Source organism: Alnus glutinosa, chromosome 14 (assembly GCF_958979055.1).
Source record: "Alnus glutinosa chromosome 14, dhAlnGlut1.1, whole genome shotgun sequence".
Classification (NCBI taxonomy): Eukaryota; Viridiplantae; Streptophyta; class Magnoliopsida; order Fagales; family Betulaceae; genus Alnus; species Alnus glutinosa.
In genome coordinates, this window is record NC_084899.1 from 15,140,565 (window position 1) to 15,206,231 (window position 65,667).

The 65,667-nt window shown below is 35.6% G+C and overlaps 2 protein-coding genes, 1 long non-coding RNA gene and 1 pseudogene across 6 annotated transcripts; 2 read left to right on the forward strand and 2 right to left on the reverse strand.

Moving 5' to 3' along the window:
- Positions 1-12,905: 12,905 nt before the first annotated feature.
- Positions 12,906-13,913, reverse strand: LOC133856733 (uncharacterized). Its single transcript, XM_062291783.1, has one exon. The coding sequence runs from the start codon at positions 13,911-13,913 to the stop codon at positions 12,906-12,908; it is 1,008 nt and encodes a 335-aa protein (XP_062147767.1).
- Positions 13,914-22,541: 8,628 nt separating this feature from the next.
- On the reverse strand, positions 22,542-23,097 carry LOC133856734 (zinc finger A20 and AN1 domain-containing stress-associated protein 1-like; annotated as a pseudogene).
- An 8,454-nt stretch (positions 23,098-31,551) lies between these two features.
- On the forward strand, positions 31,552-47,096 carry LOC133857779 (rho GTPase-activating protein 7-like). Of its 4 annotated transcripts, none has more exons than XR_009898376.1 (6): positions 31,552-31,782; positions 32,692-32,752; positions 32,835-32,918; positions 43,535-43,606; positions 44,094-46,082; positions 46,905-47,096. XR_009898376.1 is itself a non-coding variant. In XM_062293127.1 (6 exons), exons 1-5 carry the CDS (start codon positions 31,655-31,657, stop codon positions 46,068-46,070), a joined length of 372 nt encoding a protein of 123 aa, XP_062149111.1. In that variant the 5' UTR covers positions 31,556-31,654; the 3' UTR covers positions 46,071-46,082; positions 46,905-47,096. The 4 variants fall into 4 exon arrangements, 3 of the variants coding, with proteins under 3 accessions (XP_062149108.1, XP_062149111.1, XP_062149110.1); XM_062293127.1 differs by having other exon boundaries at positions 31,556-31,782; positions 32,689-32,752; positions 46,047-46,082; XM_062293124.1 differs by lacking the exon at positions 44,094-46,082 and having other exon boundaries at positions 31,555-31,782; positions 32,689-32,752.
- Positions 47,097-51,586: 4,490 nt separating this feature from the next.
- On the forward strand, positions 51,587-54,180 carry LOC133857602 (uncharacterized). Its single transcript, XR_009898356.1, has 2 exons — positions 51,587-51,897; positions 52,936-54,180. It is a non-coding gene; the product is annotated as an uncharacterized LOC133857602 (long non-coding RNA).
- Positions 54,181-65,667: the final 11,487 nt, after the last annotated feature.

Below are 65,667 nucleotides of genomic sequence, written 5' to 3' on the forward strand. Positions count from 1 at the left end.
ACCGCCTTCTCAAAGTTCTTCAACGGTTGCACTTCCATCTAAGCAACGGTACCGAGCTTAAACCTCTGTCAATCTCTATGAATATCTCTGGGGCCAAAAATAATCTCCTCCACACACATGCCCGCCCTTATCTCATAAAACTTTTCTCATTCTTTTCACTTTTCTTGTACATCTTGAGGCAACGTGTGGGAGGGTTTTTACATTTATACACTTCTCTTTTTCATCACTTTCTAAAGGTAGTGAATTCCCCATCTCAGGGACAAAAAAAAAAAAAAAAAAAAAAAAAAACAATTTACTATAGTTAGAAAGTCTTTCATAATTAAAGCTTTTCTCAAAAACTTCTGATTTCAAGAATATAATTTCCACCAACAACTTTCATTTCAAAACTATTTAAAAATCTTCCATGCAAGCGCTATAAATTTGAAATACATAATGAGGACAATTATTCACAAATATGCAAGAAATAATGGATAAAATCATATGACATAGAACAATTTTAGAAGGGATAGAGGATCTACTTACCTCTCTAAATGCAGCTAAGACAAATTTCTTGACAGCTAGCTAGTCACCTGAGTATAGGTTCCAATAAATTAATACTACATACTCGTCACTAGACAAATACTAACACTACTATTCGGTTTGCTAACCTATTGAGAATAGATTCCTAAGATATGTTTAACGACATTAACCAAATAATAATTAAACCATGAAATAAGCAACAATATTTCATGTGGTTGATTTAATAGAAAAGAGGCTATATGTGCTGTGAAGACAGGCCTTATTATATATATATATATACACACATATAAGTTACCTAAATATTATAGGTTGTTAAAGTAACTCCATAAAACATATAATAGGACTTATCAATATCAGTCCCTTTACTCTTTGTATACACGTGTCAACATATATTAAAATAAAGTATTCTAGTAACTGTAATTTTGATAAACTTAGGTATCACAAAATTATACGTATACTCAAAATAACGTATTAAAAGTTTCGTGATTTTAAGCAATTTATAGGAAAGCTTGAAACACTTGAATTAAAACTATTTTGTTTCTGTACGAAACAGATTTAAAACATACAAAATTTAATACAAGCATGCAATGAAAAGACTTGTTACGGGTAACAATCAGGAAAAAGAATAAAAGATTCAAATCAGACGGACTGGCTTCTAGGGTTGGCAATTTTTGATACGATCCGCGAACCTGACACGAAAAAACAGAGTTTGGGTTTGTTATAATCGGGTTCGGGTCATAATCGAGTCGACCCGATTATAATCGTGTTTGGGTTGACCTGTCAACACGATTATAACCCATTAAAAAAAAAAAAAAAAAAAAGAGTTGGAAACTTCAGGAAAGAAGTTGAACACTTGAACCCTAGCCACACACTTTTATTTTTCACTGTTTTTTGCTCTTTCTTTCACTCGTTTAGTTCGACTCTCCGAGACTCCGAATCAGTCGTTCACCTGCCGGTCACGCAACCACGCCCACGAGCCCATGATGGCGACGACGCCTCGCAGAGTCACACACAGCCACGGCACCTCACAGTCACGGTTTGTGGTTCAGCCGGTCTTCAGGCCCTTTACAGTTCACAGTTCCGTGACTTCGGTAATTCAGTTCACAGTTTGTTGATTTTGGGTTCAAATTGTTGTGAGTTGTAACTGTGATTTAAGGTGGTTGGTCCTTTGTTGTGGGTTGAGAATGGGTGGAGAATTTTTTGAGTTTTTTCTTCTTGTTTTCGGTTGGGGAACCGGGAATTGAATGGGTTGAAGGGATTTTTGTTACTGTTTTGCTTAGAAATTTCCTTGGGTTATTCCTCATTCATAATGGCCGAATGAGAATTTTTTTTTTGAGTTCTCTTATTTTTCGGTTGAGTTGATCGGGTTGCTTCTCTTTTGGTTTCAGATTCAGTGCCTTTTTGGAGAGATTATGGAAAATTTTGGTACACAACCATACACGTTGGTAAACTGCTGTAAAAGGTGAAAGGAAAGGGGATTAATGTTACCTACTAGGCTGCTTGGGCTACAGTGAAGAGGGAATATAATGGTCTCAGGTCTCGGTTGTAGTAGGTAAAAGAAAGAAGAGACAAAAAAAAATAAAAATAAAAACAAAGACAACCACAGTACTTGGCTGTATCAAGAAAAGGAAAAAGACACATAAAGAAAAAGCAAGTCATGGAGACCTGCTACGTACGGCTGGTACAAAATAGAAGGAAAAAAAAAAAAAAAAAAAAAAAAAAAAAAAAAAAAAAAAAAAAAAAAAAGCCACTACTATACATGCATTATTATACACATAAGGAGAAGCAGTTGAAGTGTAAGGAAAAAATGGGGCATACCTCCTTTCACGCACAGTGAGAGGGGGAGACGGCTTGTAAAATTTTTTGAGGTGGGAAAAGGGTGATGGCTAATGGTATATTTATAAGGCTATGGTTTTGATTATTAGAGTTTTACATATAAGACTAAAAATTGGGTGTTAAACAATAATAAAAAATATTAAATATAAAAGCGGGTATTCAATAAAATATAAAAGCGGGTATTTAATAAAATATTAAATGTAAAAGCAGGTATTTAATATGAAAAATAACATATTAAATATAAACTCAGGTGTTTAATATTTAAAAATATCAAATCGGGTTTTTAATATTCCTGCTCAATCAGTGATTCATTCTCATTGTTAAGTCAAACTTACTAACACTTAGGTTCTTAATTAAGAGTAAATTATCATTCTATCTTCGAAAGAGATAAAATCAGGGTTATTACATGGTGTGTGCCTGCTTCTTGGGTTGAATCTTTGGAAGTTAATCTCAATCCAAAGAATATAATCAACGCTTCAAATCTTCCATGTGAAAATTGCCAGTAAATTTAGGTTAAGTTTTTCAAACAGCAATTAATCCATTAATAGGGCCTATATATGAGAAATAAATCCCAAGTTTTTCTTGACTGGCAGATCGACCATGAGAAATAAATTAAGGGGAGACGTAACAATGGGTTTGGAATTTTTTCTTGACTGACTAACGATAAATCCAAAAAAAGGTAGACCATGAAAAATAAATGTAGTTTATCTCATGCATGATCAATACGAAAGACTTCTCCATCGCTTGCTTCAAGTCTTCCTGCCACGTGCAAATTGCTTGTTAAATATATTCCACATGCATGGGCCCATGATGTCAATTATTTGCACGTACGTGATACTCAATCAACCATGGGTTAACGTTAATTGGTCCCATTGTAGCACTAGAGCGAAATATATTGAAAAAAGAGCCATGTTTACGTGGGCAGTCAGTTCAGCAGTGGACTATTAATGGCACCTCTCACAAATTATATATATATATATTTCAATTTTTTTTATAGAAGTCAAACTAACAACATTCACGTCAATCATTTTTTTTTTATTATTTAAACAAAAAGTGCATAAAAATTTATACACAAATAATTAAAGTTGCACAGATGTGCTCTTCTGGCCACTCCTATCCTTTATCTTTTTATCTTTTTTTTGGTTTTATAAATATATATTTTTAATATATATATATTTGTTTTTAGTAAGAGTGATATATATCACCATTTTATTGATGCTAACATATATATATATATATATTCATTTTCTAAGAATATAATAAAAAAAAATGGCATTTTTGATACACTTTAATAGTTTGATGTATTACTTTAACACACTTGGCACTTTATGAAATTATTTAAAAAACAATTGTTAGTTTCACCAAGCTTTTTTATAATTTTTTTTTCAAAATGAAATAAGCTAATAAGTTGGTACACGCCAGCTGTTTGGGGTTCAAGTCAGGTGAGGTGGGCCATACATGCTCCATATATAGTTGTAGTTAAGTAATGTTTCATTTTCACGTCAACATTGTACAAAGTATGTACATTTGTTGTGTAGAAAACATTACTCTTTAGAGTTATCCTCTATTCAATTAGGGATTTGATTCTTACACTACACCATCACAACAACTGCACAACAACCCCTCACATGAGAGTGGGTCCCAGTGTGTGGGTCCCACCCTCATGTGAGGAGTTGTTGTGCAGTTGTTGTATTGGTGTTGTAAATATAACATTTTCCATTCAATTATACCCAAAAATATCTCATCTAATTCTTTAGTCTTTGTTGGGAGAAAAGTTAACATTGGTGCCACTTAAGACCCAAGCTTCACACGGCCCGAGTTGTCCATGCACAAATATGACCGTGACTCACCAATCGGAGAAGGAGAGAGAGATTATATGATGGAGATTAAGCTGACAATTTTTAACTTAATTTCACAAATTCATCTCAATGCAAAAAATAATAAAAACTTAATAAAATATTGGAACATCTCTGTACTTCTCTTTCGAGAGATTGGCCTTAGAGCACTCCCAATAACTTACGCATTTTTATATACAAAATGGTTAATCAAAATCTACTTTATCTATATTAGTTAATGTATTTCAAAAGGTACCATACATGCGATTATCTATTATTTCTCTATACCAACTAAATATTCTTTGACAGTCCCAATGGCTTATGCATTTTTATATGCATAATGACTAACCAAAACCTACTTTATCTATTTTAGCTAATGGGTTTTAAATTGTACCATACATCTGATTATCTATTCTTTCTCTATATTCTCTTTTTATTATTAATTTCTTTATTGATTTTTTAAAGATAATATTTTTTTTACTGTCCTTTTTTCCAAGCATTTTTTTTTTCATACATACATTTTTCAAATGATCATATTTTACAATGGCTCTTTCGTGAAAATGATCATTTTTCTAAAGCAATAATTTTTCAACGGTCATTTTTCTAACTATCATTAAAGTTCATTTCTATTCAACACACTGCTATAGAAAGAATTGCAATCCTTAAACTGTTTATATTGTAGTGACCAAGTTCGATTAAAACTAATATCACCAATTAAACTTGAAAAAGCTGTAAATGCCACTAAGAGTTTTTCTTTTCTTTTTTTTTCTTTTTTTTTGTGAAGAAGTAAAAAATAACAACTAATTAATTATAATCACAAGCAACCGTGAAAAAAAAAAAAGAAAAAAAGAAAGGACAGTGGGGAAAGAGAGAGAGGGAGAGTTGCCCAAGTGAAATATTAAAAAAAATATATATATGCATTCACTACAAATATATATATATATATATTGTTTAGTGTTGTTTAGGTTAGTATCGCTTGTACAAAACGGTGTTAAATAACGTCGTTTGAACATAAACGCCGCTATTTAGCGCTGTTTACTATTCTAACGACATTAATTCTAAATTAGTGTCGTTTGAAGAGTATGTGACATTAAAAAATTGAATTTAGTTAAAATTCTTCCTATATATTTATTGGCTTGTTAAAATTCATTAAAGACATTGTTGGACGACACTGTTAGACTTGCGAAGGTATTGATCTTCCAAGTTTTTTTTTTTTTTTTTTTTCTTTATTAATGGTGGTGATCATGATGCTTTTATGGTAGGAATTGTTGGGAGGAAGCTACTGATTTTATGGTATATTATTCTCTTTCATTCTTCTTGATTTGTTGTTGGAGTCTTTTGCAGATCGAGAAGAATCTGTCCAGCTAGCGCAGGACTCTTCTGCGCTGGACAGTTGGATCGATTCTAATTTTTTTTTTATTCAAATTAGCGTCGTTTAGGAGTTCAAGTGACAAACAGTTAGTGTCGTTTACTATTCAAGCGACTCTAATTATTCAGTGTCACTTGAACAGAAGCGACTCTAATTAATGTCACTTGAACAATAAAGCGACTGTAATATGGAGTCTTAACCCTATGTTTAGCAAAGCTTCAAAAGCAACATTATTTAAGCAGTACTAAATAAATAATGTCGTTTTTTTTTTCCTAAAAATGAGACTATTCAAGCGACAATAAACAATTTTTATTTTTTTATTTTTTATTTTTTGTAGTGATTTGTGAATAGTTTAACTCCACATGTGGAGTTACACTATTTACAAATGCAAGACAAATCTATTTTGCATTTTTAGTAGAAAATGGGATGGAAGAGCTTTTTTATGATTTTGCATAGCTATTCTAGCTAAACATGAGAGATGCATAATCCATTGGGAATTATGCTTATTAGTTATGCGGCTTATGCCAAAGACACCAAAGGTACGGCCGGGTCTGGTAAATAATTTTTTTAACAGTAATAAAATGTGATTGATGTGATTTAAAGTAGAAAGAAATTTATAATTTTTTATATGAAAAAGTTTTGTTTTGAAGTTAGTTTTTTTATTTGAATAGTAATAAAAAATTATTGATGTGATATAAAAAGTGAAGAAAAAAAAAAAAAAAAAAAAAAAAAAAAAAAAAAAAAAAGGTTAAAATGTTTTGAGGTTAACAATTTTTTTTTTTTTTTAGAGAAGTTTAAAAAAGTGAGGGGAGTTGAGTTGTTTATCAAATGGTACATCTCTAGCTTTCTCTCTCTCGGCCATAAAAAAATTTGAAAGTGACACAAATACCAACTCATCCCATCCCTACATGATCAAGAAAGGTAAAAATGACATAGATAAAGACAATACGTGTATAAATATTATTAGCCAAACGAAAATCCATTACGTTTGCATGATGGCATGCACATGCATACACATATGAACAATTTTTTCAAAACACATACAGAATATTGAAAATTACTTTCATATTTATGTTATATTATAACACTTTTTTTAAAAAAATAAAAATAAAAATAAAAATAAAAATAAAAATAAAAATTACATTCTTAAAAGCATTAACAACAAATTAGGATCTCCATCAATTTGGACAACAATTTTGTTATTAAGCGACACATGTAACACATATGTTAATGCTTTGTGTGTAATTATTATGTAAGAACACGTTGGTTATAACACCCCATATTTTAAAATATAAAATATAATATTTTAAAATAGAATTTAAAGCTTAAAAATATAAATAAAATAAATATGAATATTTATTAGATAAATATTCATCAATTGTAACATAAATATTCATTGATTGTTAGCAAAGGAAGCTCTAATTCGTATGAAAGACCAGGAATGGATTGAAGATATACCTAGCTGTATTTTTCAGATTGTTGTTAGGGAAATTGTATCTCCCTAGATCCCCTCTCTGTAGGGATCAAGATGTTTACCTGTTTCTGTAGCTTTGTCTACTTAATGAAGTTTTGAGGTGTGTTTTCCGTTCAAAAATAAAATAAAATATTCATCGATTAATTAAGAAGCTTTTATAGTTTTAATTTAATAAAAATTCAAACGGACCTTAAACTTTGAAAAGATGGAAACATGGTCAAATGAACTCCATTTTAGTTAATTTAAAAACTGGGAAACTCTTTTCAAAGTCTTCTAGCTACCCTTATAATTACGAATTTCGAGGACGAAATTTTGTTAAGGGGGGAGGGATGTAACACTCTAGATTTTAAGATATTAATATAATATCTTGAAATAGAATTTAGCACCTAATAATAAGGCAATATATATGAAAATAAATATTCATTGATTAATTAAGAAGCATTTATAATTTCAATTTGATAAAAGCACAAACGGACCATAAACTTTGGAATGACATAAATAGGGCAAATGAACTCTATTTTAGTTGATTTAAAAACTAGGAAACTTTATTTGAAGCCCCCTAGCTACTCACCGAATTTCATAATTTTTTGACTCTATTTTTATTTTTATTTTTAAGTAACTTATATATTAAGCACTTTATTTGTTTCTATTTATTTCAATAATGAGATGCAATTAAGTGCATCACCAGACCCCTCATCGCTGAATCCCAATCAAAGGGTGGTTCTGAGAAGGTATGAGAAAGAATGGTCCATAAATGGATAAGGTTGAGACCAACACGTAACCTTTTCTGCTTCTTTGTGAATTGTCGTGTATATATATATATGGTCTGCCAGCTGAAAGCCTTGCTCAATACACTTCCTTCACGCGTCAAATGCAAACCCAAATGGCAAAGGAAAATGATAAAATTATAGCCCCATCACAACTCTCTCACAACCCCCACTCACAATGGTGAGGGGAGAGCCCCACACTATTGTGAATAGGATTGTGAGAGAGTTGTGCAAAAGGGTTGTGAGCCAATCATGTCCCAATGGCAAAAGGCAAGCAAAAAATAGAAGAGATCATGCCAAGAAAGAATGGCCAAACTTCTCTATCAATGCCAATATCAATCATTGGTAGGGATGTAAACGAAGCAAAGCTACCCGTGAGCTCGCTAGGGCTCGGCTCGTACGCGACTCGGTTATTAAATGAGTTATTCGTAGATACAAAACTATACTCGATTATTAAACGATACATACCCGTATAAAACCCGACTCGCTCGTTTGAAGTTCGTGAACATACTCGTAAAAAGGCTCGGCTCGCTTATTAGCTCGACTCGTATATATTTATTAATATACATATTTATTAATAAATGCATATTTATATTGATAAAAATAACTTATTTAGTATATCACTTATTAATTAACAATAATTAATTATTGTTATACAATATATAATTATTAGTTATATCTATAAGTATCTATATAATATATAATTTAATTATAAAAGAAAATTAATATAATTATATCTTATATGATTTAAGAGACTAAGACTCTAAGTCTAGTAATTAAATATCTAATGATTGTTGAATTAACAATAAATTGTTAATCATATGATTTAATGAAAATCTTGATACTTAATCATATTATTCAAATAATCATATCATATACAATGACAATGTAATTGGTATAATCCAAAATCAATTGATTAGTATTAAAATCAACAATGTGTTTCTTATAATCACAAATTAAGTATAATTATTTTAATTCATATCATTAGATTATATATATATTTTTTTTTGTTTGAGAAATCATAGATTTTTTATAAAATCATCTAGAAAAGTTACATATGATCATATGTATTATCATCAGAATTTATATGAAATGCATATAATTTAACCATTTATATGATATTAAATCTTATGTGATATAGTATATTATATCTTTATTATATAATGTAATAATGATATTAACAATATTTATTTTGTATCATTGTATAATTAAGTGTGATTTAAGTTCTAACAATGTACTATGATCTAACAACAATAGCTAGGTGATATGATCTAACAATTCATTTGATTAAATTTAAGTATGATTTAACAATTTATATGATATTAAATCTCATGTCATATGGCACAATGTATAATGTAATAACGATATTAACAATACTTATTTTGCATCATTGTATAATTAAGTGTAATCAAAGTTCTAATAATATCTAACAACAATAGGTAGGTGATATGATCTAACAATTCATTTGAGTTTAAGTATGATCTAACAATTTATATGATATTAAATCTCATTTTATATGGCACAATGTATAATGTAATAATGATATCAACAATACTTATTTTGTATCATTATATAAATAAGTGTGATATAAATTCTAACAAAGTACTATGATCTAACAACAATAGTTAGGTCATATGATCTAACAATTCATTTGATTAAATTTAAGTATGATCTAACAATTTATATGATATTAAATCTTATGTCATATGACACAATGTATAATGTAATAATCATATTAACAATACTTATTTTGTATTATTGTATAATTAAGTGTGATCTAAATTCTAACAATGTATTATGATCTAATAACAATAGATGATATGATATAGCAATTCATTTGATTAAATTTAAATTTAATCTAACAATTTGTATGATATTAAATCTCATGTCATATGGTACAATGTATATTTATTACAAAATCTATAATCCTATGGTCCAATGTCCTATGTATCTTAATTATAATGGTAATGCTTATCTACTTATATTATATCATATAAATGTTATTATTAGATAGTAATGAAGTTAGGATAAGTAATTAAGCATGATTTATATAATTTTCATATCATATTATAAATAATCTCATATCATAAAATATAATTCATAATTCATAACTATATATAATTAAAAATTAGCTATAACAATAAATTATTATAACCACGTAATGACATAGTCACATAACTTGTAACTACATCATAAGTCATAATAACATAGTCACATAACTTTTAAAATCATCATTGTGTGATTGAGAGTAATTCTAGAAATCACTTTTTTTTGTCACTCTCGTGTCCATTGTTGTGGCTTTTAAAATTACCACTTGGTCAAAATTTATTAGTGATTAATCACAAGCTCAATGAGGGACACAAGAGTGACACAAGAGTGACAAAAGAGTGACAAAAGCATTACTCGTGTGATTGATCGTTATTGAATTATGATCAAATTGTGATTTTAAAAACCACATCATTATTAGAAAGATACAAGATGGACATAGGTATGACATATAGAATTACTCAAAAAATGACACCAAACACATTTCATTTAAATTTTTTTTCTCAATAATGTTGTATAAAAATTACAAAAGATCTTGATCATATTACAAATAAATAAAACAAAAAATTCTAAAAATGTTTTTTCAGATAGAAAGGTCTGTTATAAAAACATATAACTTTTTACTTTAATTTATAAATATAAAAAATATAACTTAAAACTAGTGCTTTTTTTTTTTTTTCTAAAGTAGTGCCTTCTTGAATCTTGAACAAGCTAGCTAGTGCAAACGTGGATGCCAGATGCTATTCATTCTTGATGAGAACTTAAAAGTATTTGTTACAAATCTAAAAAGAAAAAAGAAAAAAAAAAAAAAAGAAAAGAAAAAGAAAAAGTAATTGTTACAAAATGCACGTTAACCTTGTGGATCTGTGGATGCCAGTTCATTTGTTTATTTTTTTTTTTAAGTACACCAAATATTTGTTGCAAAATGCACGTTAAGCTAATGGATGCCAGTTAATTTTTTTTATTTTTTTTATTTTTTTGTTTAAAGAACAATCTAGACTCTACTCTAGTGCCTTCTCCAACATTGTGCACCCCCGTGATCTGCCAGGCCTAAATTGCGAATTACGACACCCCAAGTCACAACACCCCTTTTCTCTCATTTCTACCCTCTCCCCTCTCTCCTCTCCCATTTCTTTTCTTCTCATTTTCATTCTCTTGCGCCCGCCGCCCGGACAGGAACCAGCTTTGCAAAGGAAATGAGTTTAGGCGACATGAGAGTCAAAGACTCAAAGTCGTAGTTTGCTCCGGAGTTTGCAGCTTGGAAGCCGGTGTTTGCATATTGTTAGGGGTGAACCTCTCAACGAGGATCCAAAGGAGCTTATCTTTCATCTCCGGTGCAATCGAATGAAGAACCAACGAGATCAAGTCAGAAAATGGTGAAACAATGTGTGAGAATCTATCAAGAAAATGTAAATCTCAAGCTCTTACTTTCAATTTTGTTATAACCACCACGAGTAGAACTCGAAAATGATGTTAATTTCATAGGATTTTTTTAGGATTGATTTATGTTGAGATTTTGAGGTTTTGTTCTTGTTTTGTTGGCTTTAGCTTGGTTTTGGTTATACTGGATTTTGTCCTCACAAGCCGGGCGAGCTGAGTGCCCGATAAGGCACTGGACTCGTCAAAAAACCGAGCTCGAGCTCGACAAGAATTTACTCTTGGTGAGCCGAGCCGAGCTCAACATTTCATACCCGTCACGAGCTCGAGCTTGTGAAAATTCTAAACGAGCCGAGCTCGGACAACCACTACTCGCCCGAGCTCGGCTCGTATACATGCCTAGTCATTGGTGCCTTCCATTGCCCCTGTTTTTCAAAACCAAAAGATACCAAATTTAATGTATAAATACTGAGTTGTGATAAGTGTACAATACAAGACACATGGGGTGAGACTCATGTGGTGGGTTCTACCATCTGTTTCTTGTGTTTTGCAAATGTTGTGTAAAAATATTTTCCCATCAACAACACCTTTCAATGTAATTTTCTTTCTAGTCAAAAGATGCTGATAAACAGAATTTTCTTTCATGGTATATTCATTTGTTTTTCTTATTGCTAAATTCATTATCCGGTCAAGAAGTCATTTTTGTTTTTTTTTTGATTTGGCTTACGTTGTAACGATTCACCCCTAACGACACAATATTGTTCGCTTTTGACTCTCCCGAACCAGACTTCCCAAGAGTCACTCATCCCGATACTACTTTTATAGAAGCACGCTTAACTACGGAGTTCGATCTGATAGGTTCATGACCATCATGATTTTAAAATACGTTGTGTCAAGAATGATGAGAATATACATATAAGCACATACTCATTCTTATACTCAGATGATGTGGAAAATGTCACATACGTGCTCTAAAAAAACTATACGATATGTGCTATAATTTTTTACCGGCTTAGATTTAATTCTAAGCTAGTTCATGACAAAGAGAGAGAGAGAGAGAGAGCGAAATAAAATTTCAACTTCGGCATGCCGATTCCCATTTTTAGGTGTTCAAAGTGATTACATTAGAGTTTATATCAGCTTTCAATTCGCCATATTAATTTTACAGAGTATCACATTTGAAGCCCTCAATTGATTCACGAGCACCTCCAACCCTCGTCTTTTTCTTTGTTAGGAAAATATTCCCCTATTTTCTTCATTGGACCTGCTGTATTATATTTCTAACATCTTTTAAATTTTGTATTTAAATTTAGAGACACCAGTTGCCAAATCGAACAGGGCTGTAGATCCCTCTCTTTTTTTTTTTTTTCTTCTCTGTTTCTTTTTCTTTTCTTCTTGTTTTTTCTCCTCCTTTTGGCTAAATTTCTTGTTAATGAAGCTGTGATAGAAAGTCGGATGATCATGGTTGAGAAAACAACAAAAACAAACATAATAAAGCCAATCAAATATCATGTAAAAGAATAATAATAATAAAAAAATAAAAAACATGCTTTTGTTCACTTTATTTAACATCATATATAAGTACAGGAAATACAGAAATGGGAATCCTAGTCAATCTCCATACATAATCCACCTGTAAAGCTCCAAATAACAATTTTAATTATTCCTTAAGGGTTAATTAGCTAGACATGAACTTCACCTAATTGGACATCCCTGGCCTTGAGAGGAACATACTCCCCAAGATAAACCTCCAGATGATCCGCCAACGAGGACTTGTCGATACTCTCATGGTGATATGATTTGCAGACGAAGTAGATAACAGTCTGGACAACCAGACCAAAGAGAAACACCGTGCATAGCAAGAAGAGGCAAACAATTCCGACTGGGATGCTAATTCCCATATTCCGTCCACTCACACTGCTCGCCACAACAAAATTCTCAAACAGCAGCTCAACTCCTACGAAACAAGCAGCAACCGTGAAGAAGATGGCCACCGCAGCACCCATCTTGCCCTTTATCAACCTCCTGCTCTTGATCATGGCTTTAATCCCGTACGAATTCTCTAACACTGATATAACGCTTGCCAGATGCCAAACTATGCTTATATATATGAACCCAATCAAGTACAAGATCACAAGAGCAATGAAAATCGCAATTCCAGTCCCGCCGTTCAGCCCATAATAGCGCGCCCAAGGGTAGAACAGCGCTGCAGAAACGAAGTTGTAGACTAAAACAAGGGCGAAGCTCCACAAGAAAGTGACGATAAGCCTCTTCCAGACCCTGGGGACAACGCTCATGACCTTCCTGAAGGCGATCTCCTTGGCGGTGTATATGCATGCGACGGTGTAGACAGCTGCGGAGGTGGAGAGAAGGGAGAGGACGAGAAGGAAGGTGAAGTAGAAAACTTTGAAGAGCCAAAAGGCGGCCCATTCGGCGGAGAGGGTGTCGGAGAGATTAGCGTAGTTTTTGGTGCCCTCTCGGGTGTAGTAGAGGGCATATTCGTTCTTGAGGATCTTGATGAAAAGGAGATGAGAGACTTGGATGTGGGCAAGGAAGATGAAGGAGAGGGGGAGTATGAGGGATAGTGTGATTTGGGTGAAGATTCTCTTCCATGAAAATATGATCTTCAACGACTCCTTGAAGATCCCAAAGAAGCCCAGAAACTGTACGTCTTCTTGTTCTCTGTCCATTATGTTTTTCCCTTCGTTTTACTGCAATGAAGGTGGAGCTTTATATATACTGTTGAGACGGCCCGGAGGAGTGGACTTCCAATTGCCAAATTGCCCTCCGTCTTTATTTCATTTACTATAATATTTGCATTAATTAAGCCAATTAAGAAAAGAAACTTTACAGAAAAAAAAAAAAAAAAAAAAAAAAAAAAAAAAAAAGAGAGGAAAAGGTACACGTAACCTTTTTAAACTACCATCTCATTGTTAATATCTTCCATAAAATTATCAATTGTATCAATGTCTCTTTCTAAACTACCAAAAAATGAAGGAGTGATTTCAAATCGCACTTTTATTTAAAAATTTATCATTTTTTTTAAAAAATAAAAAGTTGTAAATAAACATTATTAGGGAAATGTTCTTATTTCCTAACAGCTAGAATTTTAAGATTGAGGGAGCAAAATTATAAACAAATAATAAAAAATAAAGAAATTGAAGGGTACGAAATCAATTTTAAAGGTCTATTATAAATAACAAAAATAACAAAAAAAAAATAGAAAGAAAGAAGCTAATAAGTGCGCGCATTTGGTAATTGTAGTTAAATTATGGAACCTTTTCCAGTGGACCCGTATGAGAAGCCAAGTAATAAGTGAGGAAGGAAACACAAGGAACGTTCCTGGTCTTCTTTTAATTTGACCAGGTCAACGCACTCCAACGTTGACCAACAAAATTTTCTTTTCTTTTCTTTTAGTTTTAGGCTCCCCAATTTCTACACGTCTATCGGCTCTGATCACATCTATCTCCCACGTGGGGGCCTACACGTCATTGAGATAAAAGAAGTGCAGAAAAAACGACAATGATTGTAGAATTGGGAAAGGAAATTAAATAATCAAAAATAAGTTTATGGTGATCTAAGCATATAAGAACGGTGGACTACTCGGTAAAAATTATAGAATCTTCCGCTTAATTTCTCAGCAGCTTCTTTAAAGCATGTTTTGTTCTTTAAATATAAGAAATATATATAAAATACAATTTAGTCCTTCAAATTATTATTATTATTTTTTTTTTCCTGAATGACCCTTCAAACTATTAAGCTTTGCACTCTAGCTCCCAAACTATCAAAACTTTGAAAAATGCCTCTTTTGGCGAAATATCCCCATAATATCCCTGTCACGTGTCATTTTTCAATTCAAAAAAATTCAAAAAATTCAAAAATAAATTAAATTAAAAAATTGAAAATAAATAATAAACTAGAATTTTATTTCTTATTTTTTATTTTTTATTTTTAAAAACAGATAGGTGTGTGGGGTGGCGTTATTTCCCAACCGCGACCCGATCTTCCAGACACCCCTCCTGTCACCGTCCGTTTGCAACGCCATTATGACCGATTTTATAGCTTAGCTCGACGAGTTCTGATTCGCAATCATCAGCTCGCTGATCTCAACCGATCTCAAGCTCGCCCCGCTCTAAAAAATATCATCCACCTAAGAGAAAAGCTTGTAATCATTGAGCCCCAGGTAGCTATTGGCCAACATTTTGAATGCCAAAAAATCACAGAGAGGAAAATTGATATGAACATTAACGAACAAGCACATGGCCGTTGATTTCTCCGTCAGAAATCGATCGAGGTATTCCACAATGATGATAGACTTGCTCGTCGTTTGTAACAAAACAAAATTCAGATTGGAATCATTCATAACCTTCGAAAGATCAATATCATAGACATCGAATGATAGGAAATTAGCCATGTCTGCGTTCGGAGAGGTAGGGACGAGTTTGCCGAGCTACAGGCGTGCATTGTGCCCAACGAAGATGCTGGAAAGAGGCAATACGTCCTCCGACCGATCGCAATATTTTTTTAAAAAAAAAATAGTTTTTTTTTTAAAAAAAATATTATTATTTTTTTCTAATTTTCTTTTAATTTTTGTTATTTTTTATTTTTTTAATTGAAAAAATGACACGTGGCAAGGGTATTATGGGGATATTTCGCCAAAATGGGTCATTTTTAAAGGTTTTGGTAGTTTGTTGGATCAGAGTATAAGCCTTTGTAGTTTTGAAGGTCATCCGGAGAAACAATGGTAGTTTAGAGGGCTAAATTATATTTTTCCCAAAAAATAAAAGGTAACATGCAACAATTATCTTATACTTCCCCTAAATATTGGGTAAAAGTATATGGTATGCTAGCACATTAGCTTTCCTATAGCTTTAATATAGTTTCTCTATCTATTATTTTAACACAAAATATTTATCTCTCTCTCCTCTCTTCTATCTTTCATAGGGGATTATGTTGAAATTTTATAAAAACTGTAAAGATAGGTAATGAACTTGTATTCTGTAAATAAATAATATTTTAATGTTATATAGATAGATAAGGAATCAAATAGTAATTTTGTTCATCAAATTTATGGAAAATTAAAGGGAAGTTATTGAGAGTAGGGGTGTGCAAAACCCGCTCCGCCCCGCTCCGCAGAGGACCGGGTTTTCGAGTTTTTTTGCAGGTTAGAGTCTTAATTTGAGAAATTTATGCTGGGCGGGGCGGGTTGCGGGTTTAGCCTTTCAAAAAATACGGGTCTCCGCCTCTCCCCGCCCCGCCCCGTCCCACACAGAGGAGAAAAAAAGAAAAATCATGTTTCTTAAAATTTTATGGCAAAATTACACCGTTGGTCCCTGTGGTATGCCATAATTATTTTTTACTCCCTATGGTTTAAAAAGTTACTGGGAGGTCCTCGTGGTATATAATAATTACAAATCGATCCCTAGCGTCAAATTCTGTTAAATTTTGTAACAGATTCCGTCAAATGCCACGTCAGCGACACGTGTCGCCATCTTATGGCGACACGTGTCCATCTTAATAAAAAAATATAAATTTATTAAAAAATAAATAAAAACACTTATTATTATTTTTTTATTTTTTTTTAAAAAAAATTCAAAAAAAAAAAAAAAACTGAACGGGTGGCTTGGCCACCCCTTTGGGGGTGAAGGGGTGGCCTGGCCGCGCGCCACCCCCAGAGGCCGCAGGGGGTGGCCGCGCCTTCACCCCCAAAGGAGTTTTTTTTTTTTTTTTTTTGAAAAAAAATAAGTATTTTTATTTATTTTTTAATAAATTTATATTTTTTTTATTAAGATGGACACGTGTCGCCATAAGATGGCGACACGTGTCGCTGACGTGACATTTGACGGAATCGGTTAAAAAATTTAACAGAATTTGACGCCAGGGATCGATTTGTAATTATTGCATATCACGAGGACCTCCCAGTAACTTTTTAAACCATAGGGAGTAAAAAATAATTATGGAATACCACAGGGACCAACGGTACAATTTTCTCAAATTTTATCTTATAATTAATAGGACTTTTAGTTTAGTTTACAAGGCTAATTCCATGGAAAATATTCTTGTATAGAAATAGGAACGATTGAAAGATATGTGTCAACATGTTGAGAGACTAAATTTAAGGAGTTTTGAAATTATAATTTTTTTCTTTAATGAAACAGAGTGGATTCCCTAAAAATCTGACTTTGCATTCATAAGATTCTGTGAAAAAATAATATGAATTTAATTTTTTTTATTAAAAATACCAATATTTTTTCGAATTTGTATTTTTTACAAAATAAAATCAAAATTACGTAAATGCCACTCAAAATACCCGCCCTGCCCTGCAGTGATCCGCCCCGCACGGACTATCTATATTAAGTGCGGTTTGCGGGTTGCGGGTTGGAAATTTCCAACCCGCATAGGTGCGGGGCAGGGCCAAAAAAGGCGGAAAACTGCCCTGCCCCGCCCCATGCACACCCCTAGTTGAGAGTGCTAGAATCAGACTCCCTAAATCTCATTCATTTTCCTAAATACAAGAAAATTTTCTAAAAAATCCCTATTGCAAAACCAAAGAAACCAAAAGTGACACCCTAGATCTAGGGTAGCACTTTTGCTTCATTTACCATTATTTTATTAAAAAAAAATATTTTATCTTTCCTCTCTCTTTTCTCTAGCATTTATTTGAAAGAATATTTTAAATGGCTTTCTCTTTCATCTTTCTTTCCCATGGCATTTGTATGTAAGAATATTTAAATGATATAGGGAAAGAATAAAGAAAGATATTGTAGAGTTTATTTGAATATGGAAACAAAAAGTAACTTGGTTCTCTAAATTTAAAGAAAATCTATGAAAAACTATTGCTCGTGTTCTAACAACACCAATAAAAATAAATAAAAAAATAAAAATTATTGTACTTTAATCGAAAGTAAAATAAGGACAATCAATATATAAAAGAAGCTTGCTTAGTAAAAAATGACTAATGCTACATATCACCCTCTTGTCCTCCTTTTATCCTCTCAAAATTGATGTGGCTTTTAAAATCACCATTGGATCAAAATCCAATAATAATCTATCATAAATTTAATGGTGATTTTAAGGGTGCGTTTGAGATTGCGATTTCGGAAACAATAAGTACGATTTTAAACCAAATCGCAAAACATAAATCGTTTGGGAATTGCGATTTGAAAACGCAGAAAATCTGCCTTTTCAAATCGCAGGTAAGATTGTGCTTTTTTGAAAACGCAGAATTTTAAATGCTAATTTGCGATTTTAAATGCTAAATTGCAATTTTACCAAACGCTTAATTGCGTTTTTAAAAATCACTTTTTTCAAATCGCACATTTTAAAATCGTGATTTTAAATCGCACTTTTTGAAATCGTAAACCCAAACAAACCATAAGAGCTACATCAATTTTTGAGGGACAAGGGGGTGATATGTAGCTAAATATCTTGTGGTGAGAACTTAAATTTACAAATGGTAGAGATTTCTTTTTGTTTGTGTATGATTCCTTTATTAAAAAGAAACCAATTCTTCTGGGCGGATCATTAAATTAATGTAAAATAGTTTTGAGTATGTTTTTTTACACAACAGTTTTAAGCAACAACTACACAATCCTTCTCATATCGGGTGGAATCCATGTGACGGTAGCTCCTACTCCATATGAGAAGGGTTGTGTAATTATTATGTAAAAATGTTGTATTTGTATCATTACTCGTTATATTATACGTTATTGGGACCAAATCCACTACATTAAAGAGACATTTTTTACCAGGGCTGGCAAAACGGGCACCCGACACGACCTGTTAAGACCCGCGACCCGTTTAAGATAGACCCAAACACGACCCATTTATGTTAACGAGTCGAAGCTCCAGACACGACACGACACGACACGGCAATTTTACGGGTCACCTGACACGACTTGTGAAACCCGTTTAGCATAATGGGTCGTATCGAGTCGACACGACCCGTTTGAACATTCAAAGCTAAGAAAGTATGGCAAGCCATTATCTCAAAACCAAATCAAAATCCACAATCAACACCTCAAATTTCAACTAAATGTTTCACTCTTAGCAGTCAAAACAAAATCAAATCGACAATCAGATCGCAAAATCCATCAGAAACGTCACCTGCTTGTTGTAGATATTGAAGTAGATGTTGAAGAGGTACCAAAGCCCAAACAACGCCCCGAGCTCCAAGTCTCCAACGTCTTGAACAAGCTGCTAGATTCTGCGCTCTTGTCGGCGCTCTCGGGCACCAAGGTGGCTCTGACCTCCAAGCTCTTCGTGTCGAGATCGGACTCAGGCGCAGGGGCCGAAGACCAGGGCCTGAGCTTGAACGAGTTCGACGAGGACAGAGACCACGACCGACAAGGGGAGTTAGCAGAGACAGACACATTGGGGAGACCGTGGGGCTTCAAGGACGACAAGGATGACGGCGCAGCAGAGAGACGGGGAGAAGAAGAAGAAAATAGAAGAAGAAGAAGAAGAGGGGGCGACGTTGAAGGAAAAAGAAAAAAAGTTAGGGTGTTTTTTTTTATTATTATTTTTTATGTGTTTTCACTATTCAGCTAATAGTAATAATAATCTCATTTCATTTAAAAATAAAAAATAAAACAAAATAATAATCGTGTCTGGCGGGTCACCCGAAACCCGCCAAGCTTAACTAAACGAGTCATAAACAGGTCGACCCATTTATGACCCAAACCCGTTTAAGGTAAACCCAAACCTGCTAATTTCGTGTCGAGTTATCGGGTCGTGTCAAAATTGCCAATCCTATTTTTTACAAGGAAAATTATTACAACCGTGTGTGACGGTCAAATACTAAAACTATTTATTTTATTTTTTTTAGTTGAAAAAGGCAGAAGCCCATGCACGTGGATAAGACTTATTAAGTACAATCCAAAATCCACCTCAAAATGAGTACTTTGAATATGATTTTCGTATGTTATTATACTTCATAACAATTGATATAGTTTCTACAAAGACATTCCAACTAAACTTAAATACTTAATATATTTGATGTTAAACATTATAAAATTATGTACCACTAATGAGGGGTAAAGGAAGCTAGTAAAAAAAGATTTTTGTTTGGATAATTACAAAATAAATTCTAGATTTGATCTTGCTTTCAATTGAATCCTTAGGTTTAACTTACATTATGTTGATTTTATATATTAAAATCATTGTAATTTAGACACTTACAAAATCCAGATTAATTAATCTAGGTATTAAAAAGCATCCATGTTGATTTCAAAAAATAAGAATAAAAAGCATTCACGCAGGATCAAGGTTGATGCAGAGGAGATGGATGTCTCGACTTCAGCTTAGGGGTCTACACAGACCTATACGACAAAAGCCGTCGAGCCAGCATCTTAGGCTCCACAACCTCAGAGGTTTGATACCCACTAGCTACTATTATGCTTGAACACTTCTCGTGGAGCGATGGGCAAATTTACCAGATATCAAGAGACTCTCCTAGAGAGTCCTAGAGCTTTTTAAGTTCCAAGTATAGGGACAGATGATCTTGGAATCCATCCCGCAGCGACAAAGCTGGCTCGCAAGTTCTATGCCAACATTCACGCTCGTGACAAGGGCTCCACGGCCACCCTATCAGAGTGGACGCCGAGGCCGAGCTGATCAGCACCATCATCCACACCTCACAGGTGCTTGACCTGAAGTACCCATGGGCTGGAGAGTTTAGCGTAGGGAGGACCCAACATCATGACTATCTAGGGGATTGCAGGGTTCGCCCTTAACCAGCTGTCAGTGGAGGCACGACTGGTCTATCGCATCATTGCCAACCAAGTGCACTCAGTCAAGAGTACAAACCCCATCAATTTTTAGCGGGCCCTATGCCTATAAGCAAGGTTGACACGTGTGCGCATAGACTTGCCGCCATCGTCATCATCAGGCAGGTCGTCGATACTAATGCTAGCACGACTTTACCGTTCAGAGCGCTGATCACTCGCATCGCCAAACATGTTGGAGTGCCCACAGACGCATGGTTCACCTCAAGCCCTGATGGGCCATTCACCAGCCAATACTTCAGGATTAGTGGCATGCACCTCTGACACCAAGCAACGATCGCACCAAATCAGAAACCTCAACCAACTAGCCAACAGGGTAGCGGGAGCTTGACCTTCAAATGGTGCCACATCATCCTAGGTTGCCTCTGAGGGCCTGAGCGACTTAGCGGTGCTTACTCGAGTCTTGGAGATAATGACCCGATAGGAGCGGGAGTTGGTGGCCCTGTGTCAGGAGACGGCGACCTTACACTTGGAGGTGGAGTGACTCTTTGAGGCATTTTTAGAGGAGCAGTGGAGGATGGCCACTGAGCAGCATGCTCATGGGACTACCGCTAGGATGATTCTCGACATCGACAAGTCATCGTTTGGGAGAGAGGCAGTCCACCTCTGGACATGAAAGACTTCATGATCGACCCCAGCTTGTTCCAAGGCGATGGAGCAGCCCCATGGTTGATTTATTTATTTTCTTTAGTATATGAGACAAAAGTTTGTTTTAATTCCACCAGGGGGTGGCAAGTTTATGATACATAACATTTAATTGCCTTTTTGAAATTTGGATTATTTAATTGTGTTATTATATGACAATTTATTTTATAAAACTTAGTTAAAATCAAAAGTTCGAGGACAAAATTTTTGTAAGGTGTGGAGAATGTAATACTCCAAAATAATAAAATAAAAATAAAAAGTAATTAATTGTTATAATACCATTTTATAAAAATATACTCATATTACTAAATTTATTCAACTAAGTGCCTTAAAATAGTTTTTCCTAAAAATCAATAAAAATAAATAATTTTAACCCTTGCCCAAGCATTCGAAGCATCTCTGTAACATTCGATATGAACCCTTAACCAAATGTTTGAAGCATCTCTGGAATATTCGATACAGCCCATGCCCGAACGTTCAAAGTGGACCCATTTCCAGTTCAGAATTAATATGGTTGCAATACCTTCCATTATTTTTTTTTTTAGAAGAAAGAAAAGAGTTAGATCCTCTGAGTAATTCTTTAAATTTTTTTTTTTTTTATATATTTTATATTTATATTTTTTTTAAGGGAAAACTTTACTTTACCCTCCCAATGTTTCACCCCTTTTTCAATCTTGCTTCCAAAGTGAAAAAAAAATTTGCAATGGGCCCACAACAAAGTTTCCTAGTTTTGCAATGTAGCTTATTTTTTAGAGATTTCGTCTTCCATGACAGAAAATGCCACACATGCCCCGCACATGTGATTTTTGTTGTCTTCTTTACCAAATTGCCCTCATGTTTCACCTGTTGAAATTACGAAAATACAAAAAAGTACAAAAAATAAATAAATTAAAGCACACAGTTTGGTTGTGATTGTTTGATGCACTGGGGTGTTCTTTTATAAGCATTCACCACCGGATTAGCCTTGGCAATGGCATCCTCACCGATGGCCTTGAAATCAAACGTACACTCGTGCTTCTCCGGGTACTGATACATCCCACATAAGGTCATCTTGCACTTGCACATGAACTCGGTCAGCCCCACCTTCTTGTTACAGGTTCGACACCGATTTGCCACCTTTGGTTGCTGCAATTCTCGATCATCCCCAAGATTCCAGAATGCAAACGACGTTGCCGAGGCTGACAATGAAGTAGGTCCAACCACGGCGGCGAAGACCCCTCCCGACTGATCATTAATCTCTGGTTTGTCGGTGTTGTGGGGTTGAAAGACTTCTCCATGGCAAAATTCGCTGGCGCCGCTTGCTCTTCCTCCATGCAGCCATCTTTGTGGCACTTTGAGCAGAGAGGTTCATGGTCGCTACGTTTCCGAAGAACCCAAAATTGTTGGCGCAAAGCTTCAGGTCCAATGGCTAGTAGCTCGTCTCCGCATTCTACTCAGAACTCATCTTCTTCCTTGCTCTCTAAATTCGCTTCTTTCGATCAGAAACAAAAGTACCCTACAGAGGTTGGGAAACCTGGCCAAACAAGCTTTGAAAGTTTCTTTCTACAGTATTTGAACTTCACGGGTGAAACATGAGGGCATTTTGGTGAAGTCGAGAGCAAAAATCACACGTGCGGTGCACGTGCAGTAATTTCTGTCAAGGAAGACAGAATCCTCTAACAGATAGGCTACATTGCAAGATTAGGAAACTTTGTTAGGTTCTATCACAATGGGTGAAACATTGGGGGGGGGGGGGGGGGGTAAAGTGTAGTTTTCACTTTTTTTAATTAGGAGTGACATGTGTCGTTATTGTATTGGCTTTGACATGGTACACTAACATAATCAGTTGAGTATTTGACATAATTTTATTGCAAGGAGTCATTTTTTTTTTTTTTTTCGCATACCACAGGGTCCTTTGAGTTCATTTTGATACCACAAGGAGTTAATTGTAAATCAAGTAAACTACATAGACTAGTTTTACATTTTGTCCTAGAATTACTAGTTGTAAATAAATTTTCAGAAAACTATACCTACCCTCCTCAAACTATTGCCCTATTGCCAAATGTCTCTAAATTACCAAAAATTGTCAATGTCCCCAAAAGAAGGCAAAAAATAACCTTAGGGGTGGCTTTAAGATCTTCAATTGTTCCAACTAGGACCGGTGACAAGGAGCTTGGTATGCCACTAAGCCTATAAAGTCCCACATAATTGTTTGTTACCAACATTATTTCAATACAATGGCTGTTGACACGTCGTCTGGTAGTTGGTGTAGTAAGCAATCCTAATTCACAGTAGACACTAAATCCAACTTCCCTGAAGTTACCGAGGAATTTTGCGAAAAATTGCATTCCCGAGCCTCAGAACAATATTCATCAGGCTGCTACCTCACCATAATTTTTCCCACTTCTCACAACACCTACAACACCAATGAAAATATTGTATATTTGGACCCTTTAATTTGCATTTGCTAAACCTTTAGCTTATATATATATATATATATATATATATATATATATATATATATATATATATATATATATATATTGGTTAGTTTTGGTGTTTTGCAGGTCATTGAGAGAAAATAGCGGTCTTTATGTGGAATTGCAAAGAAGCGAAAAAACAAGTGAAATTCTGGATTGTTGGATCGAGCCCATGCAAGCATGCTCAAGCACACACTCGCCTATGACGAAGCAAGCAGCGCTCATGCACTATGCTGAAGAAGAAATGAAGAAGTCCTGAGTATGCTCAAGAGCACCTAGTGTGTGATTGAGCGCACTAGGACTGACCTGACAGCACCGAAACCCTAGGATTTTTAGTATTTATATTATTCTTTTCTCTTGTAAAAAACAAAATTGGGAGGTGTCATTAAGAGCATATTTTCGACCTAAAGCTGTTCTTGAGCTCTTGGCACGTTTCTCTTTGTAAGTCATTCATTTTTGTGTTTTTAATTCAAGTTAAGATGTTGTTTTTAGTCATGACAGGTTAAAATCTTCAACTAATGTTGAAAATGAAACCTCTCCATTGATTAACACTCACATTCTTTTTTTTTATTTATACAATTCCAATGTTTAATCAAAGTATTGTTCAAATCCAATTCAATTAGTTGATTTATTTCATTTGATTGAATGTTGTGATGATTATTTGTGAAAAGTTGGATACACCGAATCATTCGATTAAAATCAGATATCCATTGTGCTTCATATATCAAACGGATACAGTGGATGATTTGATTTCAATTGAGTATTCGTTGTGATTTGTTTAATGGTTGGATTCATTAAATGATTTAATATGCATTTTTACGGAACTTTGAACAGTTTATAACAAAATTAGATTTGATTCAAATTTGGATTCTGCACACGTCTTAATGTTTTGATCATAACTTTCTGCTTAAATTTTATATTGAAATGAAATTTATGGCGTTAGAAAGATAATAACAAATGCAACAAATATATCAGAAATAGCTTTTTCCTAATTCAGATGTTTACAATGCTAAAATTGCCCTGCAATAAAAGATCGCAAATCTAGACGAATTTAGAATCCTTTTCCTACTTGAATTGAATTTTCAATCTCTTACTTGGACTAAGAGACTAAGTTCCTATTTTTTTGGGATTCCTAGGGCTTTTAGGCCTCTCCTAATCTCTATAAATAGACCCCTAAGTTTCAAGAGAAGGTGTGCTTAGTTTTGACAAAAAAATTCTTCTTGGAGGCTTGACAAGTTGAAAAGGAGAAGAACATGACAGGAGGCCATCCTAGCACCACGGTGAGCGGCTAAATTCGTAAAAGGGTGTTGATGTAGCCCTTTGCAAGTAACAATGGTTTAATTTTATTTTAGTTTGGAATTTTCTATATGCATGATGATTGTGTAATGTGAGAATTGATCTTAATGTTTATATTCAATCATTATGAATTTCTTATCTTGTCTTATAAGTCTTTTATATTGATTGAACTCAATCCTTCATATTTTTTGTAATTATGTGAATGATTGTTATACAACGGTTTTAATTGACATATGATCAAGAGGATTAGATAGGTCATGTCTAGGGAAGACGGATTGTACTACACCATAGTTTAATGTAATTTTGGTAGATAATACATACCAACCGAAGATAGGTTATACTATTCCATTGATTGTGTGTATCCTATTAAAGACGTAACTAATCCATATCTACGGAAGACCGGTCGTGTAACGACCCGCCTTTTTCAAAAAGGTATAAGTGAAAATTTCGATTCCCACGTATCGTTATAACATCATCAATGACGTCATCAGAATATAAATTAGCAGCGAAATATATTTTTCTTTTAAAAACTTAGGAATTGACACAATCACACTTTGAGCTGACTGAAATACTTCAATAAATAAGCATAACTTGTCTTTACATAATAAATACACTCAAAGCAGTAAACATATGTACCGCATGCGGTACTTAATAAATACGCAGTTATTATTCATCTACATAATGTAAACCATTACATATCAACTGAAAATCATAAAAGTCCTATTTATAAATAAAAAGCCCAGCATTCTGATCTGTCTCCTGCCCTGCACAATCATATATGTGATTGCGGTTATCACCACAATCTCATACTGTAATCAAGTGAGTCATTTTGTTTTCAATAATATAAGGACATACTAATTTACTTAACTATATACAATGCAACATATGAGGTGATGATAGTTTTATATACACAATCTTAGTTACTTTCTTATTCACTCCTCTCACACTAGGGCCATTAAATCCTTGTTCATTTAAGCAGCTATATATTGGAGCACAAACTCCCTTACCATGTCTTATTAACTTTTCCGCACTACTAGTTAAAGTAGCATACTTAGTACATTGGTCATCCCAACAACCAAGTAAATTGACCATCCCGACAGTCAATTAAGTAGCCATAACTTGCCTAGCACATTAACCATCCCGACAGCCAACTTGTACTTATTATTGTTTTTTGCACAGGCGGTATGCATGTCCATTGGTCATCCCAACAACCAACTTGTTATTAACCCTACATCAGAATTATTAACAATATGCAATATACTATCCCTATGCATACAATTAAATAAAGCAGAAATATCACATTATCAAAACAAGATCACTCAGTAAGTATTTTAGAAATACTTACAGTTCTTCCCTTCTACAGAAAGTGTTCACAAACAAATGTTTACTGCAATATAATTATATCCAAATAATAGTGAATTAGTATAATTCACCAAACATATAATTTAACCCTATACTTATCTCTAATTTCTTAATCCTATTATCATTTTGACATAGTAACAGCATATAAAATCCGTTCAGTATAATGCCATATATTTAATACAGGCATTATAACAACATTTATTAAAATGACCAAAATGCCATTTTTATAAAAATTACCAAAATACCCTTTTTACTAAAAATGATTCTTTTTACTTGGGCATCACAACGGCATAATTTATACTTCTAACACTCTGCTTTGAAAACCCTTATTTTAAAACATAATTTATAAAATCAAAGGATAAGAATCTTATCCAAAATATCTAAAACATCTTTTTTAGGATATTTTGTAAAATATTTCAAAATATCTTAAAATATCTTCTGGGATATTTTACAAAATATCTCAAAAACACAAAGCTAAGGAGATAAAGAAAATGGAGAGAAAAAAACTTACCAAGGAGAAGGTTCTTCCTTGTTTTTGCACCCACCTTTTGAGAGAGATGAAACCAAAGAAGAAGAAGGAAGAAGAGAGCTTTTGCCCTCTTCAATTCAAGCAAAAACCAGAAAAGAAAGAGAACAAACAGAGAAAGGAAGAAGGAGAGAGCAACCAAGAGAGTTTTGGGAGAGAATTTTGAGTGAATTGCTTGAAGTGAGGAACCATCCTTTTATAGTAAAATCAAAGGCTGAGATTGCACCATTTTAATCTGATTTAATGGCTCAGAAACCAACTTGGAGAACAAGTTTGGTGACTCATCAAAAATAATCATTACACTTCAAAAATATCTCTTATCTTCAATTCAATCCTATCTTATCTAAGCAAGATGCTATGGTTTGGATGGCTAAGATTGATCACAAACTCATCTAAGGTTAAGAACATGTCAAGCTGGGGTGATGAATCATCAAATGGAATGATGATTTATAATGAAAATCGAAGGATAGCAGTTCAGACGAGATTCTGCATTTCTGTAGAAAGTCGATCAATCTACTTTTTACACTGAAGAATAATTGATCGATCTACTTGAACAATAAGTTGATCGATCCATTTTTTACACTATGAAATAATCGATCTATTATACTTAGTCATATTTTCATCCGTTTCAGCACCTATATAACTAAATCGCTCGATCGATTATTTAATCGATCGATCAATTTTTGGCTTCTAATAAGGGTTCAATTTCTTAATTGCATGATTGACTTTGGGACTTAAACAATCGCTCGATCGATTCTATTATCGATCGATCGATTTTAGACTTAGTCTAATTCCTAATACATTTTAACTCCAAATATATTGTCACTAAGTATTTGATTCCTTTAAACCTAAATTGATGAATATTTATGAATAAATATTCATATTTAGTTTATTAGGCCTAAAATCCTATTTGAAGGTATTTTATTCAACATCTAAAAATACGGGGTATTACTGGTCGTATTGCATCTTAGTGGTCAGGTGGACGGTCCGTACCAACCGAAGATGGATTATACTTATTCTTTAGAGGTAATTTATTGACTACTCGAGTGAGACGAGCCATATATCATGCATAGTATGAATTTTTCTTGTTAATTTATGATTGATTATTGTTATGCGGTGAGTGGTGAAATTAATCCCCTATTCTTTCTCTCTTCACTTCAATCTTTATTTTTAGATATTTAGTTTTATGCATTTAACTTTCACTACAAGAAATTCGCCCATTAAGGGCGACACTATCAGCGTCAACTTTAATAGTCGACTATTAGCGTCCACTTTGACAGTTGACGCTAATAGTCGACTATTAGCGTCAACTTCTGACACTATTAGCGTCGCCACTATTGTTGACGCTAATTTTCCCAAAAAATTTACTATTAGCGTCTACTTTGCAGTCGACGCTAATGTGTCATTGTTAATAACCTGGCGGGAATTTTTGTCTCGCACAGGTTGAGAAATAGCAACGACATTTCAGTATTAGCGTCCACTTTCGTCGACACTAATAAAAAACTATCAGCGTCGACATTGGGGTCGACGCTGATAATCTATTATTAGCATCCACATCGAGGAATGGACGCTAATAATAGGTCATCAGCGTCAACTCTAGGGTAGACGCTAATGGCCCTGTATAAAAAATTATTTTTATTTTTTGAAAAAATGAAGCATATCAGCGTCGACTTTTTGTTGTCGACGCTGATCATCAATTATTAGCGTCAACTTTTGGCCTCGACGCAAATGACCATGTAAAAAAAATAATTTTTTTTAAAAAAATATTGAAAAGTATTAGCGTCCAAATTAAGTCGACGCTAATAATCCTGTATAACAAAAAAGAAAAAAATCATATAAACCTATTAAAATATTTTTAAAAATTAAAAATAAAATTGAAACCTATAGTAAAAAATACTTCTTTTTATATTATTAGAAAAGTTTTTCTATTTTTTTAGTTTTTAATTTTTGGGTTAAATGTCATTTCAATCTTTGGGTTTTAACGACGTTATTTTTTTTATAACCAGGTTTTATTTAATTTGTATCATAAATGGAATTTCATGTCAAACCAATCAAAACCTACCACATGATCATATGTCTTATAAAAATGAGGAAAATAGGAAATATATATAAACAAGGAAAGGGTGGCAAAAAAAAAAACTCTATAAATAATTAATGATTTTCATATTATTAGTAAAATTTTCAATTTTTTTTTTTTCTAATTCTATGAATTAATATTTTTTATTTCTATATTTTTTTTAATTTATCCTTGTGCATTAGTCCGATCAATAATGATAAGATCAATCCGATCAATCCTCACACATCAGTTTGATGAATCGAACTTGACATAATTGAAGGTTCGATTGAACTTCCTATCTATAATAGTGAAATAGTTTGATCGATCAAACTATATGGATTTTGTATTATTTATGCTTGTGTATTAGTCTAATTAATCATTATAAGATCAATCTGATTGATTGTGGTCGAATCAAATGATCAATTGAACTTGACACGATTAAAGGTTTGATCGAACATCCAATCTATACTAATGCGTTAGTTCGATCATTGTAAGATCGAACAAACCATGATCTTCTTTAAGATCAATCGAACTTGACATAATTCAAGGTTCGATCGATCCAAATGCATTAGTCTAATTGATCAAACTCTTTGGATTTTGTATTATCCTTATGCATTAGTATGATCGATCGAAGGATTGATCATTAGTTTGAATAATTGTGATAACAATCGAATGATTGATTGAACTTGACACAGTTAAAGGTTCGATCGAAAATCCGATCAATCATAGTACATTAGTTTTATCGATCGGACTATATGGATTTTTTATTATCTATGCTTGTGTATTAGCCCGATCGATCCTAGTGCAATAGTTTGATCGATCGTGATATGTCGAACATGACATGACATGACTAAAAGTTTGATCGAATATCAAATCAATTGTAGTGAATAAGTCCGATCATTTGTGATATGATTGGTTGATCGATCAAACTATATGGATTTATGATAATCCATCAATAGAGGTGCTCGATACTCAAAATACCCAAGTCACTGACTAATTGATGACTTCTCAAAGTACACTTTTATAGACATGTGAAGGATCGATTGAACATATGATTTTTAATTATGGGTAATTACCTTTTCCCCCTATCAACTACCAAAAAATGCGCGATGCCTCAATGAACTACCAATTCAACCAAAAAAAAGTATTCAACTATCACAGTTACATGTTTGCCCCTTTCTGTCAGCCTAGCTCGTGAAAAAACTTAAATACCATAACTTAATTTCAAAAATGTCCTAAATGTCCTCAACTTAAACAGAAAACAAAATAAATAAAATAAAGGAAAATGGGGGAGGGGGTGGCCGTGAGCCACCCTAGAGGTGGTCGGACCCATGGCAGCCACTCCCTTTCCTTTTTCTTTTTTCTTTTTTGCTTTTTTGTTCTTTGTTTTTTATTAAATATATTAGTTTTAATATTTTTTTATTAATAAATTTAAACCAAATTAATAAACCAAATATATATATATATATTTTTTTTTTTATCAATTGAGGACATTTTTGTCTTTTAATCAAAATTAACGTCCAAAACTGATAGATTGTGGCAGCCACCCCCTTTCCATTTTTTTTTTTTTTTTTTTTTTTTTTTGCTTTTTGCTTTTTGTTTTTTATTAAATATATTAGTTTTAATATTTTTTATTAATAAATTTAATCCAAATTAACAAACCAAATTTTTTATTTTTTTTTTGATCAATTGAGGGCATTTTTGTCTTTTAATCAAAATTAACGTCCAAAACCGGCATATTCTGTCTATGTTAACGGGTTTGACTGACAGAATGGAGCAAAATGTGTAAAGTTGGTAGTTTGATACTTTATTTTGGTCAAGTTAGTAGTTCGTGAGGGCATTGCGCAATTTTTTGTAGTTGATGGGGGAAAAGGTAATTATCCATTTTAATTAAATATGATTAATTTTTTTAATAAAATATCATTTTTAATTATTATATATATATATATATATATATATATTTAAAAAATTAATAGGTTTAAACAATTTTTAATTGACATAAATTAAAAAAATATAAAAAATACTATTAGCATCGACTTGTAGAGGTCGACGCTGATACTCGTAGTATCAGCGTCAACTTCTGTGTGTTGACGCTGATAAATTTACATCAGCGTCGACTTATATATAAACTACATCATAAAAAAAAAATTAAAAAAAAAAAAAAAAAAAAAAGGCGGGTGTTTTGGCGCTACAATTTTTCGCACAACATTCTATACTATTTTTCGCACAAAATCAATTTTTTCTTTGATATCACGCTTCTCTCTATCTCCCACTGCCCTGGCTAATATCACGTCTCTCTCTTATGCTTCTCTCATTCTGTTTCTCAATCTCTGGCGCCACAAAATCCTCCAGTAAGCTGCATCGTACCACTGGCATCCTCTACGTACGCAGCAAGCTCTCCCCAACTCGCCTCCATCGAACCCCCCGCAGGTGTGGATTTCTTCCTTCTCGATCTAGGATTTAGGATTCAATTTGTTTGAGGTAGCTAGGTTTCGATTTTGGGTTTGATTGACTGAAGCCATATTTTCTGAGGTTTTCTGTTTAGTGATATTATGGATAGAGATAGCATAAGAAATTCATGAAACAGCTTTCCTTTTCTTTCTTTTTTTAGGTCTGTACAGATGGTTCCTGGTTTTTTTTTCGCCATTTAGATTTTAGATGTTCTTGATGGTTATGAATGCCCCAAATTCTTCATTTTGCCATTGAAAACAATATGATGTATTTTGATTGATGCTCTTTGTTTCCTATATTGATCAGATATGGTTGATTTTCATAGGCCAGTGACTGGTATCTGATTTGGATCCTACACGGTAATATTTTGGTAAAATATATTTGTGCAAGAAGGAATATATATATACTAGATGGGAAGTTTGTTCGAAGATGTTAGCAAAAGGGAAGTTCAAAGATGTTAAGAATTTCTTGGCCCTGTTGTCTGCTTGTATGGGCTGTGCCCTTGTGGTTTGAGTTCTCAGCCGGTTTTGTGCTAATTGTGTTGTGCTCTGTTTTTGTAATGTTTGCTTGTTTTGTTGTGTTTGCTGGCTTGAAGTTAGCCCCTTTTTTGGTGTAATTAAAGTCCCTTGATTACACCTAGTCTGGCAGTATACTACTGAAGTTATTATTATTTTTATGGAGATAACGACTGAGACTTATTTGTTTCGGCAACAGGTCAAAATGCTCAAGCAACTATATATAATATAAGTTCTTTTTATAACTTGAAAAGTTGTTTCGGAAACAGTTTTTTTTTTTTAAGCTGCAGTAACTGTCTACTCTTTGTTTAATGTGATTACTATATAGGTAATCTCGTCTGTGTAAAAAATTGATTTGCTTTATTGTTAGTAGGCTTGATATTCAGAGGCTTGAGATTGCCAAAAACGACTTGCAACACAGGATCGCAAAAGAGGTAACATTGCTTTTGCTGAAACCATTCTAGAGTAAATCAGAGTGTTCGGGTTACTAACATGATTGTCCACAATTATTTATAGGCTAGAGGAAATGCAATTTTACAAGCAAGCTTAGAAAGAAGGAAGCAAGCATTGCATGAACGGTGCATGGCACTTGAACAAGATGTATTCCCTCTTACCCTATCAATTTCTAGCCTAAAATTTACCTGGTGTCATATATATGATCTTTGTTTGCATTAATAGTTCCACATATTGTGTCAGCATTAGGCATTCTGATGTTGGATTTTTTCATGCTCTTTTGGTACATATGCTATATGTACTGAAATTCTGCTATGCATATTCTAGTTATATTCATCTCTTTATCTATGCACCTGCATATGGGTAGTTACGCAAGTGTTAATTTAGAATAAAAAGTTAGTCTTAATGAAAAAAAAAAAAAAAAAAAGACCAAATCATACAGAGGTAGAACAAGGGACCCTTAATATTCTCGTCCTTTGATTATATTCTTAGGTTCACTCAATTTGACATCAGTAATGTTAATTGCACGAACTTTCTAAAACTTTGGAATAGGATCAATGGCTATAAGCTTTCTAGACTTTTTAAACATGATGCACCTATGGTGGTAAGTTTACCTCATTTGATGTTCATTGGAGGATACCTCCAGTTTATAATCCCCAAAATATGTTGATATAAGTGCAGGTTTTATATTGCTATGTCATCTATAACACCATAAAGTGTCACACTTAATGATTAGATATCAATGAAACTAGTGAGACGAGTACTTTTTTAAGAAGCATATCTAGGAATTTCAATGACACCAGGAAACAAGTTTTAGATGTCATCATTTGTACTTAAAATTCAGCTTGTCTAAAGGTTTAAATGGCTAAAAGATGAATTTGAAAGGAGACTCCATAGAAACAAGCAACGAATGACAATATAATTTTATTTTGTGGGTATTGCTCTTCCATTTGTTATGTTCTCCTTTTACTATCTTGAAGTCAAATACTTCTTGATATGATTCAATTGAATGTCCGACCTTGATGTTAAACTTTATGATTTCCTAAAAATAAAGGCCAATGCAATTTAAGGAAAGGCCTACAAGTCTTGCTTGGATTTAAGCTGTAACAATGCTTAGCACATGGTTATTCATCCCAAATAAAATAAAATAAAATTCTCAGCACATGGTTTGCTTTTCAATAAGTGCACATATAAACTCTTTGATTCTTGTTTCAAAGCAATTGTATGGGATTAGGCCTATGTGGAGTAAAACTTTGACAGAATTTATTTCTTTTTGTCAATTATGTAGTATGAGATACTCATGTCGTCCAATAATAGGGTTTCCTTCATCTTCTAATGCAACTTTCTGTTTCTTATATTTAGAGTCACATATATGGTTGTTTTAGAATTGGGGTTTGAATTATTGAGATGGGTTTTGATAGAACTATTTTGAATCAGATTTCTGGATTTGTGAAGGGTTTGATTTTACAGATTAGTCTAAAATTCTTTTTCATTGCTTCAAAGACTAGTAAAAGTTGTATGGTTTTTTAGTTTGATAATTCCAAAATCTCATATTCTGAGACTCATATCTCGATCTTCAAGCATCTTTGTTGCCTAGAGCTGCGATATATGTTTGTTGCTTTCACTTTTTTTGATGAGTAAAACTATAAACCACTGAGTATATTTTTATTGAAATGTAGCTCTTTGTCTTTCTTCCTTGATCCTTCCCTCGACATTCTGCAGAAGATCTATCCTCCTTTCATATGCTGTTATTCTTATTGTTGCAAAAGTATCAGTTGCGTGATGTTATTGCTGGAGTTCCAAGTTCAAATCTGTATTTGCAAATCTTATGAATAAAGAATTGTTTAGTACTTCTCAAAAAAAGAAAAAGAAAAAAACATTGTTTAGTCAGGCTAGAATTACTTGTATAACATATTTCAAACATGAGTTTTGTTGGAGAAATAATCAGCTCCAAAGACACGTGGGCCTAAGGTAGTATCGGGGGCCGAGCCCATCGGGTTGGCCCGGCCAGATCAGACCTAAGTACAAGACCAGTCGTTATCCCCAAAAAGACGGATATTCAAAATATATCAAGATAGACTTCTATCCCATCAAATATGGGATAAGGTACCTAATAGAATGACATTAGCTAAAGAGAGTGTCATATCCAGTTAGGACTCAGACTCCTAATTAGGAAGATAAGACTCAAGACTATGTGATCTAGGACTCAGACTCCTAATTAGATTATGTTCCAAGCACTCTAGCAGTTTTATAACTGTGAACTGTGAGCCTATAAATAAGACTACTACGCCAGGTATTAAAAAAAAAACAGATTCTCTGAACTCTTGAGATTACTGATATTCTCCAAAAAATAAGTTTGAACTGACTTAGGCATCGGAGTGGGGGTCCGGTCGGCACCCCCGACGAGCCGTTTGTTATTTTGCAGATTACGAGGAGAACGAACATCGAGGAAGGCAACGAATCACAAGGCAATACGTCACCGTACCGGAAACTGTACCAACAGTTTGGCGCCGTCTGTGGGAACGATTATTCGTTTCTCATAAAAAAAAAATCCGCAACGGTGACTACGAGATCAGATCATGAAGAATGACGATTCTCGCCTTTAAAAATCACGGCTCAAATTGGCTGGATTTTTCTTTCTTGAAGATCCTCAGTATGCGTCCACTGACACAAAATCAAAGTTCTCTATGGATGTGGGAGTCAGATCTGAAACTATGAAATTCGAGAGTTTTTGGATGTTTCATGTACTATCGCTCTGATCGTCTCCTTGGACTCCTGAAACGACGCAGTCAAAGCATCCATATTCTGTCTTCATCGGAAAATTGAGATAAGTTCATTATGCAATTACTCAGCAACTCCTTTATTTAATTGCTATTCAAGAGATGTCAGATCCAATCTCAAGAATAATAAAAATATTCTGATTAAGCATGTCTATCTCTTTATTGTGATTCGCAACATCCAATTATGTCAAAAATAAAAAGGGCACGTTACTGCTTAGCTTTAGCAGTTTAGCGTACGCAGGTGCTTTGCTATTTCCTTTTTTGCAAAGATAAAAACAAAAGGTAGTAGCATGGCGTTAGAAAACTTCCTCTCAATTCTTGTTTTCTAAAATTAAATAAAGTGATATGGAATTGAAGACCACGTCAAGGTCCCATGTCAAAAGCAAAAAAGAAATTTGATCAAGTCTTGGTGCTATTCTACATAGTTTCTCATATTCATGATTATTAATTGTTAGACCCTGCCATAACATGACTGAGAACCTTAGAATGAAAGGTTGCGTTTAATGTTTTTGAATAGAGATCTCACCAAAATGATCTGAGTTAGTAAATTCTGAGAAAATATCTACTTGTGAAAAAATATCTATGAGCAAAACATGAGACGACCTCTCCATGCCTATGCTTTGTTAAGCTTCCTGTGCAGGTCGATCTTCTTTGGCTACAGGAGTCAAGAGCCCATTGAGAAATTTTTGCTGGCAACCGACTAAGGAGCTAGAAAAAGGAGAGAAGAAGAAATAAGAGAGAAGACAGAAAAGTAGCTGCAGAGGAGTGGGCTAGCTTCTAGTACGGAAAATTGTGAAGAAAGGCAGTGACGCGATTAAGAGAGAGGGGGAGACAGACATGAGAAAAAATAAATAAAGAGAAGGGTCTGAATTCTGGAAGGAGATGGACATTATGAAGACGTGCCTTCAGGGATTGAAGAAGGAATCGGGCCTAGTCCAATTCATTCCAATGAGTTGGCCCAGACAAACAAAGAGAAGTTGCTATAGACTGACGTGGAATCCACGCTGCTGGAGGGTCTCCCAACACAGAGAAGGCCTACCCAACCATTCTCCACTTCAATGGGTTCCAAAGCTCCACCTTGCTTCTCCAACAAATAGTTCGGCCAGTAAATCACCGATCAAAGGCAGAGGCCAGAAACGCCCGACACCGAGCCACCACAAACGCCGAGTGTCTCGCCATCTAGCTGAGGAACGGATTGTCAGTCCAGGTAGTTCTCCAAGATCTACACGTCATCAGCATGAAACCAAGCCTATGGGTTGTTTGTTCCGAAGGCTTCATCAAACGCCACCAAGTCAGCGGCCATTACTGGGATTCCCAGAACTGCTGGGTTCAGACTCAGATCTGCTTCCCGAACCAAAATTCCAAGGTGGATGGGTCTCGGTGGGACGTTGGGTTTGGTCCTGCAATCCAAGTAGTGGGTTCGGCCTCACGATCCAAATAAGCATGCAGGCTTGGCAAAGTGTAAACGACGGGTTTCGCCTAGTGGGCTGGAGATTTCCAGTAAGAAAAATTCCCAGAAGATTCTGGACTTCCAAGGATGAGAGGACTTCGGCCTTCGAGTTATGACTCTCTTTCGTTCGGCCAACGCCCGGAGCAGAACTTGCATGGCACCGGCACCATCGGAGCGTCGAAGGGGATTCAACGTGATCCACTCCCACCGACTCTGTGACCATCAAAAGCCCCGATGATGTGAACTACCGAGGCGGCAGTAGATCCTCAACAACCGGCCTTTGAGTTGGCTAGAACCGGTTCTTCCACGAACGTTGGACTCAGTTTCGAGTGTCTGGCCCAAGCTAGAGGTCTGATCTCAGCCGCTGGATATCAAGGAAGCGGTAACCAACTTGTTTCCACCGCAAATCGGCAATAACCTGGTGAAGAAGAAGAAGTGTGGTGAGAGTTAAGAGACCACGTGGTTAATAGCCACGTGCCATTCAAGTCAAAGAGAGAAGAAAATAAAGGCCCAGCAAAAAGAGAAGATGGGTCAAAGAAGAAGAATAAGAAAAGAATAAGAAGAAACCACGTTGCTCTTCCCCCTTGACCCCAAAACTATCAACCAATCCTCCGAGACTTGTTGCATCTACTGGTCTCCATCAAGCCCACGGACTCCTAGAGGTCCCGGTAATGACCTTGTGGAGCCTGTGGACTCCTCGGCACTTCGGGTCTTCGCCCAGTGAAACGTTGGAGCCCCGAATGATATTATTTCCTTCTGGAGAGCTTCAGGCCAGGACAACTTTGATGATGGTGGACAGAATCCCGACGGAACAGTGACTGCCCGTGATGAGCCCCTATTCAACGTGGGTGATGGATTAGAAGGTACCGGACCTCCTAACCGAACCTGGAGCATTTCAAGATCATAGACAACGCTCAAAGCAGAGAACGGGACGCAGTTACAGGACCCCCGAGCTCTGGTTTTCGGGGCTCAGAAACTGTGAACCTCCGAGACTCACCCAGAAGGTTCTGAACTTTCGAGGACCAGAAATTCCGAGGCAACTGCGACGGTTTCATGAAGTGGGTTTAGATGTACCTGCAGGCTCACCGAGACACAGGCGCGTGTATTGCCTCGGACGATTTTCGAGTTACCCATCACTGAAACTTTCCGAAGCGCTGGGTCCGATCCCGGATATCTGGCCCAAGCTAGAAGTCAGAGGTGAGCCCATCCACTATGATGCGCAACTCGATTTCGATTTCAACCTCCGGGTATCAGAGTCGTGGTAACAGTAAACCCACGTTCATCCCCGAATCACACCGCCATCGCTCACCCACCAAGGCTCACATAATCCAGAACCTTCGGTTTCCTAGAAAAGAAGAATGGAAAAGATGGGTCAAGAAGAAATAGACATGGTTTTGCTGAATGCATCGCAAATTGGAAAGAAGGTTCGGTGTTTCGTTTTGAGAAAGGTTTTGAAAAAACCTTGATGATGTGGATAACTTTGGTTGATTCAAAAATCGTGAGTGATGGGCTAGCTATAGAATGTTCTGGATTTGGTGAGTTGTTTCTTCTCTCACAGGTTGACAATAAGTAGTTTTGCCCGAGATCTTGAGTCAGAACACCCAAAAAAAAAAAAAAAAGAAAAAAGAAAAAAGAAAAAACGAAGCAACCGGAGGTAGCAAGGTTTTCAATCTCCAAGGAGCTGACCGAATTAGGGGCTTCAAATTGGGTGGCTACGGTGGTTGGGCCACTGACATCGTGAGTGGGCAGCGGCTGAAGCTGCGTTTTACGGCCCTGTGTTTTAAATTTTGGGTGTTTTGATTTGCTATTCTTGGCCGAATGAGGGTGGGTTTTGGAGTTTGAGTTCTTTCCTCTTTCTCAGAGATTAAAGGGTTGATTGGGAATTCTCTTTCAGTTGTAGTTGACAAATTGATTGAAATTTCTATGTTTGAATTTTGAGGTTTTGTGGCTGAATTGAGGTGTTCTGGGTTTTCAAGCGAACTGGGTTTCGAGAGGAGTTTTGGTTTGGTGATGTTTGGATGAAAGAAGTATTGTGCTAGTCGATTAGGTGACAGATTTTAGTTGAAGAAGATGCTGAGGATGTTGAAAGTTAGATCCGAGGTGTTTTATTGAGGCTGAAAGTTAGATCCGAGGTGATTTATTGAGGCTGAAAGTTAGATCCGAGGTGTTTTATTGAGGCTGAAAGTTAGATTCGAGGTGTTTTATTGAGGCGGAAAGTTAGATCCGAGGTGATTTATTGAGGTGAAAAGTTAGATCCGAGGTGATTTATTGTGGTGAAAAGTTAGATCCGAGGTGATTTATTGAGGTTAAAAGTTAGATCCGAGGTGATTTATTGTGGTGAAAAGTTAGATCCGAGGTGATTTATTGAGGTGAAAAGTTAGATCCGAGGTGATTTATTGAGGCGGAAAGTTAGATCCGAGGTGTTTTACCGAGGCGAAAAGTTAGATCCGAGGGGATATACCGAGAAGAAAGTATAATCCGAGAAGTTTGATCCGAGGGTATTCTACCGAGGCGAAAAGTATGTACCGAGATGACACATACCGAGAGTATTATTCCAAGGGTACTATCCCGAGGAGACTATGCCCGAGCTCCTAGTTCCAAATAGCACACTTTGAGGACCCCTCCAAATTTGCCATCCTCCGAAGTGCACAGTCACATGCCGAGGAACCAGTCCGAACCGGAGGTCCAGCTTGAGGAACTCTCCCAAAGAGCCCCATATCGAGTGGCGTGCAAGATAAGGAACTCCAAGTAAGACGGTTCATCTTCATCGAATTCACCAGATAAGTTCATACTATTCTTTTACAAACATGATTTATGGATAAATGTTGGTTTTTACCAACCAGGAAAAAATATATATATGAATGCACTTGTACGCTTTGCCGAAATATATATATATTTTGATAAAATAGACTCATGTGTTGAGGCTTCACTCCTGTCGTGAGTGAAAGGATCACAAAATCATCCCGACGGATAAAAAGAATATATGGTGCTACTGTGCATTCTGCTATTTTGTTTTAGGATATGCAGTGCTTCGTTAACCCTTTTTGCAGAAAAGATACGGGGAGACAACCCCTACAACAAATTAAACAAGGAAAAGTCTCTCGGTCAGTCCAACACCGAGAGCAGGAAAAGTTTCTCGGTCAGTCAACACCGAGAGCAGGAAAAGTCTCTCGGTCAGTCCAACACCGAGAGCAGGAAAAGTCTCTCGGTCAGTCCAACACCGAGAGCAGGAAAAGTCTCTCGGTCAGTCAACACCGAGAGCAGGAAAAGTCTCTCGGTCAGTCAAACACCGAGAGCAGAAAAAGTCTCTCGGTCAGTCAACACCGAGAGCAGGAAAAGTCTCTCGGTCAGTCAACACCGAGAGCAGGAAAAGTCTCTCGGTCAGTCAACACCGAGAGCAGGAAAAGTCTCTCGGTCAGTCAAACACCGAGAGCAGGAAAAGTCTCTCGGTCAGTCCAACACCGAGAGCAGAAAAAGCCTCTCGGTCAGTCCAACACCGAGAGCAGGAAAAGCCTCTCGGTCAGTCCAACACCGAGAGCAGGAAAAGTCTCTCGGTCAGTCAACACCGAGAGCAGGAAAAGTCTCTCGGTCAGTCAAACACCGAGAGCAGGAAAAGTCTCTCGGTCAGTCCAACACCGAGAGCAGAAAAAGCCTCTCGGTCAGTCCAACACCGAGAGCAGGAAAAGCCTCTCGGTCAATCCAACACCGAGAGCAGGAAAAGCCTCTCGGTCAGTCCAACACCGAGAGCAGGAAAAGCCTCTCGGTCAGTCCAACACCGAGAGCAGGAAAAGCCTCTCGGTTAGTCCAACACCGAGAGCAGAAAAATAAAAATTCTCTCGGTCTATCCAACACCGAGAGCAAGAAAAACCTAACGGTTAGTCCAACAAAGGATACAACGGCAGAATTGCAGGTTTTCGGAAGGACAAGAACATCCAAGATAGAATCGGCCCGAGTCCTTTCCTCGGACGACCCGAAATGGTTATGGAAAGGACACCAAGACAAGAAAACCTCTCGGTTGGAGGTCTCCAGACGTTAAAAGATTGGAGCATTCAGAGATAAAGAAATTAAAAGGTAAAGATTTCAAGTTATGATTTCATTTCAGTAATATATAAAGTCTTTTACAGGTTACAAAGATTTCTGAAAAGAAAGGTAAAGCTCAGCGACCTGACTACCCACCTTGAACGACTTAACCTGCTGTCGCAGACTAAAGTTATGGGGGGTAGCTCATTAAGGTAAACAGGAAGGTAAAACTTCAGAATGATAAAGATTCAGGAAGAAAAAGCTCCAGTATGACAGAGCTTCAGGAAAGATTCAGGATGATAAAGCTTCAGAAAGAGTTTCAGTAAAGATTCAGGAAGACAAAGCTTCAAGGATGACAAAGCTTCAGGATGACAAAGGTTCAGGATGGTAAAGGTTCAGGGAGATAAAGTTTTAGAACGACAAAGTTTTAGGACGACAAAGCTTTAGGATGACAAAGCTTCAGAATGAAAAAGTTTCAGGAATGAAAAGCTTCGGGAAGGTATGAGGATAAAACCTCTTTAAAAAATTATCAAGATACCAAGAGGACTTGACTATCCGCCTCGAACGACTTAGCCCGCGGTCGCGGACTAAAGCTATGGGGGGTAGCTCGACAAAGCTAAAGCTTCTACAAAGGGAAAATCACCGAAGCTACACCAAACTCTCAAATTAAGATCTCTCAGGAGCAACTCGAACAAAGATACGGGGAGACAACCCCTATAACAAACCATACGGGGATATCACCTCTACAAAAAATAACCAAGTAAGTTCATCGCTTCTAAAAGATTTTTTCATATCCTCCTTGGTCATAACTTACACAAACCGATTGTTTGTTTAAGTTAAGGAGGATAACTCAAAGTAAGATTTTTTCTCTCCTAGTCACGGAGTTCAGAACAAAAAGATTTTTGAAACAAAAGATTTTTCTTACCCTCCTCGGAGTTAACTTACGCAAACCGATTGTTTGTTCAAGTTATTAGAGGATAAGTGAGAATTGATTTGTCATGGAAAGTTTTTCCATAACAAAGAATTCAAACATTACAAAGTTCGAAAATAAAGATATTCACAGGTGAGACCAAGCTAGATGGTGTTCAGATTAGAAGATTCGGTACGCCAAGCACAAAACCTCAGGCCAGCAGAAGCCCCTAGTCGTTATAAGTCTCGGACAACCAAAGCCTCAGCGCTAGTCTGGGCCTCCGAAACCCCCAAGAGAGATTTTTGTGGAAGCGGTCTACGAAGCACTACCGATGAAGAAGCTTCAGGTATGTTAAGCCTTTTCTTCAACGGACAACGGTTTACCATTTTTTGTCAGACAGAACCTTGATCTCAGGAAAGTTGTACGCAAAGTGTTCTCTCAGAGTGGCATTTCACCACAATCTTGGTGAAATCAACTACATCAGTCCGATCCATCTCCTACCGAGAGTAGGAGATCATTTTTACAACTTTGGCCCGACCGACAATATTATGTAGAGGCATTTATGAAGAAGATATCTATGAGAAGTTGCTATTAGTACTATGACAAATCACAAGTTGGATCCACTCAACCCGATCCAAGGAGGAGATAAACATTTAGCAACTACTTCAGGGAAATCAGGTATCAGTTATCCCTAGTAGAATTGGGATAGGACTTATGGTCCAATCAGATAAGAAGAATGATCAGATCAGAAGTCTAAGAAGATATCAGATTAGAAGTCTAATAAAGGATCAGAGTCCAATTAGAACTTTAACAGCAGTTCTAGATCGACAAGGAGCAGGAATTCTAATCCTTCCAGAGATTCGAGGCATTATTCGTCATAATTACTTTGAAAGAGGCAGTAATTGTCAGATACAGATCATGGAAGATCCAGATTCAGAAATTGAGGTATTTAATTCTCTTACATTCTAAATTCAAATAAGAGAATTAGGGGGGTAACTGTTGGAGAAATAATCAGCTCCAAAGACACGTGGGCCTAAGGTAGTATCGGGGGCCGAGCCCATCGGGTTGGCCCGGCCAGGTCAGACCTAAGTACAAGACCAGTCGTTATCCTCAAAAAGACGGATATTCAAAATATATCAAGATAGACTTCTATCCCATCAAATATGGGATAAGGTACCTAATAGAATGACATTAGCTAAAGAGAGTCATATCCAGTTAGGACTCAGACTCCTAATTAGGAAGATAAGACTCAAGACTATGTGATCTAGGACTCAGACTCCTAATTAGATTATGTTCCAAGCACTCTAGCAGTTTTATAACTGTGAACTGTGAGCCTATAAATAAGACTACTACGCCAGGTATTAAAAAAAAAACAGATTCTCTGAACTCTTGAGATTACTGATATTCTCCAGAAAATAAGTTTGAACTGACTTAGGCATCGGAGTGGGGGTCCGGTTGGCACCCCCGACGAGCCGTTTGTTATTTTGCAGATTACGAGGAGAACGAACATCGAGGAAGGCAACGAATCACAAGGCAACACGTCACCGTACCGGAAACTGTACCAACAAGTTTTATGCACATTTTTGCTATTTTTATGGCTCAGGTTATTCTCACAATGATATCGATCTATCTCCGGGGCAAAGTTTGGATGGAAGTTTCCGGAAGTCTAACTCTGGTTTGTAGTAATTGCTTAGTTTGCATCCCCCCTCCCCCCCCCCCCCCCCCCCTTTTTTTTAAGCAGCTGATAGTTAGTGTAATGTCCCAGATTTTAATTATTATTGACACAATATTTTATTAATGTTGTAAGTGATATTATATTATTGGATTAATAATATTTGCAATAAAATGAACTAGACTCTAATCTTACAAAACTAATTACTAAGTTTTGTATGGAAATATCTAAGAATAATAATATGTAAAAGATTAACTTAAGATATTTTTATAGATTAAAATTTTGTTATAATAATATAAAATTTGTTAAGTTACTTAATCAACAAGTTGTAGAAAAAAAAAAAAAAATCTTACAACTTGCAAAGCAAGTTGTCTTCTTCTTTTATTATTTCTTCTCCTATTTTTCCCTTATTTTTGTCTCCTTCCTTCTTCTTTTTCATTCTTTCTTCTTTTGTTTTTTTTCTTCCTTTCACCGAGACACGGTGAGACAGAGAGAGAGAGACAGAGACGGTGAGAGAGAGATTCGGCAGAGAGAGTGAGATGCCGAGAGAGATCGGGAGACAGAGAGATGGGAGGCCGATCCTCCATGGATCTTCCGGTGGGCGAGCTGGATCGTCGCCGGTGAGCCAGGGGTGCGTTTTTTCGGCGAAACCCAGGAGCTTGGACTCGTGACCCGTGAGCTGAACCCGACGAACCTAGGAGAACCTGTATGACCCAATCTTCAGTGGTGAAGTCCGGCGCGATTTTCGGCGGTTCTTGTGGATTTCCGGTGAAGACTTGTTGAACCTGAGACCAACAGAGGAAGAAACCCGATTTTTCCGGCGACTTCATGATGCGATTTTTCAATAGATTTTTAAGAAACTCCCTAAACTAAATTTTATGATTTAATTTGATTAAATCAGTTTATTATGGGTTCCCTTGTTGATCGGATTATTGATGATTTGATATGGATGTTATTTGGTTTTGTTATTGAAATATATTATGGATTTGGATTGTGATATTCTGAAATTAGTTTACTGATTTGGGTATTTAGGATTGTGTATTTCGGTGGCTTTTCTTCCCTGTTTTGAAATGGGTTTTGGCAGTGTGTGAATGGGTTTTGAGAGTTGATTTATTCCCCTGTTCTTGTTGGTGTTGGCTAGGTAAGATTGAAGAACTGATTATTGATTGTGTGATTTTCTGGTGTTTTGGTTGGATAGATCAAATGATTTCTTCTGTTTTCCTTTTAGGCTGAGTGAGTGTTGATTTCTGTGGGTTTTAGGCAGGAGAAACTTATGGGTTATTTTGATGGCTAATTGATGGATTTCATTTTCAGAAAAGAAGCCGAATGGGTTTTTGTTAATTATTTTTGGAGTTTTGATTTCATGGTTTGATTTGGGTTATTGAAGACAAAAACCGGTTGGGTACTGTGAAAATTATTCTGGTTTGTTTTTGTATGAAGATTTTTAATGGATTTCTATTTGAAAATTCTAAGGTTGATGTCATAAGCTTGGTTTGGATTGTTAATGCTAGAAGGTGGGAGTAGTAAGTAATTTTGATTTCCTGGTTAGTTTATGGGGTTTAAATTATGATGGGTGATTTGAGAGTTGTTTTGATTATAATGTTGGGGTCCATTTTGTTAAAGGATTCTTGGATTTGTGGGTATATAAATTGGTGTTGGTGTATTGATGGGAAGAAGGGTAATAATACGGTTTGAGAATTTTGGATTAGATGAAATATTGTCTCTATCTTTTCATGACGCTATGCCCTTGTAAAAAAAAAATATATAAATTATTTTGTTGTGAATTGGTGATTGAGAATTATTGTGGTGATAATTTTTTCTAAATGATCTTGCTGGGAATTTTTATGAAAGACTTTTGGTTAGTGGCTGATTGGGTTGAAATCTCATTTATGGAAAATTCTGTTTAGGTTTCAATATATTGAAAATTATTGATCCATTGGTTAATATGAGAATAAATTCTGGGTTTGGCTGAGAATGTTGGTTTTTCTATTTACGATTTATTGTTGGATATTTTTTTTAGTGCATTGAGTTTCTGCTTAAAGGCTTGAGGATTTATCATGTTTTGGACAAATTGATGAGAATTGAGTTCTCTCTTGATGATCGGATGGTGTTTATGTTTTGGATAAGGTTCTATTATGTTGCCATAAATCTTAATGAGTTCAACTTAATATTGGATTGTTTGGATATGAAGTTTCAGATTAAGGATTTGTTAATTCAAGGGAATTGTTGTTTTTGGGGAGTTTTTGCGGGTTAGGCCAAATGAGTTCATATTAAAATTCCTAGAGCATTGATGATCTAGTCACTAAGTAGTAATGTGGACTTATGAATATTGATGGGTAGTACAATTTGGAGACCTCTAGTTACGTGTTAAGTTTACTTTAATTAAGTTGTAGACTTCAAATTTCAGAATATTCTTCTAAGCTTCTTCTTTCAATTTATTTAGGTAAAAGCTCGATCCCGACGCTAATGGCAAGTCCAGGTAAGGGAACACAATTTTAAACCCCGGCGAAATTTTAAATAAAACATTTTCAAAAAGAAAAACGTCAGGAATTTTCAAAAGACTTTTTCACTTATATATTATTGTTCTATTATCTCAAGTATGAAATAATGAATATGTTACCTGTGAATCACATAGATGAATGAAGCTGATGATTAAATGTTACATGTGCACTATATGAATGAAGCTGATGAGTATATGAATATGTTACTTGTGAATCACATAGATGAATGAAGTTGATGAGTATATGTTATATGTGCACTATATGAATGAAGATGATGATGAGATTATGATTCTCAATGTATATATGTTATATGTGCACTATATGAACAAGATGATGAAACTATGTTGAATGTATGTCTTATGTTCCTCACACAAAGTTTTGACCCACGGTACCATAATGCTGTGATCCGGATCTTATGTTGATGATGATGATGGGTAGCGGGGCAACCACACCAAAAGTGTGGGGCAATCGGCCGGGGGGTCCTCATCTAAGGAGCTTCCTAACCCGGCAGCACTCCCTTGTGACGACAGGATGAGCCTATGGGTCCTTCGGGATTGGTTCTATGGACGAGCCCAACGTGCACCGCTCATGGTAAAAATGCGGAAGTGGGCCAGTGGTAGACAAAACTTACACATTATGAATGATGATTTCATATGCACATTTCTTATTGATGCTGATATTTCTATATGTGGACTTTGAAAATTCTAAAATACCAAACTGTGATTTTTATACCCCTATATGTTTTGTTGTGTTACTTACTGAGTTGTCGAACTCACCCCTTACCCTTACAACCTTTTCAGGATGGAGTAAGCCGGAGTCACTTTTTGGTAATGGCAGACTTCGCTAAGGGCAATAGATATTTTGGGGGACGGTTGTAACCTTTGTATTGTACAATATGTTTACCTTTAGAAATCTATAGCATTGTAAAGAGCTACTCTTTTATGCATGTAAATAAAATAGATGGTATCTATTAGAGGTATGCTTTATGCAAATGTATTTTTAGGCTCAAGTTCGCGTTCTCCATATTTCCCAAAATGGGGGCGTGACAGTTAGCTTTCCTCCATTTTGTCTCATAAAAATTAATAGTTAATCTCAATTTCTTGTGAAAAAGAAACTTATGATTCTCCATAATGTAAATGTTTACATGTTTTGAGTTCTGTTATAAATTAAAATTAGATTTGAAATTACAAGAAATATATAACTTGAATGTTTGGAGTGAGAGTGGCTTTAGAAGTATCCAGTGATGGTTCTTGCTTAGCTAATCTCCATAGCGTATTTGCGAGATTACCCAATCTCCATAGCATCAGTTATGTACTTGGTTTGGTTCTTGCTTAGCTACTCCTTCAAGACCAATCAATGTGGATATTGGAGAATGCTATCGTATGAAAAGACATTAGTTATATAGTAGGCAATGTAAATTACAAAATTAAGTCATTTATCTCTTCATAAGACAATGGGCGAATATTGGAGACCTATATTTCTCAGTTCCATATCTGGTTGAGGTGTGTAAACTTATTCATATATAACTCTTTCACGTTGCCTTGTACAAGTTTGTAATCTCATGCAACCCTTCTTGGAAGTGAATTGATATTTTGATATTAAAGTGGCTAATTTTATGTTATTTGGTTCTCTGTTTGCACTTTGAAAGATGGGTGTCAAGAAACAAAAACACTTTTCAATCTTAGATATTTCAGTTTTAGGCTACTAAAGTAAATATATTGTGTTGGATTATGATTAGCTTCTGTCTAAGCTTGAATTGTACTAAGTTCCCCATCTATTTGTATGTTTTATCATTTTCTTTATTGTGTATAAATTACAAAATATGTGTATAAATTACTAATGGCGTATTAGTAAATTTTAGGTTGATGCTAAAAATTTTTAAAAAAAAAAATTGTCCTATGCACTTAGCACAAAAAATTAAAAAATTTTAGATTTACTAATGGCGTATTAGTAAATCCTATGCACTTAGCACAAAATTGTCCATCTTCACTAACTTTAGTTGAGTGCCTGACGGAACAAGTGAACACTTTCAATGATTATTGGAAGCAAGCAAATGGACCATTCTCTGAGACCTACAACCCTGGGTGGCAGAACCACCCTAAGTTTTCTTGGAAGCAGAACCAACCCATGAATCAGGGAGGGGCCCCTCATCATGCCCACAATCAATACCATCCCGGATTTCATCACTGGTTCATAATCATGGTCGCTCGGCTCAACCAGCATTGGCATACCAAGCATCAACTCAAGTGCTAGCCTCTTCTTCACAATTCACTTTGGAAGAGACTCTCAAGGCCTTCATGCAGTTTATAGACCAATCAATTAGTGAAGTGAAGAATGCTACTATGGTAAACACTCAAGCAATTGCCAAGATGGAGGTTTAGATCGGTCAAATTGCAAATCACTTGGGTGAGAGAGAGAAGGGAAAGCTCCCTAATTAGGCTGTGCCCATCTCAAAGTTACAGTTTGCTGGTGGAAGCTCTTCAAATCCTGCGCATGAGCAGGAGCATGTGCAAGTAATTATCACACTGAGGTCTGGGAGACAAATAGATAGTGAAGTGGTTCATCCTAAAGAGAACCTTGTTGTGCCTCAAGGGCAAGATAGTGGCAGCAATGAGGAAAGAGATGCGGAGCCATCTAAAGTTACACCCACTGTTGAGGATCCTCCTAAGTCATTTGTGCCTAAGGCGCCATACTCAGAAAGATTACAAGCGTCTAAGAAGAGATGGAAGTTTGAGGACATTCTGGAGGTGTTAAAACAAGTCCAAATCAATATCCCATTTTTGATGCCATCCAATAAGTGCCGTCATATGCCAAGTTCTTGAAAGACTTAATTATAGTCAAGAGGAGAACCAATGTCTCGAAGAAAGTACGTTTGACTGGGCAGGTCAGTGCAAGCTACCCATTAAGCACAAGGACCCTGGGTGTCCTACTATCTCTTGCATGATAGCAGTCAGCGTCGAATTAAGAAGGCTTCATTAGATCTTGGAGCAAGTGTAAATCTCTTACCCTATTCAGTCTACCTGCAATTGGGGTTAGGAAAATTGAAGCCTACATCCATGACACTTCAATTGGCTGACAGGTCGATGAAGATACCATGAGGAATCATTGATGATGTTTTGATCAAGGTGGATAAGTTTTATTTCCATGTGGATGTTATTGTGCTTGACACAGAGCCAGTTCAAAATGTTGGGATTCAGATAATGCCCTGATCAATTGTAGGACAGGAGTGATGAAGATCTCTTTTGGTAACATGACAGTGGAGTTGAATATCTTTGATATCAGTAAGCAACCACTGGAGTATGATAAGGTTAGAAGTGTATGCTTGATTGAGGAGATCAATGAGTAGACTACTGATGAATCAAGCATTGAGGACCCCTTGGAGGCATGCTTTGCTCAATTTGGAGAGGATTTGGATTTGGAGAAGTTACTTGAGCAAGCTAATGCTATTTTGAAGTTTGCTCCTTTGGTGAGCAGTGAGAAGGAGGAGACAGCAGTACCTGAGCCTCCCTAGAAGGAACTTAAGCCTATACCGAACACTCTTAAGTAGAAGTTTCTAGGTCCAGCAGATTCTTTGCCTGTGATTACAGCTTCAAATCACAGAGTTGCATGCAACACTATGACCACAGAGTTGAGGTCCAGTTTTTTAAGGTTACCATCTTTGTTCGTTTTGGTACTCCTAGAGCAATCATAAGTGATGGAGGTAAGCATTTCTGCAACAAGATGTTTTAGCAGTTGATGAAGAAGTACTTCATCACACATAAGGTTGTCACCCCATTTCACCCACAGACGAGTGGGCAAGTGGAGATTTCGAATTGAGAGATCAAGAAGATTTTGGAAAAGACTGTGAACCCTTCAAGGACAGATTGATCTCTACAATTGAATGATGCATTGTGGGCTTACCGTACAGCTTTCAAGACCCTGATTGCATACCCCCATATCGTCTTGTGTACGGCAAAGCATGTCATCTTTTGGTTGAGTTGGAGAATAGAGCATAGAGCATATTAAGCTATCAAGCAGCTGAACTTCAATCTTACAAAGGCTGGCTCACAAAGGAAGCTTCAACTCAATGAATTAGAGGAGCTGAGGAATGATGCATATGATTGTGCGGGGTTATATAAGGCACGGATGAAAAAGGCTCATGACCAGAGCATTTTGAGATGATCTTTTAAACCTGGTCAGAAAGTCGTTTACAATTCACGTCTGCATCTCTTTCCATGCAAGCTCTGATCTCGATGGACAAGCCCATTTATTATTTGATTTGTTTTTCCTCATGGGGCCATTGAGATTGAGGATCCAAAGAATGGTACCACTTTCAAGGTTAATGGACAAAAGGCTGAAACCATTCTTGGAGTTGAAGAGTCCAGAGATTGAAATGACGCTGTTGGAGGATCCTAGTTATTCAAAGTGATTGTCGTTTATTGTGAAGAGTTTGGTTGAAGACTGAAAGCTTAGCGCTCGTGGGAGACAACCTTCATTCATTTCCTTGTCATTTGATTTTGTTTGTTTGTTTTGTTTTTATTGTATTTTTCAGGACAAGTGTTTGTCATTCAAGTTTGGAGGAGCATTCTCCTACGTTACACTCGACTTGTGTTGCCCATTTGGTATTGTATTTCTGGTCACATTTATAACACCCCAGAAAAATGTAGGATTTTCTTTTATTATAAAAAGAACCCAAAGATATTTTTTGAATAATAGATTAAAGGAGAATAAAAGGATTTTTGTATAATATTAAGTGTTTTACAAGATTATTGTATAAAATTTTTATATGATATATATATATATATATTTTAAAAAAAGAAAGGAAGAAGAAGAAAAAGAAAAAGAAAAAGAAGAGACGTGTCAATGGAGACTCTAGAACAATGAATAAAATTTTTTTATTTTTTGGATTAAATACCTTATTGGTACCTGAGTTTTCAGCTTTTTTAAATTTAGTACCTGAGTTTTCATATGTTTCATAAGTGGTACCTGAATTTAGGGATAATAATCACTTTGGTACTTTTGTTACATTTTCCGTCCGAATATTAACGGTTTGCCACGTGTCAACCGCTGAGGTTGACACGTGACACTATATAAAAATTGTTTAATGGGTTTTGACCCTTGGGGGTGGCCGAACTACCCCTAAGGGACACGGGGTAGTTTGGTCAATTTTATTTTTTTAAATTGTATTATTTTATTATTTTTATATAATTTTAAAGATTTTTTTTTAAAAAAAAAAATAATTAATTTTTTTATATAGTGTCACATGTCAATCTCTGGCAGACCGTTAATATTTCGATGAAAAATGTAACAGAAGTACTAAAGTGGTTTTTAACCATAAACTCAAGTACTACCTATAAAACAAATGAAAATTCAGTTATTAAATTTTAAAAAGTTGAAAACGCAAGTACAATGAGATATTTAACTTTTTTTTTTTTTTTTTTCAAACATTAGTTAAGTGTTCATCTAACCTTAAAATGTGTACCCAAGCTCTTGACAAGTTTCAAACATGCACCAACACTTGCAGATTTAAGCCATGCGCGCCCTGTCCCCGCCCTTTTCTTCTTATGCAACACTTCTTCACCTTTCGTTTCTTTTCTTCTCTCCTTTCTCTCGTTTCTCCCTTCTCTTCTGCACATCCTCACGCACGAGAGATTGAGAGAGATGATGAAACAGAGAAGAGCAACCCAGCGAGAGAGACCGAAACGGAGAGAGAGAGAGAGCAGCAGCAGCACCGTGGATGCCTGTGTCGGTGCCATAGGTGACAGACCCACAACCCGGTACCGGTGGTTCCCAAGTTCAGAAGCTGTTCCAGAGGTAATTCCTAGTGATTTTGTAAGATTTATTTCCAAATTTCTTGGATTGATTGATGAATGAGAGAATATGAAATTTGGGTTCTTTGGTGAATGTTTTATTGTGATTTTGGGTGTTTGATTTTGGGTTGATTTCTTGTGTGAGTAGTAAAATTCTGGATTGTTCTCGGTGGAGAAACCGAATGACAGTGGTGATTTTTGTTTGGGTTTTTCTGGTAATTAAATGAATGGGTTTTTTCTGATTTACTCAATGGGTGTTTTGATTTTTCTGTGCATGACCAAATAAGTATGGTGAATTACTATTGAAAATTTTGAAGGTTTGGATTATGATTTGATCAATTTGGAGAGTTGCTGTTTTTCTTTGTTTTTGGAAGATTTTCTTAGAGAACCGAATGGGTATTGTGAAAAAATATCTGGGATGTTTTCGATTCTCTCTTTTTCTCTGATTGATGGCCGAATAGGTGTAAAATCTATTGTAAAATTTATGGGTTTTGTGAAAGATTTTCTGTAGAAGACGAGTGGGTGTTATGATTTTTGGGGAAGCTTTGGTTTGGGTTTTAGTATTGGAAGTTGATGATTTCATTGGTAAAGTTGAGAATAAATTATGGGTTTCGAGAGGAGTTTTGATTTGGTGATTTTTGGAAGATTTTCTGTGAATGGGTATTGTGATTTTGGCTTTGTTATAGAAAACTGAATGAGGGATTTTTCGTAGGGAGTTTTCCATTGAAATTTTTTGATTTGCTGTTCTAACCAAATGAGTAAGTAATTTTGTTTGGGTTTTCTTTTTCTGTTAATGACTGAATCTGTTGAAATTCTGGATTTGTTTTTGTGTGAAGATTTTTGATGAATTTCTATTTGAGAATTCTGAGGTTGATTTCATAGCTTGGTATGGTAATGGATTTCAGCATAATCATAACACATTTGGTATAATGATCTCCAAGTTAGTCTCAACAAACTAGTTCAGACCAGCAGAGGAGCTCATTAATAGAATGAAGGAGGAAAAACGTAGTATTACAGAATATATATTCCTCTCGATATGCAGGGCCTATGGTCGTAGTCACAGGCCACTGGATGTTGTTGGGGTCTTCAACAAGGTAGAGGACTTCCAGTGCAAGATGGCTACTTCAATAGAATGAAGTAGGGAAGATGGAAGTTTTCGTGTTGCATGGAGTACAAAAGAGATGTGAGAATTTGCTCTGTTCATGCTAGCAAGAAACAGAGGCTAACAAAGATGATTTGGGGTGCTTCAAAATCAGCAGTTCTTGATGTCCCCTGTCTCGTCTTCGCTCAAATCAGCAGCTCTTGATGTCCCGGCGCAGTTTGTGAAAATGGAGGAGCACAATTTCTTCAGCGCCTGGGAGACGTGCAATATATTCTCGGATGAGCAAGCTCCGAGCCTTCAATGGTGCCATCCTGACCAGTGGACCTAAAGGAAGCAAACCCATGTTCAGATATTATTGGGAAAATAATAAGAAAAGCCAAAAGTGAGCTCAATTAGAGCATCTGATCCAGGTCATGCTTGGACATGAACGCGGTTCTCAACACAGCATGCATGCATGCATGCCCACAAGTATTAGCGACCAAATTCTGCCACATCTGAATCAATCCGTACCTGGATCACCTTCTCTTATGTTGAATGCCTACAGAAGTCAGAAGGCATCTTTCCAAGTCTTTGATGTAAAGAATTGACCAACAATAAGCATTTTTCATATGTGACCCCAATTGTTGTTGATCCAGCGCATGTAGGCCGGAGACTGGAGAGGGAAAGAAAAGAGAAAAAACAAATGGTGCTCAAGTAGAGTGATGGATTGTAAAAGCATGAGCAAAATTTCTAGCTATTATTCTATAATCCTCAGGCTCACAGCCAAATTAAACCGCTTTTTTTTTTTTTTTTTGGTGCTTCAGTTTATAACTAGAAGCCATTGATGTTATCCTTCAAAGGAGCCCAGAATCTTCTGTTCCAACACAAACAAAACCAAGCAGCTATTCGAGGAGCCCAGAACCTTTGTCATTGTCTTTTTCGTCGGATGTGGAGTCCATGTTATCTCCTCCACGGGCAGGGAGGTACAGCAGGTCAATGAGTTACTCAGCGAGGATGGATGGTGCGGAGGGCAGAGGCAATAGTTCGTCACCTCAAGAGCTCGTTGGTGGAGGTGATGATCCAGGCAATTGCTCATAGCGTGAATTATGTTTGGGTTATTGAGGATGATTGTAGCTTGGTTGGAATCGTCACATTTTCTGACACATTGAAGGTGAAGTGGAAATAAAAATATTATTTTAAGGTGAAGTGGAAACTTTTTGACATGTCATTAACAGACGTCGAATAATTGGACGGAAAATACATGGAGGGGCCTTTTAATTTTCAAATTCGTGAAAAAGTTAAGGAACAAAAGTTTATTTTTGAAAGGAAAAAATGCACCTTTGGTCCTTGTAGTTGACCTGAATTACAAATTACTACTTGTGGTATCAACATGAATTCAAAGATCCATGTGGTTGGCTTAATTTATAAATCGATTCCTGGAGTCAGATTCCGTTAAATGCCATGTCAGCGTTAATAAGATAGCGACACGTGTCCATCTTAATAAAAAAAATATAAATATATTAAATAAATAAAACTTATTTTTTTAAAAAATAATAATAATAACAATTAAAAAAGCAAATGGGTGGCTAGGGTGGCCGTGCGGCTACCCCCGACTCGCGGGGGGGTGGCCAATGCCCCTTTGCTTTTCTTTTTCTTTTTCTTTTTTTTTTTCTTTTTTTTTTTAATTTAATTAATTTTTTTTTTCAAAAATAAGTTTTATTTATTTATTTTTTAGTATATTTATATATTTTTTTATTAAAATAGATACGTGTTACCTTCTTATTGTCTGACGTGACGTTTAACGAAATCTGTCAAAATTTTTAATGGAATTTGACTTAAGGGATCGATTTGTAAATTAAGCCAACCATAGGGATCTCTGAATTCATATTGATACTACAGGTAGTGATTTGTAATTTAGGTCAACCACAGAAACTAACGATACATTTTTCCCTTTTTAAAAAATGAGTTAGTAATTTTAAATCGCACATTGACTCAAAAATTTATTATACATTTACAATATTTTAAAAGTATGCGTCTACCATTTCTTTCCTTTTTCTTATCACATTTCTAATATATTTAATAGATTTTAGAGTTCTCGAGCATATGAAATTAGTAATATTATTCGTGAATAATCATTTTCTTTTTCAACATCTACTTGTATTTTGTTAATATATTAAAAAGATTTTAGAGTTATAAATTTGGATTAATTATTACTATGACATACTAGAGCAACGAGGGCAAAGTTAATTACCACTTTACTATTTATTTATTAATTATCACTTTGCCCCTAATTTAGGTTTTACAAACAAATGACTTCCATCTTTTTAAATTTTTTTGAATAATAAGAAAATTATGTATATACGACTAATAACATGTGTTACTCTTAATAAAAAAAAAATATAAATATATTAAAATTATGGATAAATGCAAAATAGTACATGTAGTTGGCATAATTTCAAATCACTCCATGTCGTATTAAAGTGAATTCAGAGGGGGGTATGGCAAAAAAAACAATTCAGTTCCTATAATCAAATTTTGTTAAAACATTTGACATATTCACTTAGGTGATACGTTTACGCCAATAAAATGATGACACGTGAACATTAATAAAATATATATATATATAAAAAAAAAAACTAGAAAAAACTAGAGAAAAAAAAAAAAAAAAAAGAGAGAGAGAAAGAAAGAAAAAGGATAGGGGTGGCCCGTGAGTCACCCCAAAGGGATGGCTGCCCAACTGGCAAGCACTCCTATCCTTTTTTCTTCTTTATTTTTTCTTTTTTATTTTTAGTTTTATAAATGTATATATATTTTTAATATATTTATATTTTTTTTTTTGTAAGAATGGCACATGTCATCATTTTACTGTGTCATCATTTTTATTTATTTTTATTCCATATGAAACGATTTGTAATTTAAGCCAATTACATGAACTGATTTTGTATTTATCTTCTTTTTTTTTTTTGTTAAAAAAAAATAGTTTAGTTTAGTTTTTTAGTTTATTAATTTTTTTTTTATTTTTTTAAAGAGAATAAGGGTATTATAGGAATATAATAAAAAAATAGCCTTTTTGAAATACGGTGATAATTTGATGGATCCCTTTAGTACATTTTAAAATTCATAGGATTATTTTAAAATCAGTATTTAGTTGAGGGATTTTTTAATTTTTTAATTTTTTTTTTCTTTTAAGTATTGTATTATCCAAATGTACAGACAATCTTGAACAACAATATAAAATTAAAAAAAAAAATAAAAAAATAAAAAAATTACACATATTTCCTTTTAACTACTACTCAATTGTCAATATGTCCTCCATACTACCAATTATGTCAATGTCTCCTCCTAAACTATCAAATAATGTTAATGTGCCCAAAATGATAAAAATACCATTTATAAAATTATAGAAATTCTTAAAAACAAAGAAATATATATTTTTTAATAAAATAATAAAAAGAAAAAGAAAACCGAAAAAAAAATATAAAATAAAAACCAAGACTTTTCAATTTTTTTTATTAGAATTTTTTTAATATAATTTAAGTTTGGGCCACCCCTTATATTTTCATTTTTCTCATTTTTTTTCTTCTAATTTTTAATTTCTAATTTTTTGATTTTTTGATTTTTTTTTTGAAAAAATCAATATGTAAAAAAAAAAATCTTTTTTTTTTTTTTTTTTCCAGAATTTATAAGGATATATGTTTCTTATTGAAACTTTTTCATGGTTATTTTTGTCTTTTTGTTGGCTTTAGAGTGGACATTGACATTTTTTGGTAGTTTAGGGAGGATATTGATATAGTTGGTAGTTTGAGGGACACATTAGCAATAGAGTGGTAGTTTGAGAAGGGTATGTGTGATATGCTAGGTGCACAACAATGCTGATGTGTCCAGCACTATCATTTTTTTTAAAAAAAAAAAAAAAAAAAATGCTGGACACATCAGCAATTGTTGTAAATAACAATTAAAAGCCTATCCAATGACAGAATCACCAGTAACGCCACAAAGTGCACTAATTATTCAACAATCAGCAACAACCAAAGCAGTCAGTAACATCTCCCAAACCCGAGAGTGGAGAGCGAAGGAATCAGAGCCTCGTGTTGAGGAGGAGGGAAGCACTTTGCTTCCCTCCTCCCATGGCGTTTTGGCTACTTACTTTTAGAAACCAGTATGATGTTTTTCTCTTTTAGGGTGTTTTTCGTCTTTTAGAGGAGAATGTAAGAGCTTGTTTGGCAAATTGGTTTTTGTTTTTGTTTTAGAGAACTGTTTTCGAGAACAAAAACAGAAAAGCGTTTTTTGTTGTTCTTTACTTAAAAAAGCGTTTGGCAAATTGTTTCTAGAAACAGTTCTTGAAAATAGAAAACGGTGGTTAAGGCGTTTGGACAACTATTTTCAAAACAATTTCCACTTATGAAGAAAAAATAAAAATAAAATATATTTTGAATTTTTACATATTTTTTGTTTTCAATGTTTTATTTTTTCATCTTTACTCTCAGCCTTTTCAAGTTTAAGAGATCAACACCATTCTTAACATCATAGCATCAATTTCTTTAAAAAAAAAAAAAAAACATTAGTAGCATCAAGTTATTGGGGGGATGTCCTTCCCTTCTTTCCACTAAGATTTAATGAACATGAGAGAGTGACAAGAGAGATAAACGAGAGAGGAGGGAGAGTGGAGAGGGCTCCAGCTGGAACACAACCCCACCGCTAACACTTCATCAATTGTCACATACCCTTAGAACATGACAACCTCAACCTTCTTAGCATAGACCTTCAAAGAATCAAAATCATATAAAAAATAGTGAGCGAAAATGTGAATTCTGTATTGTTAATATTTTTATTGGCTACATTCTGGATAAAACAAAAACACTTTATGTAATGGTTGCGTCTTAACAGGATGATCGGTTTTCAATTCAGAATCTTCATGTATTCAAACAATGATCAAATCAAAGACAATAACTGATCACAAGCTTCTTAAAAATGTCCATGAAGAGTCCTTGCAAAATCCAAGACAAAAACAACCGGTTCCTGTGCAACCGTCCGGACGCCCTGCAGTGTCTTACAAATAAACATTGAAGACGTCCAGATGTCAGAGCAACACCGTCCGGACGCTAGGTTAATCAATATTCAACAAGGAGTTAGATTTCAGAAGTCGACACTGTCTGGGAAGTCTCTGCAAGCCGTCCGAACGACGTGGCAGCACGTCCAGACGATATCCAGTATTTCATAATATTTCAGAGTTCCGTTCGAACGCAGAAATGATTTTAGCGAAGATCGTCCGGACGCTCGGTCAAGCCGTCCGGACGTGAACCTGATAAAGATAAAATTACGCTGTTTCTGAAAGGATATCGCAGAAAACCGTCTGGACGTGGCTAACTTTCGTCCGGACACTCGCCAGCCATAGTCCGAATCTTAGCAGTTTTTGAGGTCTTTTTAAGCCTATAAATAGAGGGCTCTAGGTTAGTGTTTTGTATAGAATTCGACAGTGAATTCCATAGTGCTTTGAAAGAGTGTTTAGGGAGAATCGAAGATCTGCTAGCTCCCAAACCGGTGTCAGTGTGTGCTCAAGTATTTGTGTGAAGTCTATCTTAAGGGTCGGCCCTAAGGTAAAGGAATCCATTAAAAACCCCTTCAGGTAAAAGAATGGTTGGGAAGCGTTCGTGTCAGGTTACATGTCAGAGTTAAAGGTATGACTACTGCATAGGGTTATGTAAATACGAGTGTCTTGTAACTAGCTTTGTTTTTTGATAGTGGATTTCCTGAGTTTGGCTGCCCCGAAATAGTTTTTTCTCTTCATATAGTTTTCACTTCGTAACAAATATCTTGTCTCATTTAAATTCTGCATTTAAGATATTTGTTTGCACACAAACACACACACTTGGTTTAAATTAGAAGTCAATAAATTTTTTATCAATTGGTATCAGAGCTTGGTACACTCTGGTTAAGATTTGTTTCTCTAGTGTGATCTCTTTATTGACTTTTTTTTTTTTTTTTTTTTTTTTTTTTTTTTTTCTAATGGAAAAATCTTGTGATATGAGTAATAATAATACTACATCTTCTTTACATGCTATGCTTGCTCATAGAACTATGTTTGTTAAGCCTGGCATGTCTACTCATTATTCGTCTAGTAGGAATGGAAATAAAAGGTACAAATCTATCCCTACTTGTCATTATTGTGGTATTATTGGTCATACTCGTCTAACTGCTTTCAAATACGCTCTAAAAAGCCATGGGTTAAAAGCATGTTCTTAGGGATATTGAGCCTGGTATTAGAAATCACATCAATAATCTATGTGATCAAGTAAAACTCATCAGTGAAAAATTAGAGAATCCTACCATTTTTAAGAAAAATTCTGTCATGTCTAAAAAGGAAAAAGATGTCTCGAATAAACATGTTTGGTTTAAGAAAAGTGACAATCTATGTTTTGCTCATACTGCTTTAAAAGTCCTAGATACTTGCTTGTAGTATTTGGATAGTGCTTGCTCCAAACATATGACAGGTGACAGGGCACTTCTCAAAGATATTCAAATAGTCAGAGGAGGAAGAATTACTTTTGGAGATGGAAGCCAGGCCAAAGTGATCGAAAATGGGCAGATTAACATTTCAGGGATAGAAGTATCTCAAAAAGCCCTATATGTGGAGGGTCTCAAGGCAAATCTTCTCAGTATCAGTCAATTGTGTGATGATGGTCTGGTTGTCCAATTCTCTAAAAAGGAATGCAACATCTTTGACAGTAATGAGAAGTGGCTAATGGGAGGAGAGAGGACTAATGACAACTGTTATGGCATTCCAAATCTCTCTTCAGATTCTCAAATCTTCTGCAATAAAGCTACCATTGATGAAAGTGCGCTATGGCATCAACGGTTGGGTCATTTAAACTTCACCAACATGTTCAAAATTGCAAGCAAGGAAGTTGTCAAAGATCTTCCTAAAATGAAATATACTAGGAAAGGAGTTTGTGGTCCATGCCAGTTGGGAAAACAGACTTGTACTGCTCATAAGAAGACATCAGGTATCTTTACTTCCCGTAATTTAGAATTGTTTCATATGGATCTCATGGGTCCCACCCGAACCTCTAGTCTCGGTTGGAAGAAATATATTCTGGTTATTGTAGATGACTATTCCCGGTACACTTGGGTTCTTCTTCTTCGGGAAAAATTTGATACATTTGAAGCCGCTCAGCAATTGTTCAAAAAAATTCAAATAGAGAAAAATTGTTATATCATGAGGATTCACAGTGCTCATGGAAAAGAATTTGAAAATGCTCGGTTTGAAGAATATTGTCACTAATATGGCATTCAGCATGAGTTTTCTTCTCATATTACTCCTCAACAAAATGGGGTTGTGGAGCGGAAAAACAGAGTTTTACAGGAAATGGCTCGAGTAATGATTCACTCTCAAAATCTTGCTCAACATTTTTGGGGAGAAGCTATTAATACTGCATGTCATATTATCAATAGAGTTTACCTGAGGCCAGAAACTAGCAAGACGCCATACGAGATTTGGCGAGGTAAGAAACCCACTGTTAAATATTTCCGAACTTTTGGTAGTATATGCTATATTCTACGAGACAGGAAAAATTTGGGAAAGTTTGATCCCAAAAGTGATGAAGGCATATTCTTGGGATACTCCACCAACTGTCGTGCCTACAGAGTCTATAACACCAGAACAAAAACAGTGATGGAGTCCATAAATGTGGTCATTGATAATGAGATTAGGGCACATAGCAAGGGGGAGATTTCTCAGTCCACCCTAGAGACACTACCTTCTCTCACAAGTAATGTAAATGAGACTTCCTTTGTAGCAGTAAAGCCTGTATCTATTCCTCCTATCTCTCCTACAGCAGCAGATGTTCTTCTTGACTCAACTGATGTTGTACCTATTGAGGAAACTGATCCTACATTAGATCAAGATGCAGAGCCGATAAATCCTCCGATTGAACCCGCATCTTGGGTCAAGCTCAATCATCCTTCCAGGCAGCTTCTTGGGAATCTCAATGAAGGTAGACGGTTGAGAAGCAGAATAATCAACCCCTCTAATGAGGTTGCTAATCAAATGACTTACAATTGCTATCTGGCTCAATTTGAACCAAAGAAAGTGGAGGAAGCCTTACAAGATGACAACTGGGTTACTACTATGCATGATGAGTTGCATCAATTCTCTCGTAATGATGTCTGGACCCTGGTTTCTAGACCATCTGATCAAAATATCATCGGCACAAATTGGATTTTCAAGAACAAATCAGACGAACATGGCACAGTAATCCGAAATAAAGCACGGCTTGTTGCTCAAGTATACACTCAGATTGAAGGGGTAGATTTTAACGAAACCTTTGCTCCAGTTGCCCACCTTGAATCTATCAAGATTCTGCTCTCTATATCTTGTCATTTAGGATTCAAGTTTTATCAGATGGATGTCAAGAGTGCTTTTCTAAATGGCATTTTTCAAGAAGAAGTTTATGTAGAGCAACCAAAAGGATTTTTGGATCCTCACTATCCTCAACATGTCTACAATCTGAAGAAAACCTTGTATGGTCTCAAACAAGCTCCACGAGCATGGTATGAGAGATAAACCACTTATCTTCTAGAAAAAAGGGTTCACAAGAGGACAGGCAGATCGGACCCTCTTTATCAGAAATCAAGGAAATCACAAACTCATTGCACAAATCTATGTAGATGATATCATCTTCAGGGCAACCTTAGATTCTCAAGCTCATGAGTTTGCTAAAGAAATGAAACAAGAATTTGAGATAGTATGATAGGTGAGTTGACCTATTTTCTGGGGATGCAAGTCAAACAAACTTCTGAAGGGATATTTATTTCTCAAGCTAAATATGCAAAAGATCTGGTGAAAATGTTTTGTCTGGATGGGAAAAGCCATGCTGGTACTCCCTTGAGCACAAATGTCAAGATTAGTGCTGATCTGATAAGCAAACAAATAGATCCTACTCTTTACAGAAGTATGATTGGTAGTCTTCTCTATTTTACAGCAAGTCGACTAGATATTGCTTTCAGTGTCGGAGTTTGTGCTCGATTTCAACCTAATCCTAAGGAATCTCATCTTACTGCTGTCAAGCGCATCATCAGGTACGCAAATGCCACTGTTAATTGTGATATCTGTTTTTCTAGAGAAACAAATCTTGATGCAGATTGGGCTGGAAATGCTGATGATAGGAAAAGCACCTTTGGTGGTTGTTTTTATGTGGGTACAAATCTGGTAGCTTGGATGAGCCGGAAAAAAGCCTCAATTTCTCTTTCCACTGCAGAAGCTGAGTATATCGCTGCTGAAAGTTGTTGTACCCAGTTATTGTGGATGAAGAAATTACTCTGTGATTATGGCTTCACTCAAGACACTATGGTCATTCACTGTGACAATACAAGTGCCATCAATATTTCAAAGAATCCAGTTCAGCATTCTCGGACCAAGCACATCGACATCTGGAATCATTTTTTCCGTGACCTTGTCGAATCCAAGGAAGTAGCTCTCATGTTTATTCCCACAGAAAATCAATTGGCTGATATCCTCATCAAACCTCTTGATGGAAGCAAGTTTGAATCTCTTATAAAAGCCATTGATATTTGTGACATGTCGTAGACATGTCTTTGACTCATGCTCGGATAAGACTATTCTTTTCCTCTTAGTCTCTTCCGTGGGTTGCATGATTTTTTTTTATTAAATAAATAAAAAAAAATTGGGGGAATTTGGTGCAAGGGTTCTGCTACAACATCTTGTAGCTATCTCATGTATATTTCTCTGTGTTGACAGTTCACTGTGCTTTGATAAAATATACATTCATATGGTTAAGCTTCTAAATATCTGATATGTGCTGAATTTTCCTACTGCATCTTTACTAAATAGTTGCTTTTCTCATGCGTTACAATCTGTGCACTATCCAAGGCTTCCCTAAGATATTTTTTTTTTCTCTCATTTGACTTTTAGCTTTTGGAATTTTTTAATGAGAGAGATTTTTTTTAAGATGGTCAAATTGACCAACTCGCTAGTTGAACCCTAGAACCCATAAATTATGGCATTCTTTCTATGTTGCATCACCAAGTGATAAAAGGCATTCAAAATTGAATAAAAATGGATACATAAAAAGATCCACTGCTTATGATATAAATCTGTTCTTGATCTTGTCCCTAAAGAAACAGTCAATGATCACATTATTGCGGAAATAGACGATCACTAAAGGACAAAGTAAAAGAAAAGTGCTGCAGCTTAGAGGGAGTGTATCAGATGAAGATAATTAGGCCCTAGCATAATAATGTTTGACTTTTGACTAATCTAACATTGATTTTCTCTCTTGTTTAGAAAATCCAGGTGTTTTATGTCATATCAATGAACTTCATACCTCATTGAGAAAGCTTTCACACATACACACACGCATTGCATGAGTTAAGTTTACTGTTGAACAAGTTTTGTCTGCAGAAAATTTTTGCTCATAGATTATTTAACTCTTTTCTATATGCTTGCATATTTTTGACCAGCTCTTTGGCTGTTTTCACAGGTTTAGATCCATGTGTGTGCTGATTTCTCGTTGACAACCTAACCTTGCTCTTTTCTCCTATTTTTTGTTTTTGGTTATGGTTTTAATTAATACTCTGTTTTACCCTTTGTCATTGTGTGACAAAAAGGGGGAGTATTTTTTGGTTTTTATACCAGAAATGTATTTCTAAACCGGTAAAGTGTTTTTGTCCCAGAATGGCCAAATGGGGAGTTGTTAATATTTTTATTGGCTACATCCTGGATAAAACAAAAACACTTTATGTAATGGTTGCGTTTTAACAGGATGGTCGGTTTTCAATTCAGAATCTTCATGTATTTAGACAATGATCAAATCAAAGACAATAACTGATCACAAGCTTCTTAAAGATGTCCATGAAGAGTTCTTGCAAAATTCAAGACAAAAACAACCGGATCCTGTGAAACTGTCCGGACGGGCCTTTGAAGGCGTCCGGACGCCCCGTAGTGTCTTACAGATAAACATTGAAGACGTCCGGACGTCAGAGCAACACCATCCGGACGCCAGGTCAATCAGCATTCAACACGGAGTTGGATTTTAGAAGTCGACACTGTTTGGGAAGTCTCTACAAGCTGTCCAGATGACGTGGCAACACGTTCGGACGATGTCCAGTATTTCAGAATATTTCAGAGTTCCATTCGAACGTGGAAAGGATTTTAGCGAAGACCGTCCGGACGCTCGGTCAAGCCGTCCTAACGTGAACCCGATAAAGATAAAATTACGCTGTTTCTAAAAGGATATCGCAGAAAACTGTCCGGACGTGGCTAACTTCCGTCCGGACACTCGCCAGCCAGAGTCCGAATCTCAGCAGTTTTTGAGGTCTCTTTAAACCTATAAATAGGGGGCTCTAGGTTAGTGTTTTGTACAAAATTTGATAGTGAATTCCATAGTGCTTTGAGAGGGTGTTTAGGGAGAATCGAAGATCCACTAGCTCTCAAGCCGGTGCCAGTGTGTGCTCAAGTGTTTGTGTGAAGTCTATCTTAGGGGTTAACCCTAAGGTAAAGGAATCCATCAAAAACCCCTTCAAGTGGAAGATCTGGTTGGGAAGCGTTCGTGTTGGGTTACACTTCAGAGTTAAAGGTATGACTACTGCATAGGGTTATGTGAGTACGAGTGTCTTGTAACTACTTTTGTTTTTGAATAGTGGATTTCCTGGGTTTGGCTGCCCCAGAGTGATTTTTTCTCTTCATAGAGTTTCCACTTCGTAACAAATATCTTGTCTCATTTAAATTCTGCATTTAAGATATTTGTTTGCACACGAATACACACACTTGGTTTAAATTAAAAGTCAATAAATTTTTTATCACGCATAAACTCTAACAAGCTCATCCCAAACAACAAATGCCAAGTAATTGTTTCTACAGAGATCGACCAATTCGTTCCAATAACACGTCCGAGAACTCGAAGGTAAGGTCGCCGAGGGCATCGAACCATCGGAGGACGACAAGGAGAGAGATCCGATCAACCAGTTCGGGTCGGGTCAACTTCTATTCATCTTAGCGTTTCCAGTGGAGGAGACGAGACACATGGAGTGATTTGTCTGAGTGGAGATGACAGAGGAGGAAAGGAGTGGAGGTCGGAAAGTACCTGAGCATCAGAGGCAACGACGGTGGAATGGTTTCGCAGAGAGAGTTGCTATTGTTGTTGAATCCATACCATCGTAGCTTCAAAATTCTCGGAAAACCGTTTGCATTTTAGGGGGCTTTTTAGATTATAGGAATGTGTGAACAAGTGAAACAGTACTGGTCTCTGAGCTTGGGGTTGGGCTTTCAGAGAAGGATGAAAAATACCTTTGAAGTTTCGAACCCATGATCTGAGATTGTATTATTTACTGTGCACTTAAGTTGGTTGTTGTGTTCCCCGTGTTTTCTTAAGATAATAGAAAACCGTTTTTGAAAACATTTTAAAGATGTTTCCATATTTTGTATTTTTCCTGGTTTTTGTTTTCACTTGTTTTTGTTTTCAAAACATTTACCCAAACGGCCTAATCGCATTTGAAACGTGTTTTGTTGTTTTGAAAACAGAAAACCTGTTTCCGAAACAGCAACCAAACAGGCTCTAGTTTTTTTCTCGTCCTGTTCTGGGATTGAGGAGTAGTTCTCTGTCTTTGTTGTGGTTTTTCGTTTTTGGAGTTTATTTTTTCATTGCAAATCGTATTGTGTGTAAGATTGCTTTAAAG

Excerpts from the sequence above, each read along its gene's own strand:
- LOC133857779 (XM_062293124.1), top strand. The coding sequence starts at position 31,655 with ATGCTTCTCTCATTCTGTTTCTCAATCTCTGGCGCCACAAAATCCTCC. Across the intron at positions 31,783-32,688 it reads CTCCATCGAACCCCCCGCAG|TAGGCTTGATATTCAGAGGC; the intron begins GTGTGGATTTCT and ends CTTTATTGTTAG. Across the intron at positions 43,607-46,904 it reads TTTCCGGAAGTCTAACTCTG|GATGGAGTAAGCCGGAGTCA; the intron begins GTTTGTAGTAAT and ends CAACCTTTTCAG.
- LOC133856733 (XM_062291783.1), bottom strand. The coding sequence starts at position 13,913 with ATGGACAGAGAACAAGAAGACGTACAGTTTCTGGGCTTCTTTGGGATC.